Below are 72089 nucleotides of genomic sequence, written 5' to 3' on the forward strand. Positions count from 1 at the left end.
TGTTATCTTGAAAGGCTAGAGTTTAGGATTTCAGAAGTATCCAGGGAATTTGGATTATGTTGCCTTGCTGCATTTTAAGTGTCTGAACCAAGAAGCTTATAAGAGCTGCGTCTCTTGCCGTTTCTTTTGCTGTTAACCAACTCAGACTCCCAGCTCTGATTTTGCAGCAAACAAAAATGTAATGCTCGGTTGAATGGATGATTAGGACTTGCTGTGTTTGCTTGTTTTGCTTTAAAAAATCTAGATATTCATCAAATTTCACTTCCATAATGCAATAGAAGAAAGCCGTGGCTGGAGTAGTTTTTCTTTGCAGAAAATAAGAGCCAAGTTTTTTTTTCTACGTAGTTGCATGCATGTTGAAAAGAAAATTGTATTCTAACCCCTTGTTTCTTATTTAATGCTTCTATGGCCCATAAGATTGGAAAGATTAATCAATTGGATCCCTTTACATGACGGTTTACCTTGATATGTTTCCATGTGAATCGTGGACAGACTTCAATGGTTTTTCCTTAGGATGATGTAATGAAAGTTTAATAATTTGGAAGAATTTATAGTCTTGGTTTCCCTTTGATCTATTTTTGTCGTTTAATCCTAATAAATAATCTCCCTTTCTTCTTTTTTGTGATTTTGGCATTTGATTGTGATGGGTTCCACCTTAAACCATTAAATTTAGTGTTCCACTTTAGACTCTTGAGTTCTTTTTTTATTTGGGATCGTATTTGCTTACACTTGGGTGGTTTATTCCGTGTTTAATTTTCATGTTGTGTTTAATGTGCACTTTTGTGTTTCATTTTTGTTTCATGTAATTCATTGTCAATTAAAGTGGTACCTTGACCCTTTTATTGTTTTGAAGCCATTTTTCCTTCATTTGCTTACCATTACGAGGGAGGTATAACTTCTTTTATCCTTTTTTTGTCTCTCCTATGTGATCCAACGTGCTAAGTGAAAATTGCATGCCTACTTTGCTTTCCTTGCCTTTCCTTAATTCCTTTCATTTATGTCATTTACTTTTGCTTTTGTTAAGTTATTCTTTATGGGGTATGTGTACACCTCTTGGCTTGTAATAGATAGGGCTTGGAGAGCAATTTTGTACATTTTTCCCCTTCCCCTTTTGTTTTAGTTAGCAAATGTAATAGGTTCATTAGCTTGATTGCTTGCTTTTGTTGCTACGTGTTAATTCGCTTTATTAGGCTCTTGCATCTAGTCGAGCATGCTAAGTGTTATGTGCTATGTGTTTATAGGTAATTGGCATGTCTACTTGCTTTCTATAGTCATAGATGAATATGATGGATGAATGCACGTCACCACACTAGTCCAACGCTAGTTGTGGCTCATTGTCCCGTTTTCCACTAGTCCAACGCTAGTAGGAATTCATAGATATGGGCTAGTCCAATGCTAGACCCTTAGGGATTTCCCTCGCTAGTTCATACTTGCATGTTTCACTACATTTCATGCATTTTTCTTAGTTTTCTAGCATTTGGCATGCTCCTCCAATCCTTTCCCCCTCATTTTAGGTTTTTGCATCCTCATGCTAGTTATAGGGTACATTTGCTTGAGAATCCCCTTTCGATAAGGGAAACGAGCGAGTGTGGCTACAAAATAGCCTTAGCACGCTAGTTCTTCCTTCTAATCAAAGGGAAAATTAAAGTCGTGAAATTAGGAGTCATTCCCGTACCCGACTTGATGCATACCCCTAGGTTCATGCACTTTCATTCTTATCATATCACTTCCTCACTCTTTTATCCACATTTTCTCACAACTTATATTTTTCTCAATTCACATGCCATGCTTGCACATTTTTCTTCTTTTATCGTTTATTTTCTACCTCACAAATTGCACCCAATCGCACTTAGATGCATTCACTACTATTATACCATATCTTCATCCACTTGCACACAAACACCTTTATTTTCTCAATTGGCATACATGCACTTTTCTTACATTTGCACACATACACTTTTCTTACATTTGCACACTTGCACTTACATTTGTTTTTGTTTTGCATTCTTCTCACATTTTCACACTTGCACTCATATTTGGGTCTTCATTTGCATTACCCGTGACCTCTATGAGAGTTTTCCTTATTGGTCATCACAACTCATGTGATTGGGACCAAAAAACCTCATACGAGACATTTTAGATTTAGGATTGCATTTTTTCATATCCATTAGTCATGTCCAACATGTAACGCATACTTTGGGTAGAAAAATTAGGGAAAGAAGGGCTAAGTCAGGCAACTAGCTTTGGCTAGGGTAAGGGAGTGCCTTAGGCTTTGCCTTTGCCTTCTCCCTTATCAAACGTGACCCCCGATCCCTTTCTTTGGTTACGTAGACCTAAAAGTTCTTTAAAAAGGGTTTGTTTACTTTTTTTTCCAAAAATCACTTTTTGGGTGACTTGGTACACCCTAACTCTATACCAAGTGGCGACTCCATTTTCCATTCAAAAACCCTTTTTGAACTTTGTTTGGCCGAATCGTCGCATTTTCAAGTCCCACGGCCTTTTATTTTCATTTTCACACACACACTACTTTCACACACTCAAAAAGTGGGGCGCGACACTGCGAAAATTAGAGCAATTCTAGATATGTTCATTCCAAAAACTCAGAAAGATGTGAAGAGTTTTTTTGGAAAGATCAATTTCTTCGGTCGATTCGTTGCATAGTTAACCTCCACTTGTGAGCCTTTATTCAAATTGTTAAAAAAGAATGCACCGATGGATTGGAATGATGATTGTCAGCAAGTTTTTGTTAAGATCAAGAATTACTTGTTAAATTCTCCAGTTTTAGTGCGACCTCAGTCGGAAAGACCTTTGATTATGTATTTGTCTGTACTTGATGAGACTATTGGATGCGTTCTAGGGTAGCATGACGAATTTGGAATTAGGGAACAAGTCATCTACTATTTGAGTAAGAAATTTATAGCATACAAGGTCAACTATTCTTTTCTTGAAAGAAGTTATTGTACTTTAGCGTGGACAGCTCAGAAGTCGAGGCATTATTTATTCGATCATACCACGTACTTGATTTCTCGTTCTGATCCTCTAAAATTCCTGTTGAAAAAGCCAATGCCCACGGGATGTATGGCTAAGTAGCAAACAATCCTTTCTGAATTCGACATTGTCTTCACGACACAAAAGGTAGTCAAAGCACAAGCCATATTAGATCATTTGGCAGAAAATCTGAGAGATGATGATTACCAACCACTGCATACCTACTTCCCTGATGAAAAAATTCTGTTTATTGGAGCAGTTGAAGATATGAGTGAGTATATCTTGGATAGAGATTATTCTTTGATGGTGCATCGAATTCTTTTGAAACTGGAATTGGAGTAGTTTTGGTATCGGTTGAAGGGAAACAATATCTTGCTACTGCCAAGTTACGATTTTCTTGTACCAACAGCATGGTTGAGTATGAAATTTATATTTTTGGATTGAAAATGACATTGGACATGAAGATCAAGAAACTGATAGCATTTAGTGATTCTGATTTACTTGTGCACCAGACGCTTAAGCAGTGGGTAATTTGAGATTCAAAGATTATGTTGTATCATTGTAACTTACTTAGTTTGGCTAGTAAATTCAGGAATTTGAAATTCAGGCATATTCCCCGCACTCGCAATGCTGTTGTTGATGCTTTAGCCACTCTATCTTTGATGATTTAACATCCAGATGAGTTGGTGATTGAGCCCATATAGATACAACTTCAAGATAAGCCAACACACTATCTGGTTAACGAAAGAGCTCCTGATGGTCATCTTTGGTACAGTGACATTAAGGAATTCATAAAAACGGGAATCCTACTCTCCTGACACTGATTCTGTTGTAAAAGGTTTCTTACGCAGAATGTCCTCAAGATTCTTCTTGAACGGAGAAATACTACATAAGAAAACATCTTATTTAGGACTTCTAATATGTATTGATGAAGAGGAAGCCGATTATATGATGAAAGAAGTGCATAGTGGCGTTTATGAACCACACATGAATGGAGATCTACTGGCTGAGAAGATTATAAGAACAATGTACTTTTGGCATATTATGGAGTATGACTGTGTAGATTTTGTCAAAAATGTGTCAAATGTCAAATGCATGATGATATTATACGTACTTCTGTTGCAGAATTACACAAATGACTGCTCCGTGGCCATATTCGATGTGGGGAATGGATGTGGTTGGAACAATTAATCCTCCTGCTTTGAATGGGCATCGATTCATTCTAGTGGCGATTGAGTATTTTACTAAATGGGTCGAAACCGCATCTTACAAGCATGTGACTAAGAAAGTGGTATTGCATTTCTTGAGAAATAATATCATTTGTCATTTTGGATTACCAAAGACACTGATTACTGACAGTGCAAAAAACCTTAATAATGATATGATGGATGAATTATGTGAATAGTTCAAGGTCAGACATCAAAATTCTGCTATTTACAGGCCTCAAATGGATGGAGCCGTAGAAGTTACAAATAAGAATTTGAAGAAAATTATTCGTAAGATGACTGAAACACACCAAGATTAGCAAGAGGTCTTAAAATCGAAGATAAGGTCTTAAAATGAATTCTTCCAATGCAAGAGGAGGCTAAAGGAAAGTTTGCTCCTAATTGGTAAGGACCATTCATTGTTAAAAAAGTGCTACTCGAGGGAGCATTTATCTTTATGAAAATGGACGGACAAATTTTTTCTCAACCAATCAATGTAGACATGTGCAAAAAAATTTTCATTTGATTATAAAAATTTTCTTTAAAATTACTACAAGAGATGGGTTTAAGGCAGGCTTTCTTTCTTTTTTCCATTTAGATATTTTATCCTTAATTTTTTCCATTTGGCTTTTCAGAATAACTTATCCTTTTTCACTTGGCAGCCCCTTAAGATCATTAACCCCAAAATGGGACAATTTTATTTCTTTGTGAAAAAGAAAAAAAATAAAAAGAGAAAAAGAATAAAAAAAGGAAAGAACAAGAAAAGAAGCACATAAAAAAAAGAGAAAGAGAAAGAAAAAAAAGAGAAGTTCGATTAGAATTAAACTGAGGGCAATTTTTCATTTTTTATCAACCCTACACAGAGGCAAAAATTTTGAAAGAATGTGATCTCAAAATTGTTTCAAACCCATCATATGATCTGCTTTCAAGTTCTAACCTTTCTTGTATATCCCACCTGACCCTAATTACAAGAATCAAAATATTGCCGACCTCCATCTTTTGTAGTATTTAGAAAAAAAAATTTCTTAATTAGTTGGCAAATGACGTAAATAAAGCTTTTCTGAAACATGTTAGAGATGATTGTCTCACTGATACCATTAATTGTCAAAATATAACTGGATTGATACAGTTGGGATTGAAATTATCTTGTCTATGTTTCAAGGTGAAAACTTGAAAGGACACCTTTTAAAAAAAATAAAAACAAAGAAAACAAAGAAAAATAACAACAAGAAAAAGAAAAAAAAAAGAAAAAGGGTGGAAGTAACCTTAGTGAAAATCCGAAAGGGCGCTAAGGTAGGATTTTGGAATACAAGAGGATCATGAAGGGAGGATAAGATGTTGATGTCTGAAAGCCGGTGACTATGTTGATTTGGATTTCTTTTCATACTGTTGTTGTTTTACCGATAATGAACTCTAAAATGGATGACATCGAAAGGGGTCAGATAGAGCATTTTCCTTCATCAAAGGCCATCATCTAAATATGTATCCAACTTTTAATCTTTGGACCTGTGTTCATAAATCCAACAATTTTATTTTGCTATTCTATTTACTATTCTATTTATTTATTTTGTATCATTATTTATTTCGTATTCGCATCATTGCATGATGAATAATACATTTTTCAATAGTTTATATTCCTCATTTATTGGGTCTCATTTAAAAGACAATCCTTCATAATTTATTTCAAAGGAGTCATGAAATTGAAGATCCTATGATAATAAGGCATGAATAATTGATACTAGAAAGTTGTAAAGATCCTGGAGGGATTGCATACCAAATCTAAGGGAGCAATTTGTTGATATTGAAACTCATGTTTACACGGTTTTCAAGGCAAAGGGATCACATGGTAGTGGCAGTGTTTTCATCACAGTTGTTTCCTTTTTTCTTTTACAGGTGAAATTATGTGATACAACACTAGTTTGGTTAAGCATGATTTACATTGGGGCAAATTGTAAACGGATTAAGTTCCAAACTTGACTGTACATTTCCGAAGAAGGAAAAGAAAAATCATCATTCTTTTTCTTTAAAGTTTGAAAAATCAAGAAGGTTGTAAGTCCAACAAGTAAGTTTGTCGTTGTTTTTTGAGCAACATGTATTTTAATTTTCCAGTTCGATAGTACAGAACTTGCGCTTTCATTCCTTTTGCTAGTTATTTGGACTCAAATTTAATCCCACCAATTATCTAGATTTCGAGCATATTTTCATTCCCTTGCTAGGTGTTTGGGTTTGGATACTATCACTGAGTCTGAACCATTATCACCACCATCTACCGGTTTGCCTTTTTCTACTACGAAAAAAAGGTGATGTTTTTTGCCTTATTGTCTTACCCAAACATCTTGTTTTCTTTATCCCTGCTCTTCATTTTTTTTTCTCTTTTCTCTTTTTCTTCTTGTTCTCTTTCTTTTATGCTTGTGGTTGTAAATGGAATGTTTCATATGAGTTGCTCCGGATTGTTATAGTAATTTTGTTGGTGAAAATGTGGATTCTAAGTTTGCCTAAGTTCCATGGATTGTATAGGCCAGAATTATGCACATAATTTGTTTGAGAAAATGTCTGAGCGAAAAAACGAATTGAAAGACTAAATTGAGTGTGTATATTCTTGCTAAAATAGATGGTTATGGCTAGTGCAAGGCCTAAAAAATGTTGTGTTGTTCAAATATTTTGAAGTTTTGAACTTTAGAAGCATGTGAATATTTTTTTTTTGGACTGTTTTGCTTTAATTTGTCATATTGTTGTTGTTTTTTTATTGATTTCATGTCATAGTTATACTGTTAGAATCATAAGGAGTGTATTGGTATAAATTTTATGAATTTTGGCGGTGATTATAGTGATTTGAAGAATAAAAATTGGACTTTTTTTGTGGAAATTTCGTCATTTTTGGTTCATTTTTTGTAAAAATTAAATCCAAAAACGGATTCTACGCGAAAAATTGAATTGGGGTGTGGATTTCGATGATATTTCATGATCGGAGAGATCGCCGACGGCCATGTCTCGCCGGAGAAAAAGAAGAAGAAGAAGAGAAGGAAAAAGAAAGAAATATTGGGCTGGTATTTTTTATTTTTTGGTGGACTTATTTCTTTAATTTCATTTGGGTTAGAGTTTTTTTCTAGGCTTTCATCTGGGTTCTAGGGTTATGTTCCACTTGGGCTTACTTTTGTTTTTAATGAAAATAGCTTGCATTTTGCATTTTGGCCAAAGTAGTCCTACCCAAGCAAAAATAAATGGCCCAATTTTGTTTGGTTGTGCTTTACCCAAATCAGAAACAAATTTTGTACTTTAGCCCCTGATTTTTTGAGTAGCTTTACTGTTGCCCCAAAATTTTAAATTTCTTTTACTTTTGTCCTTAATATAATTGCATTTTGATCCCTAAACTTTATCTTGATTTAATTTTGACCCCAAAACTTTTGAAAAATTATACTTTTGATCCAAAAATTTTCTAATTTCTATAATTTAGTCCCTAGTGACTTTTTGACTCTCTCTATTATGATTATTTCTTTTCTTTAATAGCTAATTATGTTACTCTTGAATGTATTCAACTTGTAATTTTTAAATGTCCTAAAGTTTCTTTATATTTGACATATTAATATGAGTTTAGTACTTTTATATTACTATTATTTCCAATTAAATTGGTGTCATGATTTTTTTGTTCATTTTGAGTATAAATAGCGCAATTTGACTCTATTTAGTTACCACTTCAAAAGGGAGGCACCCCTATTATCATTTAAATTTTAATTACGTGCTCTTATGTGCTCCTATATGTTTATATATTTTTACATGCTTTGTTATTTATTTAATTCAAATGTTCATTCAAATTTTTCTTATAATAATTTGGAAGGTATTTAAATACCTCAAGATGTAATAGATAGGTAACATTTTTGAAAAATTGTAATTAGATAGACTAATGTAATAGATAAGATAAATAGGTTTATTTCATTATATTTTTCTATTTTAGATTGTAATTAGGTCCTCTATTGTAATAGATAGAATAGATAGGTTTATTTTATTATATTTTTCCATTTTAGATTGTAGTTAGACTCCCCGCTATAATAGATAGGTTTTGTATGTTTATGTGGCTTATGTGTTTATATGCTTTATCCGTTTTTCTTAGGATTTTTGCATTTAGATATTATGTTTATGTCTTATGTGCTACGTGCGCTTACATGTTTATTTATTTTTATTTATGCCTTATTTTTTTTACTATATATTATGAATGCATGACGTCACCACACTAATCCAACGCTGGTTGTGGCTTTTCTCTCCGTTTAATTGTTAGTTCAACGCTAGTAAGAACTTTTAGAAATGGACTAGTCCAACGCTAGACTTTTAGATCGTTCACGCGTTAGATTCATCTTTTATGTGACATTCATTATATTTTCATGCATATTTTTACATTTTAGGATTTTTTTCTCATCTGCATGATATTCCCTATTATATTATCCCTTACCCTCTATATGTATTAATCATATCATTTAGCATTGTATCTCATTTGAGAAATTGTAAAATAAGTTAGTTTATTGACTTGTCTTGGTCAGAAAAATTACTCTTCGAACATGCGAAATGGGTGATTACAACTCTTTGGTTTAAATACCCCACTAATCCCTATATAAGAAAAATTGTGTCACAAGTTTTGCGTCTCGTACCCATTATGTTGTATCCTTTTTTTCTTGATTACTTATATCTATATGTGACCCCCTTAAGAGATTATTTTGGCCTTCGCAATTAATGCGATTGATATCAATTAATAATCCCTTGAATGGATATTTTGTCCCTTTCGACATTTTTTATAAATTTAGATTTGCGTCCATGTAGAAAACATTCAAATGTGATAAATTTAAGGGTCAGATTAAGAAAATTTTTTTAACTAAATCTTACAACTAGCTTAGGCTAGATTACAAGGATGCCTTAGGTTTGAATCAATCGAACCTTTGCCTTCTTTTTCTTCAACCGTGACTCCCAAACTTATTTTTTCTTATTTTCAAAGATCTGGAATTGTTGAAAAGGATTTTATATTTATATTATTTTATTTAAATTTTGTAAAAATATTTTGGGTGATTTGGCACATCCAAACTCAATACCAAGTGGCAATTTCTATTTTTCTCAAAAACCCTTTTTAGACTAAATTTTGGGTTCAAACTGTCACGTTCTTCAAAGTCCCATTTTAGACTCTTTTCACTTATTTTAAAATGAAAAACCACATTTTTTGTAAACATCCTTTTCATCGCGAAAAAATAGGGCATGACATTGCCAATCCAAGAAATTGAAAATATTAATTATTCGAGAATAATATGCAATTACTCATAATTTTTATTATAGGTAGTAAAGATAAAAGAGAACTGCTATTTATGTAACAACAAAATCAAGTAAAAATGACATAAAAAATGAGTTTGATTTTGCACCCACTATTTTATTCAAATCTACAACCGTCTTGTATAGATTCTTAGATATCAAAAATTGCTAGTAGGTTAGAATCCCATTTAGTTATTTTGATCTTCAGTGTGCTTAACAAACCAAAACAATTTCAACTAGTAGGTACTTATTACCAATTACAACTCCTGCAACTTCTAAATAGTTGAATTATCAACTCTTAAGAAACTACATCATATGTGTTATGTGACGACCCCACCTCGGGCTAGGGCATACCCAAGGGTTTGACAGACTGCCTATCCAATTCTCGACGGGACTCACTCACGTACCATAAAATTTATAAAATAATAATCTCAACAGTAAGAGCAATAGCAATTCCAACCTTAGATGTATACAATCGGGGACATAAAAAACAATCCATAAATATAGTTAGGACTCCAAGCATACAAAGTAAAATCCAAGCGAACCCAATATGGAGTTAAGAAGTGCTCACTCGAGCAACTAACAAAATTTAGACAAAGACTATACGTTCTTCAACTCCCACTCTCACGTTCTCGCCCCCCCGTAAGGAGAACTAACTAAAAGAATGAGATTTCGCCCAATGAGGTTCCAAGAATCATGCAAGTAAACTAGTATGCATGATATAATTCATAGGATATCAAGAAACAGGTCAAATCCAGATAGATCATGCAATAATGTATAATAAAGAACACATTCATGTCAAAGGATATGATTTTCTCTCAGGAGAGCAGGTTCCAGAGTAGCATGTCCAGGAGCCGTTGACACTCAGTCAATCATAGTGTCCGTAGACTACCACTTATCTCCAACTCCGTTTCTACAATCATCTCCCTGTACCGGGTCCACACGTCAAACAAGTACCCAAGATTCATCAATCTTCTCGACCAAACCCTTGTCGGTTCGATTCGACCAACTATCCACGGGGTGGGGGTTAGAGTTCCAAGCATTCAAGTATTCATTATTTGGACTTGAAACCCCAAGTATTCAAGTATTCACAAGTGGAGTCGTTAGTTGTCACCCAATGCTCACGCATGTCACGATTGGAGACGTTAGCTGTCGCCTAACGCTCCGTATTCAAGCATATCACGAGTTCAAGTTACGAGTAAATAGGTTAGGAAATTCTTCCTTTACCCAAGGTTGTACAGTTTATCCAACCACACTAAGGCTGATCTCAAGTAATAGTTCCAATGAAGGGCCCAATTCAGCCGTTACCGGCTTACATTCAAGTATGCGCATGAGTAACTCAAGGTTGTCTAGTTTACCCGATGTGTCGGATAAGGGTGCTAGCGAAGAGCCTAGTTCAGCCGCTGCAAGGAGGTATACTGCCGGCTTACATTCAAGCACATGTGTGACGCCCCGAAAAAAAATGAATTTGAGAACCCGGAAATTTTCTAATTTTCTAGGGTTTATTTTTTTAACGCCCGCCTTTTCTACATTTTCTTGATTAGAAAAATTCCCCAGATAAAGTTTATGAACAAAAATAGTTTTAAAATGATTTTTCTAGTATCGGTTAGTTTTTGAGAAATTAAAAGCGTATTTTGAACGTGGGACCCACGCACTACCGGTTAAATGCACCACTTGATTCCACTTTCTTGCCATACAAGTTTATCATTAATGGAGCAAAATATCTTTCCCCTCTTGGCCATCCTATTGGCCGAAATTTAAGGCAAAGAAAAAACAAGGAAAGAGAAAATTTGTGTGGTTGAAATTAGACCAAGTGTTAGCCAAAACTTGTGGTGGAAATTAATCCTTATTTTTCCTACCTTCTTACCTTATAAACTAGCTTAATCTTCTTCATTTTCTGGTTCTTCTTGGCCGAGCAACATAAGGAGAAAAGAAAGAAAATCCCTTAACTTTTGCCTTCCATTTTCTTGCTCAATCTCTTGATCCAACCGTTAAAACTTCAAATTTCTCCATAAAACCTCTTCACTTAGTGTTTGTGAGTTGTTTGGTGGAGTTGTTTGAGAAGCTAAGGTGACAAGTAGCTCTCCCTCTTGTTTTGCTAAGGTGAGTGGTGGATGAACACCTCTCCTTCCTCTAATGATGTTCAATTCATGATTAGTGGTGTTATAAGATGCAATTTCATGGATTATTTCTTGAGTTTGGTTGAATTGGTGAAGTTTTTATTTTTTTGAGGAATTTTCTGATTTAATGTGATCATGGTGTTGTGGTCATGTATGATGATTAGAAATGATGTTTAATGACTCTAGGAGGTGGAAAAAGTGATTAAGTGCAATCAATTTCTGTTTTGGAAGAAATTTCAGAAAAAGTAGGTTTTGTAGTTCTTCTTTCTGCCCGAATTTATTGCCCCATGTTAGAGGCGTAATTGGACTTTACTCAAAACATGAAAGTTGTAGGTATTGATGAGTTTGAACTGCCTGTAAAATTTCAGGTCATTTGGACTAGTGTAGAGTGAGATATGTCGTTTTTACTGTTGCTGTTCTGGGTTGATCAGAATGCGAAAACTGCGCTTGTAATCATTTGTTTTGACTGGAATTGGTTTGGATTTTGAAGTTGGTGTCTTCTGATGAAATGTATCTGGATGTCTTAGCTTACATATGCCTTTGGAATTTCGGCATTTGGACCTGTATAGACTGAGTTGTGTTCATTACAGCATAGTGCAATTTGGGAACCTGCAATTACGGTTCTGGGTTGGTATTCTGCATTTTTGACCTGTTTGCACTCAAAACTGGGTTGAGTGACCTTCTGTAATGTTGTAGCCCTATCTCCTAGATTCGAAACGGTGTATCTTGCACCTTCATCCGACAATCGTAGCGCATTTGGTACCATTACCGCAAAATGACGTCAAAACTATTTTTCTGGTTTTAAGCTTAACCTTCATTTCCGGACTTTTTCCTAGCTTGACTTGTCTTTGCACTTCTTGGAGCTTGCTGAATGGCTATTGGATGAACTTGTTATTGTGTGTGTACCTTTGGGTTTGAATGAGAAGAATAATGAAGCCATGATGGCTGGAAAAGTTAGCAAATTTAGGGGAAGTGCTGTCCGAACTTTTAAAGGATTTGTTTGCATTGAGTTTGTGATCTAAGACTTGGGTTTGAGCAAGGCAATGATACATGATGGATGGTTTCTGAGCCGTGGAGGTGAGTGACCTCAAACTATTTCTAAAGTTATTTATGAACCGTTTCTTACATTATTTACTCTTGAACTGTTTCCAAAGTTACTTTTGAAATGTTTTCTTGCATATCATGCGTGCTGGCATGTGAGTGTGCCTTGTTTGCTATATTTCTTGACTTCATGACTTGTATTTTGGTTGATAACGTGTTAAGCGCTTATAATGATTTCCAAAACGAGTTTTCGGGGCGAGTGTGTACTTTATCGCACTCGACCTCGATAAATGTGAAATTTTCGATTGAAATGTTACTTGCGCATGAATGTAAGCCTTTTGGGCTGAATTGGCCATTGCCCCTTGTTACCGGTCGTCTTGAGCCAGAAGCGGACTCGGTCAGGCGATTAGGAACTTGGGTGAACGTTTGGTATACTCGAGTATTACCTATGTAGGTTGGTGGAGCCTGGCCAAAAGCCAGGGACGGGGTGAATGAAATGAAATAAATGATCAAATGAGCGAGGAAATGTCAGGAGAATGAATGTATCCTTTCATGAATGTTACTATCGCTTTCCATTGTAAATGTTTCTTGAATTATTGATAATCCATATTTACTGTTTTGCAAATGTTGTAGTTGTTTCTGGATTTATCATTTGATATATGACATCATTGAAATGAACTATTGTGAAACCGATTTGATTACTGATTTTAATGGTTACTCGCTGAGCTTTTAGCTCACCCCAAAAATGTTTTATTTCCCCCCACAGGGCTCAAGGCGAAGAAAAGCTGGGAGTGCTTATTCACGTGACTGGATGGCTTATATCGTGTACAGTTTAAGTTTGGATCTATTTTGTGTACGAGTTGGTCTTGTATAAATATTTGAAATTGATATGGATGTAAGTATACGTTCCACGATTGGAATCAGTTTCCGCTGCATTTGAAATATGTAATCATTGGAGAATTTGATGAAATTTTGAGTTTTATATTGTTATTGGGTTGAGGACTGTAGTGAGCGACTGAGTCCCGGCGAGAGCTGGGCAGGCGGCCCGCCGAACCCTCTGGTTCGCCTTAGGGGGAGGTGGGGTCGTTACAGTTGGTATCAGAGCTTAGGCTTCAGATCTCTGTAGTGTATCCTAGGCTTGAAGTTTAGGATGCCGGACTGTGGGTTTGGTTTGAATATTAGTGATTCTTGTGGGATATCTCGACGTGATTGGTACAAGAGGGAATGTCGAGGACGACATTCTTTTAAGGAGGGGAGATTGTGACGCCCCGAAAAAAAATGAGTTTGAGAACCCGGAAATTTTCTAATTTTCTAGGGTTTATTTTTTTAACGCCCGCCTTTTCTACATTTTCTTGATTAGAAAAATTCCCCAGATAAAGTTTATGAACAAAAATAGTTTTAAAATGATTTTTCTAGTATCGGTTAGTTTTTGAGAAATTAAAAGCGTATTTTGAACGTGGGACCCACGCACTACCGGTTAAATGCACCACTTGATTCCACTTTCTTGCCATACAAGTTTATCATTAATGGAGCAAAATATCTTTCCCCTCTTGGCCATCCTATTGGCCGAAATTTAAGGCAAAGAAAAAACAAGGAAAGAGAAAATTTGTGTGGTTGAAATTAGACCAAGTGTTAGCCAAAACTTGTGGTGGAAATTAATCCTTATTTTTCCTACCTTCTTACCTTATAAACTAGCTTAATCTTCTTCATTTTCTGGTTCTTCTTGGCCGAGCAACATAAGGAGAAAAGAAAGAAAATCCCTTAACTTTTGCCTTCCATTTTCTTGCTCAATCTCTTGATCCAACCGTTAAAACTTCAAATTTCTCCATAAAACCTCTTCACTTAGTGTTTGTGAGTTGTTTGGTGGAGTTGTTTGAGAAGCTAAGGTGACAAGTAGCTCTCCCTCTTGTTTTGCTAAGGTGAGTGGTGGATGAACACCTCTCCTTCCTCTAATGATGTTCAATTCATGATTAGTGGTGTTATAAGATGCAATTTCATGGATTATTTCTTGAGTTTGGTTGAATTGGTGAAGTTTTTATTTTTTTGAGGAATTTTCTGATTTAATGTGATCATGGTGTTGTGGTCATGTATGATGATTGGAAATGATGTTTAATGACTCTAGGAGGTGGAAAAAGTGATTAAGTGCAATCAATTTCTGTTTTGGAAGAAATTTCAGAAAAAGTAGGTTTTGTAGTTCTTCTTTCTGCCCGAATTTATTGCCCCATGTTAGAGGCGGAATTGGACTTTACTCAAAACATGAAAGTTGTAGGTATTGATGAGTTTGAACTGCCTGTAAAATTTCAGGTCATTTGGACTAGTGTAGAGTGAGATATGTCGTTTTTACTGTTGCTGTTCTGGGTTGATCAGAATGCGAAAACTGCGCTTGTAATCATTTGTTTTGACTGGAATTGGTTTGGATTTTGAAGTTGGTGTCTTCTGATGAAATGTATCTGGATGTCTTAGCTTACATATGCCTTTGGAATTTCGGCATTTGGACCTGTATAGACTGAGTTGTGTTCATTACAGCATAGTGCAATTTGGGAACCTGCAATTACGGTTCTGGGTTGGTATTCTGCATTTTTGACCTGTTTGCACTCAAAACTGGGTTGAGTGACCTTCTGTAATGTTGTAGCCCTATCTCCTAGATTCGAAACGGTGTATCTTGCACCTTCATCCGACAATCGTAGCGCATTTGGTACCATTACCGCAAAATGACGTCAAAACTATTTTTCTGGTTTTAAGCTTAACCTTCATTTCCGGACTTTTTCCTAGCTTGACTTGTCTTTGCACTTCTTGGAGCTTGCTGAATGGCTATTGGATGAACTTGTTATTGTGTGTGTACCTTTGGGTTTGAATGAGAAGAATAATGAAGCCATGATGGCTGGAAAAGTTAGCAAATTTAGGGGAAGTGCTGTCCGAACTTTTAAAGGATTTGTTTGCATTGAGTTTGTGATCTAAGACTTGGGTTTGAGCAAGGCAATGATACATGATGGATGGTTTCTGAGCCGTGGAGGTGAGTGACCTCAAACTATTTCTAAAGTTATTTATGAACCGTTTCTTACATTATTTACTCTTGAACTGTTTCCAAAGTTACTTTTGAAATGTTTTCTTGCATATCATGCGTGCTGGCATGTGAGTGTGCCTTGTTTGCTATATTTCTTGACTTCATGACTTGTATTTTGGTTGATAACGTGTTAAGCGCTTATAATGATTTCCAAAACGAGTTTTCGGGGCGAGTGTGTACTTTATCGCACTCGACCTCGATAAATGTGAAATTTTCGATTGAAATGTTACTTGCGCATGAATGTAAGCCTTTTGGGCTGAATTGGCCATTGCCCCTTGTTACCGGTCGTCTTGAGCCAGAAGCGGACTCGGTCAGGCGATTAGGAACTTGGGTGAACGTTTGGTATACTCGAGTATTACCTATGTAGGTTGGTGGAGCCTGGCCAAAAGCCAGGGACGGGGTGAATGAAATGAAATAAATGATCAAATGAGCGAGGAAATGTCAGGAGAATGAATGTATCCTTTCATGAATGTTACTATCGCTTTCCATTGTAAATGTTTCTTGAATTATTGATAATCCATATTTACTGTTTTGCAAATGTTGTAGTTGTTTCTGGATTTATCATTTGATATATGACATCATTGAAATGAACTATTGTGAAACCGATTTGATTACTGATTTTAATGGTTACTCGCTGAGCTTTTAGCTCACCCCAAAAATGTTTTATTTCCCCCCACAGGGCTCAAGGCGAAGAAAAGCTGGGAGTGCTTATTCACGTGACTGGATGGCTTATATCGTGTACAGTTTAAGTTTGGATCTATTTTGTGTACGAGTTGGTCTTGTATAAATATTTGAAATTGATATGGATGTAAGTATACGTTCCACGATTGGAATCAGTTTCCGCTGCATTTGAAATATGTAATCATTGGAGAATTTGATGAAATTTTGAGTTTTATATTGTTATTGGGTTGAGGACTGTAGTGAGCGACTGAGTCCCGGCGAGAGCTGGGCAGGCGGCCCGCCGAACCCTCTGGTTCGCCTTAGGGGGAGGTGGGGTCGTTACAGTTGGTATCAGAGCTTAGGCTTCAGATCTCTGTAGTGTATCCTAGGCTTGAAGTTTAGGATGCCGGACTGTGGGTTTGGTTTGAATATTAGTGATTCTTGTGGGATATCTCGACGTGATTGGTACAAGAGGGAATGTCGAGGACGACATTCTTTTAAGGAGGGGAGATTGTGACGCCCCGAAAAAAAATGAGTTTGAGAACCCGGAAATTTTCTAATTTTCTAGGGTTTATTTTTTTAACGCCCGCCTTTTCTACATTTTCTTGATTAGAAAAATTCCCCAGATAAAGTTTATGAACAAAAATAGTTTTAAAATGATTTTTCTAGTATCGGTTAGTTTTTGAGAAATTAAAAGCGTATTTTGAACGTGGGACCCACGCATTACCGGTTAAATGCACCACTTGATTCCACTTTCTTGCCATACAAGTTTATCATTAATGGAGCAAAATATCTTTCCCCTCTTGGCCATCCTTGTCGCGCCCCACTTTTCGATTGAATTGTGTGAGTGATGTGTTGTGTGAAGTGTGGTGTGAACGTGTGCAAAATGAAAAGTAAAAAGGCCATGGGACTTTGGAAAGCGACGATTTGGCCAAATGAAATTTTAAAAAGGGTTTTTTAAATATGAAAACGGAGTCGCCACTTGGTATAGATTTGGGGTGTACCAAGTCACCCAAAAAGTGTTTTTTAAAGACAAAGTAGTAAAACCCTTTTTAAAACGACTCCTAGTCCACGTAAGCCAAAGAAAAAGGTTCGGGGGTCACGTTTGACAAAGGGGAAGGCAAGGATAGAATCCAAGGCACCCCTTTGACCTAGCCAAGGCTAGTTGCGCGACTCAAACCAATTTTTCCTAATTTTTCTACCCAAGGTATGTATCGCGTATTGGATATGTCTATATGAATGCAAAAACCTAGACCTAGGGGGACATGGGGGAAATTTCTCTTCAAAGGTTGAGTGATGCCAATCACATTAATTGTGAAGCCCAACAATGATCCTTTTGGAGAGGTCACACCTAAACCTAAATGACGTGAAAAATGAGTGGATGAATGCATGCCATGAAAAATGTGCGTTTGTGTAAAAAAAGTAATAAAAACAATAGTGTGAGTGGAAGTGTGCAAAGAAAATGTCCTTGAATGTATAAAATATACTCCAAGTGCTAGTGGGCAAAATGCATGTATGCAATTTAAAGAAAAGTGCGAAAGTGTCGGTGTGCAAATGAAGATGAAAGTACTCGTGTGCGAGTGAAGATAAAAGTGTTCGTGTGCAAGTGAAGATAAAAAAGTGTTCGTGTGCAAGTGAAAAAAAGTGTTCGTGTGCAAGTGAAAGTGATAAAAAGGTGCATGTGTGCAAATGAGACAAAAGTGAAAGTGTGATGATAGAGTGGATTGAGAATGCATGAGCCTAGGGAATTCATGCATATTGGGTACGGGGAGACCTAAATCGTGACTTGATTTTCCCTTTGATTAGAAGGCGAAACTAGCGTGCTAAGGCTATCGAGTAGCCACACTCGCTCGTTTCCCTTATCGGAAGGGGACTCTTCAGGCAAATGTACCCTAACTAGCATGAGATGCAAAGAATCCTAAAATGAGGGAAAAGGGGCTCGAGGAGCATGCCAAATGATAAAACTAAGAAAAATGCATGACATGTAGTGAACATGCAAATATGCACTAACAAAAAGGGATGGCCTAATGAGCCACAACTAGCATTGGACTAGTGTGGTGACGTACATTCATCCATTCCATTCATTCATGGTTATGAAAGCAAGTAGACATGCCAAAACGCTCGTAAACACGTAGCACGTAGCACTTAGCATGCTCGACTAGATGCAAGAGCCTACTAAAGCAATTAAACATGTAGCAACAAAAACAAGCAACCAAGGGGAAGGGGAAATGGACCAGATGCTCTACGAGCCCTAGCTATTACAAGCCAAGAGGTGTACACATACCCCATAAAACTTAAATAAAAGTAAAAACAAGCAAATGCAGGCAAGGAGGTAAGGAAAGCGGAGTAGGCATGCATATTCACATAACACGTAGGAGCACGTAAGGCTAAATGTAGTGCAAATGAGGGATAGAGTGTACCTCCCTTGAATTGACGCCCCAATGAAGTGGAATTATTCAATTACCCTCCAAAATAATAAAAAGGTCAAGGCACCACTTTATTTAAGAAAAATTAAAAGAAATGGGCAAAACAAGGCTCACCTAGTCATAAGGTCCCCAAAGTCATAAGTTAAGTGCAATTTAAACTAGGCATGGTAATTAATTAAAACAAACAAACAATGAAGTGGTAGAATTAAAACTGCCAAGGACAAAATTGAGGGGGTTATTCAATTAATTGGGTCATAGCAGCATTAGATGGAAGCCAAAGGGTTGAGGCGCAATTTTTATAATATTTTGCATGCATGCAAACGAATGCCAAAGGCTTCTTTACTTCTGCAATTTTCTGCTGCCACTCTCATCAACCGAGACCAAAACTCAAGCATACCATTTGCTATTCAAGAACAGAAATTCAAATCCGAATTCACAGCTTTAAACTAAATAACCAACTACATCATTGTCATCGTCCAAACATGCAGAAAACTTAAAAGATCTCATGCAAAATTTCTGGAAAGAATATGCAAACGTTGGACAAACAAAACTGCCGCAACTTCAATCCAAAATGATAATTTCAGACATACTTTGCTTAAAAGACAAACCTTTCAACCAAGAGTCTTAACTTTAAGCCAAGCAACGAGACACACGATTTCAACATACATCATGCAGATTTGGTGCCAAACTGTAAAGAAAAGCAAGTCTGCAATTTTCATGTAAAGCTCTATGTAACTTCAAGATGCGGATTTCATATAAAACTTCAAGCAAAATTCAGCAAAAACCTTCACTTAACACCACCCAACAGCTAAGTACTATGATTAACACAATCCAATCACGAACAGTAAACCAAGTAAAGGAAGTGTGCAGCGGTAGGAAAACAAAACCAGCTAGCATTTTCTGCAACATTATTTCATTTCCTCACAGTGCCGATGCAGCTATACAGCAGAAATTTTCTTTTCCTCCCCCAACCATGTTCATGCCATTTTCTGACTCAAATGAAACACGTTCATGCAAACAAACCAAAGAGAAACAGGCTGGAATCGTTATCTAAGCAAACACCATAGCTTGGAACCGAAAAGAGAAGAAAACAATAAGACAAAGCCGTGAGTTTTCTGGTTCGGCAAACTGAATTGCGTTTTTCCAGCAAGTATTTGGGCATGATTCAAACTTTTCCTTAAACACACACCCTTAATGAAGAAACAGGCTCTCATGACAAGAATCCCATCTAGAATCATAAACCCATGGCTGAACATGCAACAACCAAAGGAAACACGAGACCAGATTCATTGAAAACCAAATTCGATTCATCCGAATCACAAAATAACAAGCATTGAGACCCTCTAGTCTTTTACCCAATGCGAATCAGCCAACCCAGGCATTAAATGTCAAACAAAAAAAAGCAACAATCAGGACTTTGATAACGAACAAACAATCACAATCCACAAAACAGAAACAAAAAGAAACGGAAAACCATAAACTGCCTCTATCATGCCTAAAAATTCCAGCTTGCTTTTTGAATTCAATTTTGCAGAGACCTTTTCCAAATGGGTCAGGGGCATTCGAAAATTGAAAGCAATTTCTCCTTCGTTTTGTTAACTAAGGGCCCAGCATCCAGAAACGGAAAACTTACAGTGCTAATGGTGGCAGACTCCTTGTGAGTGCAGCAGCTCGATGGCGGGGACAGTGCTAGTATCAATGGCTTCCATGATTGCGGGCTCCGCTTGCTCCAACAAGATTGCCAAGTATCAGCTTGGTTCTACTCACTGTCTTGGAGTTGAAGCTTCGATCTGGGCTCGATGGAGTCGGCGACAGCAGAACGAGAGCAGCAACGGCAATGGCAGCGCCACCAACTTCTTCCTGCCCGTAGCATTTCTCTTCTAGTTTTCCATTTTTGGTCCAGATTTCTCTCCTCTCAACCCTCAGCCCGTCAGCTTGCTCTCTCCCTCTATCTCTCCCGTCGCTCCTCCCTCCGTCAGCTCTCGCTTTTCCCTTTTCCGTTAGCCCTCTATCCTCTCTTGCTCTAGCTTCAGCTTCCTCTGGTTTTCTCTCGTTTTTCCCCAGTCTCGGCTGTCACCTCTCTCTCGTACGTCCTCTTTTTGTTTTTGTTTTTGCTTCCTCCGTTCACCCCCCTCCCTTGCGGCTGTCTTCTCCTCTTTTCTATTTATACGGGACCCCCAGCCCTAAAACCTCAGCCATCCTTCTATATTTGCCATCCAAGGAGCTCCCCGAAGCCCCTCCTTGCAAGCTGCAAAAAACGCAGCTTGCAAGTCGCGTGTTTTTTTTTTTTTTTAGCCAATTAATTAATTAAACAAAAAAATGGATAATAATAATAATAATAATAATAAAAACAACTTAATCAACATTGGATAATAATAAAATAAATAAAACTAGAAATAACAAAATGCCACTTTCAATCTTCCATTTTCCATTTTTCCATTTTTCACTTTTTCTCTTTTTTCCTAAATGAACCAAATAAAAATAAAAGATAAATTAAGTAGAAATGACTAAAATAGATAAATAAAGCCAAATAAAACAAAGTTTCTATTTTTCCCTTTTTCCAAAGAAATTCTATGCTAAAAACTAAAACTTTAAAAACTAAACTCGAATAAAACTAACACGCTAAATACAAAACTAAAAAATAAACAGTAAATGAAATTACACCAAAAATTTGGTGTCTACAGTTTGCCCCTCTTTGTCTGAGTTTTGAAAAAACTTGAGACAAAGAAGTAGACACCAAATGCTTACCTGTACCATTCGGTTGCCCCTATTCGGAGGACTGACCTAACAAGGAATTTCAAACATGGGACTGGCCCGAACAGAATTGTAAACGGGGTAGACCCGGACAGAAGTGTAGATGAGATAGACAACCCACGGGATAGACCCGGATAGAAAAGTAAATGGGATCTGGTGGAGTGCTTAGAAAAGTTAAGGCTTGAAAGCGGATTTCAAAAGTGGTTTAAGTAATCTGAGATCGCATTGTTGTGCCAACCCTATTTTAGGGTTAAGTCAGAATTTGCCAGAGCTTGTGCTCAATTGAGGCTTTTCCTCTTTCATTTTCTTTCGATTTTTCGGCCTTCTGCCATTTTTTGAACTTTCACAAAATTTGCCCCAGTTTATTTTTGAACTGAGGTTCTCTTTTCTTCTTTTGCTTTTGATTTTGTGGTTTTTCACTTTTTCGCTTCTTAAAATTTTCTTTTTCAACCCAACTTGCCCCAGTGTGGGGTTTGCGATTCTCAGGGGGTGCCAAATGGAGTATTTTATTCTGAAGGCTCAAAAGGGATAACTAGGGATAGAATGTTTGATTGGAAAAGAAGATGGCCTGACTTGTATTCCATTCCTTACAATAACTCTGAAAGGAAATTTTCATTAATGGGAAATTTTTGGCGTGTATCTGAATTAACTAACTGAGGAAGACCCTTGTTCGTCCATATTTGTGAAACGTAGGCGATTCACATGGACAAAAACCCTTCCTTTTCTTTTTCAAACTTGGAACCCAAGTGGAATCAAATTTCCCCAATTTGCAGTTCCCTCCTTATTCTAGCATTTTTGCTTTCTCCCTTTTTTCCTTTGTCTTTTTTTTGTTTTTTTTTTTTCAATCTCCCTCCCCAATGTGGGGTACGACCATGAGTGCATTAGAAAAGAACCACCAATTTTAGCTCAAATAAGGATGCAAGGGATGATCAGTGTTTAGGTTGTAGAAACGATGGCCAAAGCATCATTCTTACACCTCATGACAACCAAAATAACGAAACGGTTATTGAAAATCCATTCCCCTATTTGATATTTGAAAATTTTCCAATATAGGGTAGTGATCATTAGGGCTCTTATCTGAAACGAAATTATTCTTTTCATAGGCTCAAATGGGAGAGCAAGTGATAAAAATCTGTATAGGTAGAGAAAAGAATGCTCGAAGTATCACTCCAAATTTTCCAAACGAATAAGGATGATGCACATTTCTGCTTTCACTTAGATGTGATTGAATCGATTAAACACAATGGATATTTTCAAGCAAAGATGGCCCCAATTTGCGATTTATCAATCAATGTGACTGATTTTATTTTGGGGTTCAGTGAAGGAAAAAAGATATCTCATTGGGCCTTCTGAATGACCTCTTTTAATTCTGAACACTCTTATTGTGAATTTTCAGGTCGGAGGTTGAAAAAATCCCAATTTAGTCTTATTTCTTAAAATTCATCATGAAATCTCCAATGAATAAGAATAAAGAATGAAATGTACATAAATATACACAAAACAATGATTGTCCAAACAGTTTATTGCTGAAAAAGTTTGAAACAAATTTTCTCATTCAATTACGATACAAGTGAGAAGGGAGAAACTTGTAAAGAGCTCCACATATACACTTTTGTCTCCTTTTCAAATATACAAAATTTCCCTTTGGAAAATAATTACAACATCTCTCAGAGGGTTTTCATCGTAGGATCCGCCCAAGAATCAAATAACACTTGTAATCTTCAAACTTTATTGGATTAAAATTATCATCAGATATAGAAGAACATTTTCATCTTATTGAAATATTTTTATGAATGCAGGGGAGGGGGGAAACAAAAGAAAAATACCCCGAGTTACTAGGCAAAACTGCAAAATCGGTATGCATGTCCTATGGGAGAACCCTTTTATGCCAAGGGTAGGCCTAGCATGAAAATGCAATCCTCCAGAGCAGGCACTATACAATACCTGATGGATCCAATCAGCTCATGGAGTGAAAAATAATTTTGAAAGAATTTGGTCAACTGGGGTGACGAGAGATTTGTCAAAATGAGGTCAACGTCCGAATAGATTGATCACTTTTGATCGATACAAGAATTTGCAAAAACGCACGGGTTTGACCTTGACGAACTTCCTATCGAAGAGATTGGAACTTTTCTCAGTGAAGCACGGGTCAAAACTCCAACTGATCAAATGGCTGGATGCAATGGATGCTTTTCTCAAAATCGACTAGGTTTTCCATTTTGAAATTCGACATTGACATCCTAATTGGTCAAATGAAATTGACAAATTATTAAAAATCGACCGGATTACCCTAAAAAGGGAAACAGGTCAAACGAATCGAATGAAATTAATTTATCCAAAATTAATCAGATCACCCTAAAAAGGGTAAATTGATCAAATAGATTGAACGAAACTTGATTTATCCAAAATCAGCTCGGTTGCCCTAAAAATGGGTAAATTGGCCAAATGAATGAAATTGAATTAGTGATTTATTTCAAAAATCGGCCGAATGACCCTAAAAAGGGTAAATTGGTCAAATGAATTGACGATTTATTCAAGAATCGACCAGGTGACCCTAAAAAGGGTAAATTGGTCAAATGAATTGACGATTTATTCAAGAATCGACCAGGTGACCCTAAAAAGGGTAAATTGGTCAAATGAATTGATGATTTATTCAAGAATCGACCGAATGACCCTAAAAAGGGTAAATTGGTCAAAAGACCCTAAAAAGGGTAATTTGGTCAATTGAATTGATAATTTATTCAAAATCGACCGAATGACCCTAAAAAGGGTAAATTGGTCAAATGATTTGATGATTTATTCAAAATCGACCGGGTGACCCTAAAAAGGGTAAATTGGAATGGTTTATTTAAAATTGATTATGAATTGACAAAATGGATTGATCGAATCGGCCGGCCATTGGTGGTTTCAGAAAATCAGTCTATGAGCCTTCTAAAATCACAATTTGGCCTCAATTTATTTATCACCTCAATAGGAGGAATCATTTGTGAATTTCTTCAAATTAATGTCCTTCACGCAAGGGATTTTTACCAATTTTTGATAAAATGGCCAAAAAGTGATTATTAGATGCTCATATTCCAAAGATCACTCTATGAAAATAATCGGATCCTACCTTACCTTGTGCACTACCCCTTTGGACGGTACAAAAATGTAAACGTGCAAGTCTCATTGGATTAAGTATCCGAGACACAAGGTGGTTTATTCCTAAACATGGGATTCCCTATGTGGCATTCCCTTTCTATGGTTTATGCATGATGCCATTTATTAAAGCGATATAAATATGTGACAAATATGACCTAAAGGACATAAATAATGCATCGAGGGGAAAAAGGTCTAAAATGAAATGTACTTATCGAAAATTAAGTGTAATGACTGAAATTTAAACATGTGAGTTATCTAGTGGGTAAGTCACTAAAAGAGTGCCAAAGAGGCCCCTTATTGCTATGGCACATGAATGCAATCCAAGAAAACAAAAGAATGGTTAGTGCAGTTGATAGTACACATAACACATTGGGAACAATCAAGAAAAAGAAATACAATAAAACAAGTAAAAGGGGTGGAACCCCCTCCCTCGTGCCTAATGTACTTAAAAGGGTGAGGCTGACTCTAACATAGGCAAACTCTAACATGGATGCATGAGGTTTGGTTCACTAATGCCTAGACTCGATAAAGCTTCGGCTCCCAAGCCTTCAGACCTAAAGGCGAAGGGTCATCACTCCCAGGGCCTTCGGTCGGTGGCTCGAGTGATCCCTTAGGTAGCGCTATGGGCGCAGAGCACACCATCCGCCTACCCAAGGCAATCGATCCTAGTCCTACAAGGCGGTGTGGGATGGCGCCCACGAAAAATAAAATAAAATGGGATAAAAGCAAGTAAACGTGCACGTATGAAGTGTTCCCTATTTTGAGGGAAGGGGTTGAGAACCACGCGAGGCTCTAAAGGTGACACACACCCCTCCCAAATGCAATGCAAGCGCGAGATAAACAAGTAAACATACATCCAATCAACCAATCACACGTACGTGAGTGAGGGAATAGTTGGATACACGCGCGAGGCAAAAGACCCTAAAAATGGAAAATGCAACCCTAATATCCAAACGCTATGCATAAAAAGGGTAGAAAAAGGAAACGAATGGCTAAGTCAAATGCTTGGACCCACTTAGGAAGTCCCCAGTGGAGTCGCCAACTGTCGCGCCCCACTTTTCGATTGAATTGTGTGAGTGATGTGTTGTGTGAAGTGTGGTGTGAACGTGTGCAAAATGAAAAGTAAAAAGGCCATGGGACTTTGGAAAGCGACGATTTGGCCAAATGAAATTTTAAAAAGGGTTTTTTAAATATGAAAACGGAGTCGCCACTTGGTATAGATTTGGGGTGTACCAAGTCACCCAAAAAGTGTTTTTTAAAGACAAAGTAGTAAAACCCTTTTTAAAACGACTCCTAGTCCACGTAAGCCAAAGAAAAAGGTTCGGGGGTCACGTTTGACAAAGGGGAAGGCAAGGATAGAATCCAAGGCACCCCTTTGACCTAGCCAAGGCTAGTTGCGCGACTCAAACCAATTTTTCCTAATTTTTCTACCCAAGGTATGTATCGCGTATTGGATATGTCTATATGAATGCAAAAATCTAGACCTAGGGGGACATGGGGGAAATTTCTCTTCAAAGGTTGAGTGATGCCAATCACATTAATTGTGAAGCCCAACAATGATCCTTTTGGAGAGGTCACACCTAAACCTAAATGACGTGAAAAATGAGTGGATGAATGCATGCCATGAAAAATGTGCGTTTGTGTAAAAAAAGTAATAAAAACAATAGTGTGAGTGGAAGTGTGCAAAGAAAATGTCCTTGAATGTATAAAATATACTCCAAGTGCTAGTGGGCAAAATGCATGTATGCAATTTAAAGAAAAGTGCGAAAGTGTCGGTGTGCAAATGAAGATGAAAGTACTCGTGTGCGAGTGAAGATAAAAGTGTTCGTGTGCAAGTGAAGATAAAAAAGTGTTCGTGTGCAAGTGAAAAAAAGTGTTCGTGTGCAAGTGAAAGTGATAAAAAGGTGCATGTGTGCAAATGAGACAAAAGTGAAAGTGTGATGATAGAGTGGATTGAGAATGCATGAGCCTAGGGAATTCATGCATATTGGGTACGGGGAGACCTAAATCGTGACTTGATTTTCCCTTTGATTAGAAGGCGAAACTAGCGTGCTAAGGCTATCGAGTAGCCACACTCGCTCGTTTCCCTTATCGGAAGGGGACTCTTCAGGCAAATGTACCCTAACTAGCATGAGATGCAAAGAATCCTAAAATGAGGGAAAAGGGGCTCGAGGAGCAAGCCAAATGATAAAACTAAGAAAAATGCATGACATGTAGTGAACATGCAAATATGCACTAACAAAAAGGGATGGCCTAATGAGCCACAACTAGCATTGGACTAGTGTGGTGACGTACATTCATCCATTCCATTCATTCATGGTTATGAAAGCAAGTAGACATGCCAAAACGCTCGTAAACACGTAGCACGTAGCACTTAGCATGCTCGACTAGATGCAAGAGCCTACTAAAGCAATTAAACATGTAGCAACAAAAACAAGCAACCAAGGGGAAGGGGAAATGGACCAGATGCTCTACGAGCCCTAGCTATTACAAGCCAAGAGGTGTACACATACCCCATAAAACTTAAATAAAAGTAAAAACAAGCAAATGCAGGCAAGGAGGTAAGGAAAGCGGAGTAGGCATGCATATTCACATAACACGTAGGAGCACGTAAGGCTAAATGTAGTGCAAATGAGGGATAGAGTGTACCTCCCTTGAATTGACGCCCCAATGAAGTGGAATTATTCAATTACCCTCCAAAATAATAAAAAGGTCAAGGCACCACTTTATTTAAGAAAAATTAAAAGAAATGGGCAAAACAAGGCTCACCTAGTCATAAGGTCCCCAAAGTCATAACTTAAGTGCAATTTAAACTAGGCATGGTAATTAATTAAAACAAACAAACAATGAAGTGGTAGAATTAAAACTGCCAAGGACAAAATTGAGGGGGTTATTCAATTAATTGGGTCATAGCAGCATTAGATGGAAGCCAAAGGGTTGAGGCGCAATTTTTATAATATTTTGCATGCATGCAAACGAATGCCAAAGGCTTCTTTACTTCTGCAATTTTCTGCTGCCACTCTCATCAACCGAGACCAAAACTCAAGCATACCATTTGCTATTCAAGAACAGAAATTCAAATCCGAATTCACAGCTTTAAACTAAATAACCAACTACATCATTGTCATCGTCCAAACATGCAGAAAACTTAAAAGATCTCATGCAAAATTTCTGGAAAGAATATGCAAACGTTGGACAAACAAAACTGCCGCAACTTCAATCCAAAATGATAATTTCAGACATACTTTGCTTAAAAGACAAACCTTTCAACCAAGAGTCTTAACTTTAAGCCAAGCAACGAGACACACGATTTCAACATACATCATGCAGATTTGGTGCCAAACTGTAAAGAAAAGCAAGTCTGCAATTTTCATGTAAAGCTCTATGTAACTTCAAGATGCGGATTTCATATAAAACTTCAAGCAAAATTCAGCAAAAACCTTCACTTAACACCACCCAACAGCTAAGTACTATGATTAACACAATCCAATCACGAACAGTAAACCAAGTAAAGGAAGTGTGCAGCGGTAGGAAAACAAAACCAGCTAGCATTTTCTGCAACATTATTTCATTTCCTCACAGTGCCGATGCAGCTATACAGCAGAAATTTTCTTTTCCTCCCCCAACCATGTTCATGCCATTTTCTGACTCAAATGAAACATGTTCATGCAAACAAACCAAAGAGAAACAGGCTGGAATCGTTATCTAAGCAAACACCATAGCTTGGAACCGAAAAAAGAAGAAAACAATAAGACAAAGCCGTGAGTTTTCTGGTTCGGCAAACTGAATTGCGTTTTTCCAGCAAGTATTTGGGCATGATTCAAACTTTTCCTTAAACACACACCCTTAATGAAGAAACAGGCTCTCATGACAAGAATCCCATCTAGAATCATAAACCCATGGCTGAACATGCAACAACCAAAGGAAACACGAGACCAGATTCATTGAAAACCAAATTCGATTCATCCGAATCACAAAATAACAAGCATTGAGACCCTCTAGTCTTTTACCCAATGCGAATCAGCCAACCCAGGCATTAAATGTCAAACAAAAAAAAAGCAACAATCAGGACTTTGATAACGAACAAACAATCACAATCCACAAAACAGAAACAAAAAGAAACGGAAAACCATAAACTGCCTCTATCATGCCTAAAAATTCCAGCTTGCTTTTTGAATTCAATTTTGCAGAGACCTTTTCCAAATGGGTCAGGGGCATTCGAAAATTGAAAGCAATTTCTCCTTCGTTTTGTTAACTAAGGGCCCAGCATCCAGAAACGGAAAACTTACAGTGCTAATGGTGGCAGACTCCTTGTGAGTGCAGCAGCTCGATGGCGGGGACAGTGCTAGTATCAATGGCTTCCATGATTGCGGGCTCCGCTTGCTCCAACAAGATTGCCAAGTATCAGCTTGGTTCTACTCACTGTCTTGGAGTTGAAGCTTCGATCTGGGCTCGATGGAGTCGGCGACAGCAGAACGAGAGCAGCAACGGCAATGGCAGCGCCACCAACTTCTTCCTGCCCGTAGCATTTCTCTTCTAGTTTTCCATTTTTGGTCCAGATTTCTCTCCTCTCAACCCTCAGCCCGTCAGCTTGCTCTCTCCCTCTATCTCTCCCGTCGCTCCTCCCTCCGTCAGCTCTCGCTTTTCCCTTTTCCGTTAGCCCTCTATCCTCTCTTGCTCTAGCTTCAGCTTCCTCTGGTTTTCTCTCGTTTTTCCCCAGTCTCGGCTATCACCTCTCTCTCGTACGTCCTCTTTTTGTTTTTGTTTTTGCTTCCTCCGTTCACCCCCCTCCCTTGCGGCTGTCTTCTCCTCTTTTCTATTTATACGGGACCCCCAGCCCTAAAACCTCAGCCATCCTTCTATATTTGCCATCCAAGGAGCTCCCCGAAGCCCCTCCTTGCAAGCTGCAAAAAACGCAGCTTGCAAGTCGCGTGTTTTTTTTTTTTTTTAGCCAATTAATTAATTAAACAAAAAAATGGATAATAATAATAATAATAATAATAAAAACAACTTAATCAACATTGGATAATAATAAAATAAATAAAACTAGAAATAACAAAATGCCACTTTCAATCTTCCATTTTCCATTTTTTCATTTTTCACTTTTTCTTTTTTTTCCTAAATGAACCAAATAAAAATAAAAGATAAATTAAGTAGAAATGACTAAAATAGATAAATAAAGCCAAATAAAACAAAGTTTCTATTTTTCCCTTTTTCCAAAGAAATTCTATGCTAAAAACTAAAACTTTAAAAACTAAACTCGAATAAAACTAACACGCTAAATACAAAACTAAAAAATAAACAGTAAATGAAATTACACCAAAAATTTGGTGTCTACAATCCTATTGGCCGAAATTTAAGGCAAAGAAAAAACAAGGAAAGAGAAAATTTGTGTGGTTGAAATTAGACCAAGTGTTAGCCAAAACTTGTGGTGGAAATTAATCCTTATTTTTCCTACCTTCTTACCTTATAAACTAGCTTAATCTTCTTCATTTTCTGGTTCTTCTTGGCCGAGCAACATAAGGAGAAAAGAAAGAAAATCCCTTAACTTTTGCCTTCCATTTTCTTGCTCAATCTCTTGATCCAACCGTTAAAACTTCAAATTTCTCCATAAAACCTCTTCACTTAGTGTTTGTGAGTTGTTTGGTGGAGTTGTTTGAGAAGCTAAGGTGACAAGTAGCTCTCCCTCTTGTTTTGCTAAGGTGAGTGGTGGATGAACACCTCTCCTTCCTCTAATGATGTTCAATTCATGATTAGTGGTGTTATAAGATGCAATTTCATGGATTATTTCTTGAGTTTGGTTGAATTGGTGAAGTTTTTATTTTTTTGAGGAATTTTCTGATTTAATGTGATCATGGTGTTGTGGTCATGTATGATGATTGGAAATGATGTTTAATGACTCTAGGAGGTGGAAAAAGTGATTAAGTGCAATCAATTTCTGTTTTGGAAGAAATTTCAGAAAAAGTAGGTTTTGTAGTTCTTCTTTCTGCCCGAATTTATTGCCCCATGTTAGAGGCGGAATTGGACTTTACTCAAAACATGAAAGTTGTAGGTATTGATGAGTTTGAACTGCCTGTAAAATTTCAGGTCATTTGGACTAGTGTAGAGTGAGATATGTCGTTTTTACTGTTGCTGTTCTGGGTTGATCAGAATGCGAAAACTGCGCTTGTAATCATTTGTTTTGACTGGAATTGGTTTGGATTTTGAAGTTGGTGTCTTCTGATGAAATGTATCTGGATGTCTTAGCTTACATATGCCTTTGGAATTTCGGCATTTGGACCTGTATAGACTGAGTTGTGTTCATTACAGCATAGTGCAATTTGGGAACCTGCAATTACGGTTCTGGGTTGGTATTCTGCATTTTTGACCTGTTTGTACTCAAAACTGGGTTGAGTGACCTTCTGTAATGTTGTAACCCTATCTCCTAGCTTCGAAACGGTGTATCTTGCACCTTCATCCGACAATCGTAGCGCATTTGGTACCATTACCGTAAAATGACGTCAAAACTGTTTTTCTGGTTTTAAGCTTAACCTTCATTTCCGGACTTTTTCCTAGCTTGACTTGTCTTTGCACTTCTTGGAGCTTGCTGAATGGCTATTGGATGAACTTGTTGTTGTGTGTGTACCTTTGGGTTTGAATGAGAAGAATAATGAAGCCATGATGGCTGGAAAAGTTAGCAAATTTAGGGGAAGTGCTGTCCGAACTTTTAAAGGATTTGTTTGCATTGAGTTTGTGATCTAAGACTTGGGTTTGAGCAAGGCAATGATACATGATGGATGGTTTCTGAGCCGTGGAGGTGAGTGACCTCAAACTATTTCTAAAGTTATTTATGAACCGTTTCTTACATTATTTACTCTTGAACTGTTTCCAAAGTTACTTTTGAAATGTTTTCTTGCATATCATGCGTGCTGGCATGTGAGTGTGCCTTGTTTGCTATATTTCTTGACTTCATGACTTGTATTTTGGTTGATAACGTGTTAAGCGCTTATAATGATTTCCAAAACGAGTTTTCGGGGCGAGTGTGTACTTTATCGCACTCGACCTCGATAAATGTGAAATTTTCGATTGAAATGTTACTTGCGCATGAATGTAAGCCTTTTGGGCTGAATTGGCCATTGCCCCTTGTTACCGGTCGTCTTGAGCCAGAAGCGGACTCGGTCAGGCGATTAGGAACTTGGGTGAACGTTTGGTATACTCGAGTATTACCTATGTAGGTTGGTGGAGCCTGGCCAAAAGCCAGGGACGGGGTGAATGAAATGAAATAAATGATTAAATGAGCGAGGAAATGTCAGGAGAATGAATGTATCCTTTCATGAATGTTACTATCGCTTTCCATTGTAAATGTTTCTTGAATTATTGATAATCCATATTTACTGTTTTGCAAATGTTGTAGTTGTTTCTGGATTTATCATTTGATATATGACATCATTGAAATGAACTATTGTGAAACCGATTTGATTACTGATTTTAATGGTTACTCGCTGAGCTTTTAGCTCACCCCAAAAATGTTTTATTTCCCCCCACAGGGCTCAAGGCAAAGAAAAGCTGGGAGTGCTTATTCACGTGACTGGATGGCTTATATCGTGTACAGTTTAAGTTTGGATCTATTTTGTGTACGAGTTGGTCTTGTATAAATATTTGAAATTGATATGGATGTAAGTATACGTTCCACGATTGGAATCAGTTTCCGCTGCATTTGAAATATGTAATCATTGGAGAATTTGATGAAATTTTGAGTTTTATATTGTTATTGGGTTGAGGACTGTAGTGAGCGACTGAGTCCCGGCGAGAGCTGGGCAGGCGGCCCGCCGAACCCTCTGGTTCGCCTTAGGGGGAGGTGGGGTCGTTACAACATGTACATGTAAGTCCACATGCAGGGTCATATAATTCAACTTCATAAAGGTCGAGTGCAATTATGTACACATTCACCTAGCCAAGATCAAATCAAGTAAGCTCATTATGTCAAGTATTTCAAGCATTTCAACTATTTCAAGGTCAAGTGTTTCAAGTCAAGCCACAAGTCACACGTATATCAAATTACTTGTACATGCATAAACAAGATATCAAGAGTTTAGTCAAGTTAGGTCGAGTGTGATAAAGTACACATTCGCAGTTGAAACACTCACCACTTGACCTAGTGCCTAACAATTCAAGTGCCTAGCAATTTCTAGCAACAAATCATATTCAATCAAATAACATGAAACAAGCAGTTGAAACACTCACCACTTGACCTCACCAATTGGTCACCCTGGTTCTTCCTCTAGAATATTCTCAAGTCCTGTGAGCATGTAATGTATCAAGAGTCTAGCTACTTAAAACCAAGATGATAAGAAAATATGAGATTCGAAACTTCACTTAACAACCACAGAAACTACAATTTAACCCTAATATTAGAAAACCAAAAGGGCCACGGTTTCTTATTTAAATCAAGTTCCTATCAAGTTCAAATCAAGTGAAATACTTCACGCATGCTAAGATTAACAGATATATAAGTATTTCAAATCAAAATATACAGGATTTAGCCAAGGAAAGTTAGGTTTAAAACTCAGAAAAGTTTTCTAAAGCTTTCCCAAGTCTCACTTAATCCATTTGATAAAATTCCCAGTTTTGGTGACATTCTTTGAAAATGTATAACTTGAGTTCCGTAGGTCAAAAAATCACAAAACTCACATCGTTAGAGAATAGACTCAAAGTGCTAACAGGCTTTAGAAGACATCTTCATGAAATTCAGCTCATAGATTAGTCAAATTTCAATTTAAAACTCATTGCTATCACAAGTGTAGAAACAGAATAGTCATGATTTTCAAGAAACTTTGCAGATTTTCTGGTAATTATAGAAATTGAACCAAACCTTGCATTTTATACCATTGGAACTCTATGAGTCTAGTTTCAAACACAATAAATGAAACTCAATTCTGACTTTCCTATACGAAGTTATAGCCAATTTCCCAAAACTGCACAGAGCTTCGTGCGAAAACTTTTAAATTTCTAACAACTTGAGAAAATGAAACTTTTCTTAACAAAATCTCACTCTCTTGGCTCAAATTCAACATACATGTGAAGATTAAGGTTTGAAAAAGTATCTTAAACAAAAACCTTGCCAAAATCACCATAAATTTTTGAGCTGAAAAATTCACAAACAACTCAAGAAGAAATGAAAGCCTCTATAAAAGTCATCCCTTTTAACTTCTATAACATCATCCATAAACTAAACTTCAAAGTAGAGGAAGAAAACTAAGGTTTCTGGCAAGATTCACCTCTTACCTTAAAATTCAAGGATGATAAGCAAATCAAGAAGATGCAAGGCTTTTCTTCCTCCAAAAACTCCACCAAGAGCTTCCCTCCAACCTTGATTCAAGATTTATCGGAGTAGATTAGGGTTTTTCTTCAAATTTCTCACAAATTTGGACAAGAATCAAGGCTAGAATTTTTTTGTGGTTTTCTCCCTCTTTTCTCCTTCCCGAATTCATCCAAGGCCAAGGAACATGAAAAAGAAATAGTGAAATGATAAGAGTTCAAGTTGGATAAGAAGAAAACTTGGTCTTGGTCAAGGGTATTGATTAAACTTTGAGTGACAAATGACAAATGACAAGATCACAAGATCACAAGGGTATTGGCCATTATAGAATGTTTGAACAACCAACCAATTCGGGAGACCATGGTGAGGACATCTTCTTTGAAGATCCTTAAATATCTCCCAAACTTCATATAACGACTCACCTTCATGTTGAGTGAAACCTGTAATATCCATGCGAAGTTTAGCTTTTTTTTAGGAGGAAATATTTATTTAAGAATGCTTTGTCAACTCACTCCAAGAAGTGAAAGTATTAGCTGGATAAGAGTTAAGCCATACCTTTGCTTTGTTACAAAGTGAAAAAGAAAATAACCTTAACTTAATTGCATCTTCACTTACTTCATTTATTTTGATTGTACCACATAAATCCATGAAGTTAGTTAGATAAGTGTTAGGATGCTCCATTGCATTTCCTCTAAATTGACTTTGTTGAACCATTTGGATGAGTGAGGGTTTAATTTCAAAATTATTTACATTAATTGGTGGCCTTGCAATGCTAGTTTGTGCTTCCGATTCATTTGGCAAGGCATAGTCCCTCAAAGGTTTTGGCCTTTACTCCTCAATTTCGATGAAAGTTTCACTTATACTTTCCACCTCAATTCGCTCTTGTTGGGCACATACTCTTCCTCTTCTCGCCATGTTTAATTCTTGAAGATAAATTGTGCCTTTAGTGAAGAATTTAGTCCCTAAAAATAACCAAAATGAACAACTAAAAGATATATAATATAAGACTAACACAATAAAGATAAAGCCTAGATTAATAAAACTTGCTTTAACTCTAGTGTTACACCGAAATCTAAGTCTAAGTCCCCGGTAACGATTCTAAAAACTTGATAGGGTATTTTACTACACTACAAATTTTAAAACCTTATTACCCTATTTTCGCAAGTATACGGTTCATTTATTGAGTATAGGGATAATAGGTATCGATCCCACAAGGACTTAGAGTTTGGCAATCATTTAAGCTTAATCACTTGCTTTATTATCCAGACAATCAAAGTTTAAGTAAGTAAAATCAAAGAAAGTTAATTAGGCGGTACAACCGGCCATAAGATTTAGAATTTAGCTTAAGCAAATAATGTAAAATAGGCCATTAGGTGGAAAAACCAACCATGCAAGTAGTAAGTTGCAAGAAAGTAAATAAAAGCAAAGAAAAGTTATATTAGAATTGCTGAAAGATTAGGTGAGAGGATCCTGAGGATTAGAATCCATTGTTATGTCAAGATTAGAAGTTAGTTAAGGTGATTATGCCTATGCTTCCATGGATTGTCAAGGAATAACTTCCAATTGTATGTCCTTACTTTCACCAATGGACATTTAAGATAAACCGCTTTGGCTAATTTCTTGAGAAATTGCTTTCGCCAATTCCTTTAACTTCTTGAATCATCCTTTACCTATGTTCATAGAGAAAGGGTAAGAAACAAATTAAATAAACTCAGTGAAGTTATTATATGAATCCAACCAATCATTATTCACTACTTTCGTGAGAATAAGGCTAATGTTGAAGAATTTAGATCTATTAGAAGGTAACTTTCTTGCTCAACTTTATCAAATCATTCATAGTTGATGGCCAAATAACTATAAAGTATAAGCACAAGTTCTCAAACTAACAAATCATGAAATAGCATAATCATCCCTAAACTACTTCAAATCAAGATTGTAACAAGTTCATCTTCACCCTAGGATATGAAAAATGTGACGGCCCCACCTCACCCTAAGGCGTACCCCAGGGTTCAGCGGACCGCCTGCCCAACTCTCGCCAGGACTACGGAGTCGATTCACACAAATCCAATATAGTACGCGCGATAGGACCCAAAGAAAACGAACAATCGGAACCTACTAAGGTGAGAACATGCTTACCAAACCATAAAATCATAGTCTCAACGGAATACATTTAATAGACAAGGTTAAACACTTATACATATATTTACATTGGAGTCTTGAACAAATTAACATACAGGGCAATCCGAGGTATTCATACTACACAAAATACAATTAGGGTTTCGTTTTCAAAAGAGCTTAACAACATGACATATATACTATCTTGACCAATTTCGTCCAAAACCGTGATTTCCAAGTTTGTCCCCTGTAAGGAAAACAAAGGTAACAGAAAGGGTGAGCTTACGCTCAATGAGGTACCAAACATATAGGGGTAAAATCATGGCCTTTCACGTGTAACCAATCAGATACATATACCAAATATAAAGGAAAGTAGCTAGACACAGTGATTCAAAGGGAAAGGATACAAGTGGCTCTCAGGAGCCAGATTTCCATTTGCAGTACTTGATCCGAACCCGTTGACTCTCCGTCAACGTAAATAGAACCAACATATCCGTAGACCCCACTTTACACCAATTTTCGTCCATCAAACATACCCCTACCGGGCACGAACGCCGAACAGGAACAGTAATGGTAATACTCGAGTATACCGGAATCAAGAGTCTCAATACCCAAAGATTCCCAAAACAGACTACCGTGGTTCGTTATCTAATCGACCAGGCCCTTGCCGGCTCGACTTGAATAACTAGCCACAGGTTTTGAGCTCAGAGGTCACAGAAAGTTCGTTGGATACCAGCCTCCAAACGACGTCCGAACTGACTCAGATACAGTTAACAGATTATACACAGTAAATAGGCATATGGACAGACAAGAGAACGAGTGTGATAAAGTACACCCTCGTCTCAAAGAGAATAAACAGATAGTGCAGTCATTTAAATCGCAGATTGCAGGGGCCGAAACCAAGTTAAGCAGCAAATGAGGGGAGTAGTACACTCACCGGTTCCAGTACAGATACTTCAAAATTTTTTTACCCAAAGTGGCTTTAATCGCCAAGAAACCCTAAAATAATCAACATAAGACAATTATAGTTCGCACATCCACAAACCCAGTAAATGGAATGTATAAAAGAGGCTCGACTACATGTCGTACGCCTTTCCAGGTTAAGTACTAATACAGAAGAATAAACAAATGACTTTTGATTAAAAGATAACAGTTGGTCCTAGGGTTACAAACAACCTTCAAAACCCTTCATTTTTACTAAGATCAACTCAACTTGAAGGAATCGCGTAGCCCTAAAATTTTGGGCAGCATGCCCTCTGTATTTTGCTATATTCCAGCCATTTATGGCTTCATTGTTTTTCCTCAAGTCAGTCCAATTCAACACATATGAAATTTCAATAAAATAGCCCTTCAACTAGGCTCAAATTCATCCAAATACAAAGCAAGTCTAGGAATGCAACTAGAAATCAAGTTTTAAGAACAAAAGCTAAATAACAGGTTTGACGTCTCTTAGCGGAACAGACACAACCGAAGCTATGTTTATCAGATTGTGGTGAAATTTATACCATTTCGAAGCTAAGATAAAGACCTACAACTTTGATGAAGATGACTCAGTCCAGTTCGTAGTGTCTCTAGGTCGAAATTGCAAATTACAGAACCAGCATCTCACAATTAGACTAGTTAACCGTACTATGATTAAATGACAATAACTCAGGCCACTGAAGTTCGATTGAGGTGTATCTTATGGAGTTTTGAAGCCAAGACATATACCTACATTTCTTATGCAGACCTCCAAAGCTAAATCATGCATTTTCATAATCAAAAATTGAAATCCCCACGAAGACAGAAAACTGTCCGCGAAAATAGGGTTTATGGGCAGTCAAGGGTATTTCGATCATTTCATGTGCTACAGCATTCTGATTGAGCTGAAATGTTTCAGGCAGATAGTTAACATCATTTTCTACAACTTTTATGTTTTGTGCTAAGCCTAATTCGGCCTCTAACCTTGTCAAACAGAACCGGACATAACAGGGCAAATTGGAACCCTAAAACTGGAATTTCCGCACAAAATCGAAATTTTTCCGCAAATAATCGCAATTAGCACACAAGGGATCCATTTAACACAATTTAGATCCATCAATTCAAGCCCAACCATATCCTTCATAGGAAGACAGAAAAATTCTCACAAAAATCAGAAATTTAGCTAACTTCACTCCAATCCATAAAATCTTCCATATAATCAACTAATTAGCTACCATAACTCACCAATTAACCATTATTAGAAACAAAAGTGAGTTCCAAGCAAAATACCTTAACTTCTCAAGAAAGGTAGTAGTTTAAGGGTCTTTCTTCCAAAACAACTCCACCAAGTCCTTCAAACTCCCTTAGCAAGTCAATTTTGTGGACTAATTCAAGAGTTAATCGGTTGGATTTCAAGATTTGTGCAAGAAATGGAAGATATAGTTGAAGCTTTCTTTTCTTTTCTCTCAAGAGGAAGTTCGGCCAAGAAGGTATGAAAATGAAGATAATTTGGGTCAAAATTGGAGTTTTAGTAAAGTGAAAGAAAAGTTAGGCAAGTCAACTTCCAATCGAATCGTGACACTTGGCCCTTCTTAAGTGTATTCTTATCCCTTTGTCTACCAAGATTAACCTAGATAACTATCCTCTAATTATCTCCTAACCCCTTATAAAATAATATCTCCTCATACAAAACTTCAATTAATCGTCAAAATTTTATCGCACTCAGCGCACTAGCGGGTCCCACGTCGTCACGCACTTCAAATTTATCAAGACTAACTTATACCATGAAAAATGATTTTAAAACTATATTTACTTATAAAAAATCTCAAAAAAACAATATAATAGGGTTTCATGAAGAAAATGCATGCAAGAAAAGAAAATAACATATTAGGAGATAAATAAAATTTACGGGTCCCCTCTGAGAGACATCACGCGACACCCCCGGTTGTCGTACTCCCCCATTTCCCTTTCCAATCTTAGGGGGTATACTTGTACCTGCTTGCTCAGAGCTACTCCCAGGAAAGCCCCTTTTCTTGGCTCGGAAGTTTTTCACCTGCAGCCTAGCATTCTCTACTCGTTGCGCCTTCTCTACGGCATCGCTGAAGGCGTTAATTTGGGTTACGGCTAGATCTTTCTGGATCTCCACATTCAGACCCTAGACGAATCGCTGTATTCTTCGTTGCTCGGTCACGATGAGTTCGGGCGCGAATTTGGATAGTCGGGTGAATTGGCTCTCGTACTCGGCCACTGTCTGGGTCCCTTGACGAAGCCGGATAAATTCATCCTCCTTTCGTTCCTGAACTAGAGGAGGGAAGAATTTAGCGTTGAACTCCCGCATAAAGTTCACCCAAGTTCTGGGCGTTTGCTGTCGATCCCACTTTTGTCGTATTACGTTCCACCAGGAACAGACCGCCCCTTCCAGTTGGAAAACAGCAAAAGTCACATGCCGTTCCTCCGTGTAGTGCAGGGCAGCAAAGATATCCCCCATTTTCTCTAACCACCTTTCGGCTACATCTGGATCGGGTCCCCTAATATACTTTGGTGGGGCAAACTTCTGGAACCTCTCGAGGGCCCGGTCCTTGCTCTCCACATGATTACCAGGGTTCCCAGGGTTGGGGTTAGAGTTTTGACCCTGTTGGTGCACCACTTGGGCTAGCAAATCAGTCATTTGCTGCATGGCAGCAGCTATTTGGACGTTGGGGTCAACCCTAGATTCAGGGTTTGGTCCAAACGAGGTTTCCCCAGTGCCCTTTTCAGACGTGGGTTGCCTAATTCCACGCCCACGGCCTCGTCCACTACGAGTGCCCTCCATTGATCTAAGTCACTCTAAGGCCGAGGCGCGAAGATAATATTAAAGATAATTATAGGCATAAGCAAGTAACAAGAGGTACACACAGATCAAAAGCATATATACACACAACTGTACCGAACCAGTCACACGGTAGCAGTCAGCTAGATACAACCAAAAGAGGTCCATGAAGGTAGCGGGGTCATCCAAAAGTACTATAAACGAACTAGATTAAAAGCACAAAAGCAACTAACGAAAAGTTATTTTCCTTCTAGGCCTCCATCCCTAATTTACGAGAATGCCACAATTTATATTTTAATCCAGGTTAATCATACTTACTAACACCCGAACAAACCACATGAAATTCCATAGAATCAAATTTCTAGTTCGCCCAAGTCCTTTCTAACCTAGGCTCTCATCGATTTAGTAGCCAGGCACAAGAATCCCAAATAAGATAATTCACAACTCGAGCCGGCCGGTCCCAAGAGTAAATCATCCGTATTAAAGATTCCTACCCGACATACATACCTAGCTTCCTCAAGTCCCATGATAAAGATCTTTACACTTATGACATGCACGGTTCATAGCTTATGCTCAAACGAGAACTTAGACACATTCACGAAATCAGGACCATAAAACCACTTGGCCCAAGCTCACTCCGCGCAGAGACCACGCGAAGCGGCTCTGATACCATCTGTGACGGCCCCACCTCACCCTAAGGCGTACCCCAGGGTTCGGCGGACCGCCTGCCCAACTCTCGCCAGGACTACGGAGTCGATTCACACAAATCCAATATAGTACGCGCGATAGGACCCAAAGAAAACGAACAATCGGAACCTACTAAGGTGAGAACATGCTTACCAAACCATAAAATCATAGTCTCAACGGAATACATTTAATAGACAAGGTTAAACACTTATACATATATTTACATTGGAGTCTTGAACAAATTAACATGCAGGGCAATCCGAGGTATTCATACTACACAAAATACAATTAGGGTTTCGTTTTCAAAAGAGCTTAACAACATGACATATATACTATCTTGACCAATTTCGTCCAAAACCGTGATTTCCAAGTTTGTCCCCTGTAAGGAAAACAAAGGTAACAGAAAGGGTGAGCTTACGCTCAATGAGGTACCAAACATATAGGGGTAAAATCATGGCCTTTCACGTGTAACCAATCAGATACATATACCAAATATAAAGGAAAGTAGCTAGACACAGTGATTCAAAGGGAAAGGATACAAGTGGCTCTCAGGAGCCAGATTTCCATTTGCAGTACTTGATCCGAACCCGTTGACTCTCCGTCAACGTAAATAGAACCAACATATCCGTAGACCCCACTTTACACCAATTTTCATCCATCAAACATACCCCTACTGGGCACGAACGCCGAACAGGAACAGTAATGGTAATACTCGAGTATACCGGAATCAAGAGTCTCAATACCCAAAGATTCCCAAAACAGACTACCGTGGTTCGTTATCTAATCGACCAGGCCCTTGCCGGCCCGACTTGAATAACTAGCCACAGGTTTTGAGCTCAGAGGTCACAGAAAGTTCGTTGGATAAAGCCTCCAAACGTCGTCCGAACTGACTCAGATACAGTTAACAGATTATACACAGTAAATAGGCATATGGATAGACAAGAGAACGAGTGTGATAAAGTACACCCTCGTCTCAAACAGAATAAACAGATAGTGCAGTCATTTAAATCGCAGATTGCAGGGGCCGAAACCAAGTTAAGCAGCAAATGAGGGGAGTAGTACACTCACCGGTTCCAGTACAGATACTTCAAAATTTTTTTACCCAAAGTGGATTTAATCGCCAAGAAACCCTAAAATAATCAACATAAGACAATTATAGTTCGCACATCCACAAACCCAGTAAATGGAATGTATAAAAGAGGCTCGACTACATGTCGTACGCCTTTCCAGGTTAAATACTAATACAGAAGAATAAACATATGACTTTTGAGTAAAAGATAACAGTTGGTCCTAGGGTTACAAACAACCTTCAAAACCCTTCATTTTTACTAAGATCAACTCAACTTGAAGGAATCGCGTAGCCCTAAAATTTTGGGCAGCATGCCTTCTGTATTTTGCTATATTCCAGCCATTTATGGCTTCATTGTTTTTCCTCAAGTCAGTCCAATTCAACACATATGAAATCTCAATACAATAGCCCTTCAACTAGGCTCAAATTCATCCAAATACAAAGCAAGTCTAGGAATGCAACTAGAAATCAAGTTTTAAGAACAAAAGCTAAATAACAGGTTTGACGTCTCTTAGCGGAATAGACACAACCGAAGTTATGTTTATCGGATTGGAGTGCAATTTATACCGTTTTGAAGCTAAGATAAAGGTCTACAACTTTGATGAAGATGACTCAGTCCAGTTCATAGTGTCTCTAGGTCGAAATTGCAAATTACAGAACCAGCATCACACAATCAGACTAGTTAACTGCACTATGATTAAATGACAATAACTCAGGCTACCGAAGTCCAATTGAGGTGTATCTTATGGAGTTTCGAAGCCAAGACATATACCTACATTTCTTATGAAGATCTCCAAAGCCAAATCATGCATTTTCATAGTCAAAAATTGAAATCCCCACGAAGACAGAAAACTGTCCGCGAAAATAGGGTTTATGGGCAGTCAAGGGTATTTCGGTCATTTCATATGCTACAGTGCTCCGATTGAGCTGAAATTTTACAGGCAGCTAGTTAACATCATTTCCTAAAACTTTCATGATTTGTTCTAAGCCTAATTTGTAAGGAATCACAAATTTTCTTATTTTAAATTCCTATTTCTAGCTCATTTAATTATTTATTTTTGCCATTTATCCTGAATATTTTATTTTATTTTGACTTTTATTACTTCAATTACATGGAATTATGGCTCAAGTGTATTTTTAAAATGACTTGATTTCAAAATTTATTTCTCGAGAGCTCGTTAAATGAGAATAGTGAGTACGCGTTTGGAAACTGTAGCCGAACTGAGAGTATAATAACCTTAAAAAAATTGGAGACTTGTACATTAGTCTTAAAATATGTATTTTAATATTTAAGTGCTCAAGTATTAGTTAGTGATACTATCGTTATAAGAATTTCTTAGAGATTCCACTTTATCGCGCACAATCGGTAATACGCGTTTTTACGCGCGCGATTAATTGAGGGATTTTAAATCATTATTTTTAAACCATTAAGAGTGAATAATAATAGTATGAGTGAAAGTGTATTAGCGGTTTAGTGTACTAGTGAAATAAACCCAAGAGGAATCGAGCACGAAGCGCGCGTACATTAGTTGACTTTTGGAGCATTTTAGGCCACACATTCTTAAGCTCTCATGAGAGCATCACACTAGATTAAAACCCTCCACACCTTTACCTCAATTGACGTCTCATAGCTCCATTTCCAGCGTGCAACTCCAAGGCAAAAACAACCAAGAGCTCTTCATTTTCCTTCATCAAATCTTCACTAATCCTCCACCAAATCACCTCAAATTTTACACGCAACTTGCTAATCACTTGGTGAACAACCTAAGCTAGGAAAGAGGCTTGATTCTCACGATTTTTCTCAGCTTTTAGGGGCTGAAAATTTCTGCTTAAGTCATCATCAAAGGTAATTAACGATCAACTACCTAAATCTTGATTTATGGAAGTTCTAGTGCACATTTAAGCTCTTACATGCATGTGGGTAGCTTGTTTATGATGGAAAAATTGTTGAGTGGGCTCTATAAAATCCCACCTTGGATGGATGAACTGATTTGTGATGTTTTAATGGTATTAATGTTGGTTTATTGCTTAAACTAGTGGATTAATGTCGTATAGTTGGTAGAAACTCAAAGGGAAGTGAAGATGAAAAATTTCCGATTCTGCCCTTATGTTGTCCGTGACCTTTAGGGTGATTTTTCATGGTTTTAATGGCTTATTTATGATGTATATATGTTTTTGGGATTGTTTAAAAAGTTTCATTGAAAAATAACATGATTTGGTTGGTCAAATGTGTTGATTTCCAAAGTTTAGTAAAACTGGAAAATTTTCCGGGATTGCCCAGACAGTCATTTTGTATCGGCTATATCTCTTTACTCCGATGTCAAAATCAAGTACCGTTTATGGTACTGGAAACTAGACATTCCCAGTTTTCCATTGGTATAAAATTCACATTCTGGTTCCACGTGGGTGAACCAAACCATTCATTTGAAATTTGCTGTCCTGTTTCGTTGGTTTACTAGAGGGCAGAACATGAACTACGATTTGATGCTCCAATGTGAGCTAATTGTGGTTGGATTTTGAAAATGGTTTCTTCTGAGAAATTCTATATTTATGAAATTATTTTCCAACGCCACTAACCACGCTCAATTCCGAGTTGAATTGAGTGAGTTACGGCCAAAGTTTGGGACTGTCTTAGTGATGGAATTCTTCATTTTGGACTAATCCTTAACAAATCTTGGTTTGGGGACTTGTACTCGAAATTTTTGGTGTAAATCACCTATCAAATATGCCTTGAACCCTTACTAGATTTGATCATCATAAATGGGACATGTTTTAGGCATTTTCCTTGGTCAAAAGTTTAGAAAAGGAAATTTCCATGCACAAGGCAGCTTTGCCTTGAAATCTTGGGAAATTGAGTGATTTCGTTAAGTGACTTCCTGTACTTATTTATCCATGAAATTTGGTAGATAAATAGCCCTTATATGGTACTATAATCATACCAAATTTGGTGCTATTCTGAAGCCGTTTCAATGCTCAACTGAACTTCCAAATTTCATGATTTAAGTTTTGAAAACCCTTGTTTAACAAGAAAATTTTGGCAACTTTGAGCTATCATATCTTGGTGCTCAAAACTCCGATTCTTGTTCCGTTTATTTTGTCTTAAACCTGGATTGCAACTCTGATAGATTTCCAAATTTCAGAGGTTAGTTCAAATCAAGTGAATTTTTCCGAATTTTCAAAGTTGGCCAAAAACCAACTTAAACCTGTCTTGAGTGCCCAAAACAGTAAATTTGAGCCAATTTTTGAATGCCTTTGGTTTGGAATCATGGAAAAGTGTCTTATAAGAACTTTTAGTAATTTCAAAGAGGTTTCCAACAGTATCAAGTTTTTCATTTTTGGACTTTCTGGACTTCCGGACCGATTTTTCAAATTTCCACGCGTAAAACTGAAAATTTTCCGATTTGAACCTACTTGCTCTTTTACGAGCTTAGGTCACACTTTTGAGACTCTTGGGATATTCCAAACTTATTTTTATGGTGAAAAGGTTCTCACTTATAATTTGGAACTTTATTTTGAATGTTGGTTTCGATAAACCGAAACACTTGAAAATTTGGCCTTGAGCATTTTAACTAGAGAAATTCTTGAGGAATTTCACTAAATTTCCTATTTGAAAGTTAGAACTTTAACTTCCATTTTTATTATAAAAAAAAGGGTGATTGTAAGGAGACTTTGGCTTCGTAAGTTTAGAAAACATGATTTTTCACTTATATTCTTGCACTTGGGCTTTTATTGAAGATTTTCTAGTACGAACACATTTTTCTCCTTTCTCGATTTCTGTGCCAAATTTAAGCATTTTACTCTTCTTTTGGAATTGATAGTCCTTGCCACGATTTAACTCGGAAATGGGACTTTAAATTCCTTTTAGTTATTATTCCAATGATTAAGTGAAAACTTCTTATTTCGATTTGTTTGAGCTTGAGGCTCTTGAGTGTGTGTATCTAAGAGGTTTTCTTTTATTCGCCTTGATCGAGCATCTAGGTAATTCATGATTGTGATTAATCTCAGGTGATCTAGAGGATACCGAGAAGCTCTTTTAATTTCCTGCTGTTGCTCTTGCTTTGCTCCGGATTACGGTGAGGGATTCCAAACTGTTTTGCACAAAAAAAAATTGCTTCTCGAACTTTTATAACCACTGTTTGTATAATTGCATATATATATATATACGTGATGTGACTTGATAAGTTCTTCATACATGCCTAAGTGATCAAATACTTGATGAATCTTGTTCACTTGAATGATAAATAATTATTCCTAGGCGAGTGTGTACTTTATCGCACTCGACCTAACTGTTGCTGTATCATTTAACTGTTCAATATTTCATTGTTTATGTGTTACTTGTGTATGCTGTAGGCCATGTGTACTTTATCACATCGGCTGAACAAGGCCTTCCCCCCTTCGTTATCACCTATTCACGCCAGAAGCGGACTCGGTCGGATAGATTGATAACCCTGGGCACTGTATTTTGGTATACTCGAGTATTACCGCTGGAGGGATAAGGTGATGGCCAGCCAACCAAAGGAGCTACTGATGGGAGTTATAAGGACGGGAAGTGGACCGAGTACTGTATCCTTTTGTGTTTGCTTTACTATTGCTACTGTTATTGCTCTCCTAGTTGACATTTCTCGGGTAAGACTCCTCATGAGCATTAAGCTCTGAGACGAAGCAATCCTTGTAATGTTCTTCTAGTCGGACGAGCCGCTATTTGTTTGACTATAAAAATTCATGAAAATACATTTACATGGTCATTCATTCCAAATATACATTAGTGATTTTAAATGATTTATGAGCTGTACTCATAGTAAAGTTACTAGCAAAAGTCCTATTTGTCCATGTGATTTTAAAATGCAATTACGCACTGATTTATAAATACTTGATTTTCCCTTTTGAAACCTCATTGAGCTTTAGCTCACCCCAAAAATATTTTAGTTCTATGCAGGGCTCGAGAAGGATAGTTACTCAAGCACAAGGCTTTCGAGTACCGTGGATTATCGTTTATCTGGGTTGTGATTGATTTTCTCTGTGGAATGTAATGGTTATTTTGAAAGATTTGTGAACTTTATGGTATGATGTACTTGTGGTTGAAGTGAATGTAAACCTCATGATAATTTGGGGATTATACTTTTGTAAGAACGATTTGAATTGCAAACATAAGGATTGTACTTAAATTATTATTATTATGAAAATTTAGATGAAGTATTGGACTTGTACTTTGGTATGTTGGATTGGTGGATATAATATACTCCGTTTGAGCTTTTAAGAACGATCGATTATATTTATGCTTGAGTTTTGTAGTGAGTCCTGGCGAGAGCTAGGCAGGCGTTCCGTTGATACCCTTGGGTTCGCCCTTGGGAGAAGTGGGGGCGTCACATAATTCGGCCTCTAACCTAGTCAAACAGAACCGGGCAGAACAGGGGAAATTGGAACCCTAAAACTGGAATTTCCGCACAAAATTGAAATTTTTCCGCAAACAATCGCAATTAGCACACAAGGGATCCATTTAACACAATTTAGATCCATCAATTCAAGCCCAACCATATCCATCATAGGAAAACAGAAAAATTCTCACAAAAATCAGAAATTTAGCTAACTTCACTCTAATCCATAAAATGTTCCATGTAATCAACTAATTAGCTACCAAAAGTCACCAATTGACCATTATTAGAAACAAAAGTGAGTTCCAAGCAAAATACCTTAACTCCTCAAGAAAGGTAGTAGCTTAAGGGTCTTTCTTCCAAAACAACTCCACCAAGTCCTTCAAACTCCCTTAGCAAGTCAATTTTGTGGACTAATTCAAGAGTTAATCGGTTGGATTTCAAGATTTGTGCAAGAAATGGAAGATATAGTTGAAGCTTTCTTTTCTTTTCTCTCAAGAGAAAGTTCGGCCAAGGAGGTATGAAAATGAAGATAATTTGGGTCAAAATTGGAGTTTTAGTAAAGTGAAAGAAAAGTTAGGCAAGTCAACTTCCAATCGGATCGTGACACTTGGCCCTTCTTAAGTGTATTCTTTTCCCTTTGTCTACCAAGCTTAGCCTAGATAACTATCCTCTAATTATCTCTTAACCCCTTGTAAAATAATATCTCCTCATACAAAACTTCAATTAATCGTCAAAATTTTATCGCACTTAGCGCACTAGGGGGTCCCACGTTGTCAACGTACTTCAAACTTATCAAGACTAACTTATACCATGAAAAATGATTTTAAAACTATATTTACTTATAAAAAATCTCAAAAAAACAATATAATAGGGTTTCATGAAGAAAATGCATGCAAGAAAAGAAAATAACATATTAAATGCATGCAAGAAAAGAAAATAACATATTAGGAGATAAAGAAAATTTACGGGTCCTCACAAAAAAGCTTAGCTAGACATCATATTAAGAACATTTAAGTATGAAACAAACTTGTAACAAAGCATGGCAAATAAGAACAAGAGACAAAATTTAGGAAAAAGAATTCTTATTCAATCTTGAAGTTTGAATTCTTGAATTCCTTCACAAGTTGATCTCTCAAATAAGTTTAATACATGAGTGTTTGTACCTCCCTCCTAAATCTCTTTAAACAAAGAAAGAAACTCTCAATATGAAACTAGAGCTAAACTACTTCTATCTCTACTTCTACTCTACTCTATAAGGTGCTATCTCTTGCTAACATTCCTTTCAAATGAATGATATTTAAGGGATATTTATAGATGTTTTGGAAGAGAAGATGTTCTCATAATGTAGACACAAAGTTGCTTTCTACTTCTCTAACTCAATTCTAGTTGTTTCCAGACATTTTTCTTGCAGAGGAATTGGTCAAAAAGATTGTGTGAACAAAATGCAAGTTCTAGAGTAAGTTGCAGCTGTGAATCAGGGATCTGCGACCCTATACCTCACAGATCACCTCATGGATCTTTGTTGCACTTAGTTTTGCACTTCCAGCTTCAATCTCAACTTTGCTCTATTTTTTGTCCAAATTCAATTGTGACTTTCTTGATGATGGAGGCTGAATTAGCTCCTGCACAAAACATAAAAGTTGTAGTTCTTTGAGTTGGCTTTCCAATGGATCAATAATCATCTTATTTGGATTTGTATTGACTGAGAAATGATCAAAATACCCCTAACTGATAAATGCTCTATTTCAACTTTTGATGATAAATTTTCCCCACTGTGTTTTGACTTTTTGACTAGGAAGCTTAATGAACTGGATTTCGATGTTTGCACAAGAATTATAGAGCTATGTCTTAACTTCAAAATGGTTTAATAATCACCTCAATTTGATACTTGTGGCTCAAGATATAACCAAAATATCACGATGTGTCAAAGTTGTGAAACTTCTTTTGTCCTCAATCAATTCATATGAGACCAAAACCTACAAAAACAACATAAACTTACATATTAACCTACACTTTTGCATGTTTTGGTTAAGAAAAACTACTTTATGTAAATTAACTTATAAAGGAATTCAAATCTTCCATTTTAACTTAAAACACAGAAAAAACATAACCTAAAACGTAACTAAAAATAGGTAAAATAAAGACTAATCAGAAAGAGTGATCATTTTACCTAAATGCTGATCCTAAATAAGGAATAGATATATTGCAATTTGGTCTTGTTTTGAGAGGTTCATCATGGAGTCTTCTACATGAATTTAAACGTGACATTTTAGCTTCTTTGTCATTTTAAGAATGCAATTCTATTGTAGTGCATGTCCTTGATGATACACCAATGCACATTGCATGCTAGCTTATGATTGTTTTCTAAATTTTAGGGAGCACAATTTTCTTGTTTTTGTCAAATAAATGGAAAGTTATTCAAACAAAAATTTTTGTAATCAAATGGCCTAAATTGAGGCGAACTTTTATAATACATTTGTGGAGTACGCCTAAGAGTCAAATGGTCTTCAAATTTGTTGCTCAAAATTTATAAATCAACATTATTATGAGTAGTAATTGTTGCATCATTTTTTCAAATGAAGAAAGAAATTTTTGTCAAAAAAATTCAAATGTATGTTGTATTTTGGCAAACCCATCTTTGTAGGTGTTTACGGCTAAGATGGAGGAAGAACTACAAGTTAAAATCTTGCAAATTTGAAGGTCAACCATGAATAAAAAAAAACCAATATTGCGACATTTCAAAGTGGAGGGAAACATCTTATTCTCTTATGTTTGGAACGGAAGTGGCAATACCTACCAAATTTGAGATCCCATCCTTGTGCATCTTAATGAAAGCCTAGGTAAAAGAAACAAAATAGTGACTTGGTACACCTATACTCTATACCAAGTGGTGACTCCCTTTTCCTAAAACCCTTTTAGACTAAATTTTGGTCCCAAACTATCTCATTTTTTTAAAGTCCCATTTTAGACTCCTTTTCATTTATTTTTTAAAATGAAAAACACATTTTTTGTAAATACCTTTTTATTATGAAAAATAGGGCACAATGTGACAGCCCCACCTCACCTTAAGGCGAACCAAAGGGTTCGGCGGGCCGCCTGCCCAGCTCTCGCCGGGACTCAGTCGTTCACTCACACAAATCAGAAATAGAACCACAAGAAAGAGCAAAACGAGGATCCAAAACTTAAAACAAAACTTATATACATTGCTATCTCAGAAAGAAGTACAACCGTCGAGAATACAAAAGTTCTCAAGTCACCATACAACCAGCCCGTGCCAAGCACTAGGGCGAGAACCAAAACCAAAACCAAAACTAGACCTAGCCAGTCGATACAGAGCTCTTGCCCCTGCTCGCCTTCCCCTGTTAAGGAAAACAAAACTAAAGGGATGAGCTAAAAGCTCAATGAGGTTCCGAACATGGGATCAAGCCATAAATCAAACAATAAGTACAGAAATATTTACAACATTTACAATAAGTCACACATTAAAAGGATACATTTGTTCATTCGTTCGTTCTCCTGTCATTCCCCTTATTCCTTCATTCGTTTGCAAATGCATTTTTCATTTATCAATAAAACCCTCGTTCATTCGTTCATTTCATTCAACCCTTCCTGGACATTGGCCAGGCTCCACCAACCTCCACCAACCTACAAGGTAATACTCGAGTATACCAAACGTTCACCCAGGTCACCAAATCGCCCGACCGAGTCCGCTTCTGGCTCGAGTCGATCGGTAACAAGGGGCAGGGCCCAGTTCAGCCAAAAGGCTTACATTCATGCACAAGTAACGTTCCAATCATTCAATCTTTAAAAATTTCACATTTATTTAGGTTGGGTGCGATAGAGTACACACCCGCCCAGAAAACTCGTTTTGGAAATCATTGAAAGCACTTAACACGTTATCAAACAATAATACGAGTCATGAAGTCAAGAAAATATAGCAAACAAGGAACACTCACCGAATTATGCAAAATAACGTCCAAAATGTCCTATCGGATCTTACCCTCGGTCACCGAGAAAACCTATGATTCGACGAGAAAGAATATTACAATTCATCTAGCAAAACAAGTAAGTGGAATCAAGGAACTCGACTAATTATGAGTAAAACGGATAAAGGTGACTTTAAAGTGAAAATAAAGCCATTTAGATCTGTGGACGGAAAGCAACTAGGGTGTCATAAACCAAACTCAAAGGGTTGTAACAGTTCCAATGGAAAACACTTGAATCAAAGTCAAGTCGGAATCCAACTAGATAGGCTCAGAAATATTATTTTTCGGAATCATTTATGTGGTTCAAAATCAATATACATTCAAGTAAGCATAATAAGACGCGATTACAAGTCACAAACCAAATCCACCTACTACCAAAACAAGCCTTCACTAGCACGTATAAGTACTAAAATAAACTAGGGAAAGTCCGAAAATGAAGGTTAAACCTTAAAACCTAAAAACAGTTTTGACGTCATTTAGTGTATTGGCCACAACCGGCACTACGATTATCGGATGGAGGTGAAAGATACACCGTTTCGAAGCTAACAGAAAGGGGTACAATGTTGAAGAAGGCCACTCAGTCCATTTTGTAGTGAAACTAGGTCAAAATCGAAATATACGAAACCAGAATCTCACAAACAGGTTGGCTAACCGTACAATAGTTAAACAGCAACAACTCAGGCTACCGAAGTCCGATTGAAGTGTAGCTTATGCTGTTTCGAAGCTAAAACACAACCCTATATTTCGTATAAAGACATCCAAGGCCAAATCATGTATTTTCATGATAAAAAATGGAAAACTACACGAAAACAGAATTCTGGGCGTGAAACAGGTTTCATGGACAGTCAAGGGTATTTCGGTCGTTTCACATGATACAGTGGTCGGATCAAGCTGAAATTTTGTAGGAATCTATTTTACACTATTGGCTACAACTTTCATGTTTCAACCAAAATCTAATTCGGTAAGGATCATGGTGAAAAGTCACGGTCAGATTGGGTGAAATGACAACCCTGTTCGCTGAACTCCTACCTAGACCAGTCTGGGTATTTCCGTCCTATCTCAGGATACCGAGCTCGGATTGGGCTGAAAATTTACAGAAAACTAGAAAACATCATTCTATACAACTTTCAAGTTTTGTGCCAAGGCCAATTCGGCCTCTAACCTGGTTGAACAGAAACGGGAAGAACAGGGGTTAGTGAAACCCTAATCTGGAATCTTTGCCCCAAACCAGAATTTTTGTACAATCTATCACATCCAACATATCTCAACTTCATTTTACACTATAACTAACCAACAATCCATGACTACCCAACACCAAACATATGAAATCAGAAAAATCAAGCATAAAATAAAAATTCATCAATCTCCACCAAAAATCATAAAATCTTCCACTAAAACATCTCTTTAGCCATCATAAGTCATGAATTCACCATTATTGAAACAAACAATGGATATTTACACACCATACCTTGATAACTCACAAAAGGTAGTAGCTTAGGTCTCTTGCTTCCAAAACAACTCCACCAACTTCCTCAATCCTACCTAGCTAGAGGTTTTTATGGAATAATCTCAAGATTAATTGGTTGGATTGCAAGATTTAGGCAAGATTAGAAGCAAAAGGTTGAGAGTTTTCTTTTCTTGTCTTCTTGAGAGAGAGAGAGAGTCGGCCAAAGGCTTGCCAAATTGGGTGATTTTTGGGTCAAAATTAAGTATTAGTAAAGGTAAGAAATAGTGGTCAAAGTCCAATCTCGAATGAAAAAGCGACATGTGGCACCTTGTAAGTTGAACACTTATCCTTTTGTCTCTCAATCATTAACCATATAAGCAACCTCTAATTATCTCTTAACATCTAGCAAATTAATCCCAGTACACAAAACTTAACCTAATTGGTCCAATTTTACCGAACTTACTGCACTAGCGGGTCCCACGCCCGGTATACGCTCCAAAAATCTCATGAACTAAATTATACTAGAAAATAATTGAAAAACTCTATTTGTTCATAAAAATTAGCAAGCAAATTTTCCTAATAAAGAAAAGGCATAAAAAACGTGCAAATAAATAAAAGAAAGCCTAGAAAATAAGAAATTTTACGGGTTCTCACACACAACACTCTTTAAAAGTAGATACTTATTATCCTTCATTTCAATTTAGTTCTTTTAAGTTCTCATGTATTAAATATCTGGTATTTCATACCCAAGGAACTTAACTTAGAAGGAAATATACTAATTAATCTCAATTATAAATTTAACATGAAACTTTCACAAAGTTACATTTTATTCAAGTTAAAACTATACAATGAAAGTTTACATTATAAGGTATGACGCCCCTACCTCACCCTAAGGCGAACCCCAGGGTTTCGACGGGCTGCCTGCCTAACTCTCGCCAGGACTCGATACAAGTCAAGATTATAACTTAGAACTAAACGCCCAATAAGAAGACTAATATAAAGAAAAGTCACTTCCTTCGATAGTCAACCAATTCAACATCATAATATTTCCAAAATTACATCAAATTTCCCAAAAAACAACCACCAAAAGTTGACTGGATCTTTTACATCCACAATTGGGCCAAAAGACAATCAAAGCCAGCTTCTCCAAAATCTTTGTACTTCAAGTTCCTGCTAAGGAAAACAAACTTAAAGGGATGAGCTAACGCTCAGTGAGGCCAAGAAAACAAGCAAGCAAGCATGTAGAACCAATTAATCGAATAGCATGCTTAAAAGCAACTTAAAACATGACATTTCATGTAAGTGCACAAGTAGGAATTAACACACACAAGGAAGGATACAGGAGCTCTCAAGAGCTATTCCCACGTCTCGATCAATTGAGCCTTCGGGGGTTGACCCTCCGTCAACCCAAGTAGTAACACGACCGTAGTGCTTCACTTACTTCCTCCATCCAACAGAACACCTACTCGGATCCGGAACCAAACATGTAAAAGGGTGGCGATACTATTCGAGTATGCCAAGCGAGATCTCAAAAGATCAAACAATTATTTTCCCAAGATTCACCAAGCTTCTCGACCAAGCCCTTGCCGGCTTGAGTTACAAGGCTAGCCGATGGGTTGTGGTGCCTCCCTAGAAGTATAAGTGGTTGATGAGACATCACTCCAATCGACTTAGAATTGTTTATGGCTCTGAGTCGGTATGAGAGGCACCTCCCACCCGAACAGGGTATGGTACATGCTTCCGCTTAGAGAATCAATCATAGCACTGAATCGGTATGAGAGACACCTCCCACCCGAATAAGATGTGGTACATGCTTCCGCTCAGTATTCACGAGTTAAACATGTTCATGTATAAGTACAAGTCATATATATTTATTTTAACAAGTATCATGTAATCGGAGAGAGAGAGGACGATGGCGATAAAGTACACCCTCGTCTCGGCAAGTTCACGTATCATGCATAGCACTTGTCCAAATAACATTTAAATCACATCAGCATTTAACATGTACTTGACACTCACCACAAGTCAAGGGCAAAACAAGAGTGAAGCGAGAAGTCAAACAAGCTCTTCGGCGTCTTCGTGACCACCTGAGACATGTACAATCATAATTACTTAGGTGCTCGACTAAGGTTAAAAAAAATGCATTTGCTCGCTACCCATTCTCAAGGTCGCAAGTTCAAGTCAAGTTAAAGAAACTTTTCTCGCTAAAACATTGGAATAATGCTCAAAGAGTGGTTGAAGGTCATTTTTTATTCAAGTCGTGATAAGGAAATCTCAATTCCAAAAGAAAGTACCATTTTTACTTTTGGCATGAAAATCGAGGATCAAGGGTAGATGGTTTTCATCTTTTAAAAGTGCAAATCTCATGTCCAAACTTTAGAATATAAAGAGCGTTCATTTCTTCCAAACTAATGTGTGATGACTGGAAAATGTTCTTATTTTTTTCTTAAAATTCCCTTTTATTTAGAATTTATTACCTTACAACAGCTTTTTTTTTTTTTTTTTTTTTAATCAAAACCTTTATTAATGGTAAGAAAATTACAATGGAGAGGAGCTAAAACGCCCTGTCATGAAAAACAGTCCTACATAGTAACTAAGGCTTCCATTGCCGGCGAATGTAAGGATAGCTAACTCTGTCTAATTGAAGAAGCCCACGAATGTCCCTTGGAAAAGAGGTACCTTACAATAGCTTTACTACTCATTTACCCCCTTAAAAATTGCAATTCACCCTAGAATCAAGGGTTTTTCATTTAGGTTCGTAGTTAGCGTAAATTCAAGTTTTTACGTATTTTAGTAATGTAATCAATCGGTATAGACTGTGTATAAATTTAGTGATTAAATAGTGAGTTTTAGATGATATTAAGTGTGTGATTAGAAGTGATAATAATAAGTTAGTGAATTATAAGTTAAAACCCTAGTATACGTGAATTAAGGAAAAACGGTGTGAACCGAAGTGTACCGTTTGTTACCGAGTGAGTACACCACTTGAACACTACTTTATTACCTTAATCTACTTATTATTAATTAAACAAAATCAGACCTAAATATCTTCTTAATGCAGCCGAAATTTTGGACTAAAAACAAGAGAGAAAAGAAAAAAATTGACTTCCAATCAAAAAGTGACACTTGTCCAATTTTGACCCAAATGAATTCCTATCATCTTAACCTTCTTGAAGCTTCATTTCAGCCTCCATTTCTGCACATTCCAGCTGTGAGTTTGAGAGAGAAAAGAAGGAAGAAACCATTTAATTTTCATCTTGATTTTTAGCTTAATTTGAGTGAAAATCCAAAATCTAAACCGATTAAACTCTCCCTTTAGTTTTTAAGAAGCTTTGTGTAGTGAAACTTTGGAAGGAAAGGTTGAGGTTTCTCTTGAAAGCATCATTAGCAAGGTATGAAGGCTGTTTTTCCATTATCTTTCCCTTAATCTTGGTTAAGTTTGTATAGCAACTTAAATTCTTGGCTAATGATAGCTATTTAAGTAGTTGTGATGATTATGGTGGATTTCTGAATTAGGGTTTTGAATTGTTCAATGGTATTTTTTCTTGTTTAGATAGAATATGATGTCTATAATCCTGTATAGAAAGTTGAAGTAGTGGTTTAAGCTAGAAATGTGAAGGTTAGACCTTGAATGCACTAAATTCTAGATTTAAGGAGTGAAACTGCCCTGCTCTGACCAGCTTTATTTGTGCATATTAGAAGCTGAATTAGGCTTACATTAAAACATGAAAGTTGTAGAAAATGATGTTATATAGCTTCCTGTAAAATTTCAGCTCAATCTGAGTACTGTAGCATATAAAATGACCGGAATACCCCTGACTGCCAAAAGCTTCATTTTGCGGACAGTTTTGTGATCTCACACTTTTGGCTTCTTTTTTCACCTTGATCCGTATCAAATAAGCCTTTGGCCAAAACATGAAACTTTTAGCCCTATGTTTCAGCTTTCCAACACATCTAAAAATGCCTCAAACGACATTGTGTAGCCTGAGTTATTGTTATTTGAATTTAGTATTGACAAGGATATTCTGGTTCTGTAATCTGTACTTTCGACCTAGATCAATTGTGAACTGGATTGAGTTGTCTTCATGAAAGTTGTAGCCCTTTGTCTTAGCTTCGAAATGGTATAAAGTTCCCACCAATCTAATAAAAGTAACTCTAGTTGTGACCAAAATGTTATAAGATGTCGAATCTGCCATTTAGTCTTTTGCCTTCAAAATTTGATTTCCGATTGGATTATTATACTTGTGTTGTACTTGGATGATTTTGAGCCTATTGAACGGCTATTGTGATGAGATTATTTGTATGTGTTTTGGGGCTGAATTGAGAAAAAATAATGAAGCCATAAATGGCTGGAAAATAGGTAAACACAAAGGGCGTGCTGCCCAAATTTACACTCAAGGGTTAGGTAGAGGTACTCTCGACTTGAGTACGAATTCGGGAACGAATATCCCTTGAATCATCTAGGATATTAAAGTTTTCTTTCATAGAGGTATATAAGTTAGAATTCGGCCGAAACTTGTACCCTTGAAAAATGAAAGTAACGACTAATAGAAATATATTAGTTTCAAATTTCAAAGGTTAATCACTTTAAAGTTTCATCGTTTTAAGAGCAAGCATGAGTTTACAAATATTCTCCAAATAAGTTTCAATTATGTGATTCTTGTTAAACGAAACGTTTAAGTTTCGAACCTTAGTTACTTTCAAAAGTTCTTAAACAATGTTCTATCGCAGATTTGGACTCCACATATGAAGTAATACCTGAACGTAACCTGTAAAGGCACCGCATCTTTTGGTGAGTGCTTCCAAATACCTGATTGAACTGGACACTTGTTTTCAATACTTGACCAATGTGATTTATTGATATGTAATTTGTTTGATCGGGTAAGAGTGTACTTTATCGCACTTGCCCTAATATAATATATATTTATTTATTGTTGCAATTGACTTGATATACTTGTATTTGACTTGTAAGTGCTGAGCGGCAGCATGTACCACACTCAATGTGAGTGGGAGGTGCCTCTCATTCCCATCTCCGTACTTTTATTTTGATTCAGTCGATTAGAGATGTTATCTCATTGACTTCTTGGGGACCCAAACCCCACTGGCTAGTTAATCGAGTCAAGCCGGCAAGAGCTTGGTCGATTAGATAACGAACCATGGATATCTAGTGTTGTCGAGTGGAGTGTTATCTCCTCTACTAATCGGTATACTCGAGTATTACCACCAGTGTTTATCTTGGAGTTCGGGCCCGATGAGGGGTTTGGATGGTGGACGGAGAGTAGTTTAAATGGTGCTCTACTGGATTGGTTACTTACTTGAAAGTTGACGGAGTGTCAACTATTACTTGCTCAAGCTCTGGTGATGCAATGGGAATTTGGCTCCTGAGAGCCATCCGTATCCTTATACTTTGGAATGATTAGTACTTATCGTGTTATTGTTTCGTTTTAAAAGAAAAACTTTACACTCGCTCACTTTGAGATTTGCTACTTGAAGTGTTATTGCTCACTTTTATGAACTTTTCATACTCATTACTTTGCTACGTGATACTTGCACTTTTAAATAATGGTCAACTTGCTATTTGGAACCTTACTAGGCTTTTAGCTCATTCCACGACATTTGTTTTCCTTACAAGGGGTACGAGCGAGGCGTGAGACTGGTACAGAGTAGTCTAGTTTTGAAGTTTTGAAATGGTACTCACGCTAGCACTCGACTAGGGTTGATTGTACTCGAATTGTAAACACTTTGAAGTATTTTGGTGTGTAGAAGCTTTGTATCTGGATTTGAGCATCAATGTATATATTAAGTTGAAGTGGATGTACATTATTTTTCTTAAGCTATGAGTAAGTAAGTCTTGGCGAGAAATGGGCAGGCGACCCGCCGAACCCTGGGGTATGCCCTAGGGGGAGGTGGGGCCATCACATAATGGAGTCAAACTCATCCAAAACTCCATTCATTTTCATAGTAAATGTCAAGGTTAAGGTTCCCAAGGTTCAAGCATAAAAATAGTGAAATTCACCAAGAATTACTCTGGTCAAAATGCTCTCTTTTAGAGTTCAAACTTATGAAAATCGAGACCATAAGAATAGGGGTTGAAGTCCGTAATTCAAGTATGAAGAGAGGTGCTGTAAACCAAGGGAGTTATGCAACCAAGAAGAATCATGAAAAGGGAATTAATCCCTTGGAAACTAAGATTCGATATGAAGGTTTAAAGTTCAAAGAGACCTTGTATGTAATCATGAAATTAAACTTAAAACAGTCCAACAATCGCAAAGGAAGGTGGAAAGTTCTTAAAAAGTGTATTTGTTTGAAATCAGAAAATTTCCAGCTTAGAGCGGCCCTACTTGGAAAATCGTATCTCGAGTTCCGTAAGTTCAAAAATTGAAACATTTATACCGTTGGAAACTAAACTCAAAGCTCTAAAACTCTCTAGAAGACGCTTTTCTCAGACTCCAATTTGAACTCATTCACATTTTAGCTCAAAGTCAATGTTCTAGACAGGACAGAGCAAAACAAGCTTGCAAATTTAATGAAGTTTAAAAATTCGGTAAAATTTGTAGAAATGGAATAAACTTTTGAAATTCATATCACAATTAAAATTCCAAACCTAGTTTCAAATGCAGCAAACAGAACTCGATTCGGACCTTTCTACACCAAGATACAACAGTTTTAAGAAAACTGATTTTTAGGACATGTTTTACGAAATTCTAGTTCTGACGTACTTGACAGAGTTTCAAAATCTGATCATAACTAGAGTTACACAACTCAAAATTTAGTGTGGTTTGTGGTGTTAAAAACTAGATTTAAAATGATGAAAATCATTAGAAGGAACTCTCTTAAAATTCGTTTTGCAAGATAGGCAAAATTGAGCTACAAACTGCAGCTATGACTATTTCTCGGATGCAAGCAGAGAGGAATTTCAGTCATCTTTGCTGGTTCACTACAGCCCATAGGAAAGCTCTTGAAGTCTAGTTTTGGATGCCTCAAACGGCACTCGATTTCAACTCTCAGACAAAAAGTTATGACTTAAAACGTGAACACTAGTTGGGGTTTCCTGCTCAGTAAAATTTCCAAAATTTATCCTCACTTTAACCCTACTTTAACACAATCAAATGAAAAGCTTTTTGGGAGATATTTCATACACACAACCACAAACATGTATCAAGCATTATTGCTCCAAAATAACATCAAAATTTCGAAATCAACATGAAGGTTTCAACAGGACAAAATTCGGACAGCATGCACTTTCATTCCTCTAGCTTTCTTTCCAACTTTTCCAACTCAACTACACCATATCTCATCAAAGCAAGTAACAAACAAGCATTTAAACACACAAAATCCTCAAGGCCTCTACTTATCAAGCCACCTCAAGTCCACTTCCTAATATCAAGGTTCTTGTGAATCCATCAACAACCCAACAACTAAACTAACTAAACTATCTTACTACTAAGATTAGAGAGGAAAAGTTGAGGGTTCTATGGATGGTTACCTTGCTGCCAATAAGAAGATTAAACACTAGAATTTGAGCTCTTAAATCACCGAGTTTCTTCCTTGATCAAGTCCTCTTCCAAGCTTGTGTGAAGAACCAAGAGGAGAAGCAAATTTGGGGAGCTTTATTGGAGCAAGAATGGAAGACAAAGGTGAAATTTTTTAGGGGAAATGAGGGAGGGGAGGTTCGGCCAAGGAGTAGAGAAGAAGGAAGAGTTTTTGGTTGGTAGGTGGTGATGTGATGTTGTGTAAGAAGGATGGACATAAAGTGCTCTTGGTGCCCCAAAAGTCAACATCCGATTAGTGTGCAATTAGTGCTCCAAATTGAGCTTAACTTAACTCACTCACATCTAATCTCTCAATTAACTTTTCTTAGTCTACTATTAATCATTTTTAATTCTCCAAGATTAATGCACTCTCGGATCGAATTTGTAAGGCCCGAAGACAACCAATGAGACAGTTGATAAGAAAGCACAAGTGCTTGTGAGCAGAAGAGATAAACAAATTAAAGATCATAAATGTAATAATAAGTAAATAAAAAGGAAAGAGTTGCAAACCAATTAACTACCCAACTCCTCTTGAGCTTGTAGATTAATTGAGACAAGCTACTTCAAGTTGATGAATTATAATCACTCTTGTGTACAAAGGAAGGTTCACCTCCTCCTTGCCCCGAACTCCACTCGGTCAAGCCAGGACGTTTTACTATCCCTCAGGACAACCCTCACAGAGCTACACTCATGAAAGATTCACTCACAAATGAAAAGCTTACAATGAACCTTACACCACTAAGACTACAAATCTAGCTTTGGAGACTATTTTCTAGCTAAAATATCTCTTGAGATCTTGTAAACAAAGTGTGTAAAAGTTCTCTGAAGTATCTGACCAACCACTATTTATATAGGACCAAGAAAGTGCCTCATTAAAGCATCCAATGGATAGAAAGTAGTTGAATAGTCAACTAGCCGTTGGTGACGTCGGACGTCCGACAGATTAAACACCGTCCGATCCCATCGTCCGAAAATCAGTCAAGTTGTCGTTCGGACGTCCGATGGTATTTTATCGTCCGAGCTTCTGTGTCCGAACGTCGTCCAGAGAGTTATCAAATCTTCGTGGAATTTTTAGGACGTCCGATGAGATTGATGTGCGTCCGAAGCATGCGTCCGATCCTTCAGGACGTCCGATGCTTCCTTACGAGCGTCCGACAGAATTTCCTTCTTGATGTTCTTCATCCTTTCGGACGTCCGATCCTGACTATTTGAGCGTCCGACAGCTTCAGCATACTTAGTCCCCTTTCAATTGCACTTGTTCATGGAATCAAACAACTTCAAAACTGAAAGTATATCTTGAAGAAATATTAGTATCATCCATTTGTTTTGTAAACATCAAAAGATAGGGATCAAGATCAACATTCTCCCCCTTTTTGATGATGACAAAATAATGGATGGAAGGAAGGAAAAAGATTGAGCATATGAGCATAGACTCCCCCTCACTCATTGCAACCAAACTTATAATTTCAGAATAACTCCCCCTAACACATAGCATCCATTTCTCCCCCTTTTTGTCATCATAAGATGAGAGTAATACCCAACAACCATAATCCAACAATAATAACAGAGAATCCAATATTCAAAACAAAACAGAGAAATGATACCAGAATTCAGCAATACCAACATACCAACATATCACAGAGAGATAAGCAAATCATCGTTAGATCAGAATAGTTCTTTTCTCTCCCTTTTTGACACCATACAAATTCAGTAGTATTCAAAAATATCAGCGAAAACACAGATCAAAGTATCGAAAATATCAAAAAAATATTGTGAACAAGAATCACTGCAATGATTAACAAAATCTCCTATTTGTTAAAGTTAGCATCATGTCTAACTATCCACATGCATTTCATGCCTCTTATCATATTCTTTCTCACATAACAATCACTTTTCATGTGACCTTTTTGACAACAAAAATTACATATAACCAAAGAGTTATCTACATGAACAGGTTTAATAAATCTTACTTGTCTTCTCCTATGGATAGCAAATTCGTTGCAATTAGAATTCAACCTATTCTTTTGAAAACAGACTTGTTTCTTGTGTTTAAGCAACTCATTTAGACCATCCATTCTTCTTTTCAAATCACCTTATTCCTTTTTGAACAAATCACAAAGTTTTGTTTTTCTATCAAGTTCAAAATGTAAAGCAGTCTCACTCTTTTTGAAGTAATCATTTTCAGCTTTCAACTTTTTATTTTGTTGAAAAAGATTTGCATTATCTCGAAGCAAAAAACCAATTTTCTGTTTTAACCCCTTGTTTCTAGCATAGGACTGTTTCAAACTATCATGCAATTTTATAATGAAAGATTCAATATCATCATCAGTTTCATCATCACTTTCAACTTGAGAGTTATAAGATGTTACCTCATCATCTCCAATGGCCATTAGTGCCATTTGGGCCAACTCTTCTTTTTCTCTTTTTGAATTGCATTCATCCCATGTAATTTTGTAATCTCCTCTTGAACTTCTCTTGTTGAAGATCTTCTTGAAACATTTGATGTGAGGAGTTATATCATTTTCCACTTCCATGTTTTCATTACCCATGAAGGATGGGTTATCCCCCACTTGAGATGCTTTAAAAGCTATGCCACTCTTGTACATTCTTGCATTTTCTTCCTCTTGCACTTTGAATTTCAGCTTTAATTCATAAGAGATTAGGGAATTCACAAAAGATTCAATGGACATAGAATTTAAATCATTTGCCTCTTCTATAGCATTTATTTTGTTTTCCCATTCTTTTGGCAAGACATTCAAAATCTTTCTATTTTTCTCACCCCAAAGAATATTCTTTTCCAAGCAATTTAAGATCTTGAATAATGTCACAAAATCTAGTACACATCTTATCAACATTTTCAAGAGGATGCATTTTGAAAAATTCATATTGAGAAACAAGCAAAGATTTCTTTTGTTCTTTAATATCTTGGTTACCTTCATGAAATTCACACAATTTATCCCAAATATCTTTAGTTGATTTACAACCTTTAATCCTACTAGATTCATTTACATCTAATGCATTGTACAATATATACATGGCCTTGGCATTCAAAGAAAGGTATCTCTTGTCTTTTTCATTCAATTCTTGTCTAGTCTTTAATCTACTCAAATTAGTGGTAGAGTCAACTATTCTAATTTCATAAGGACCATCTTCTGCCATATACCATAATTCAATATAAACGGATTGTAAAAAAATCATCATTCTTTGTTTGCACATGCTAAAATAAGAACCATTAAACATAGGTGGTCTATCAATAGATTGTCCTTCTAAAAAAGAAACATTTATGGTTGCCATGATCTTTACTCTAAGCGGTTAAGCTTAATCTCTAGAAGACCAAGCTCTGATACCAATTGTAAGGCCCGAAGACAACCAATGAGACAGTTGATAAGAAAGCACAAGTGCTTGTGAGTAGAAGAGATAAACAAATTAAAGATCATAAACGTAACAATAAGTAAATAAAAAGGAAAGAGTTGCAAACCAATTAACTACCCAACTCATCTTGAGCTTGTAGATTAATTGAGACAAGCTACTTCAAGTTGATGAATTATAATCACTCTTGTGTACAAAGGAAGGTTCACCTCCTCCTTGCCCCGAACTCCACTCGGTCAAGCCAGGACGTTTTACTATCCCTCAGGACAACCCTCACAGAGCTACACTCATGAAAGATTCACTCACAAATGAAAAGCTTACAATGAACCTTACACCACTAAGACTACAAATCTAGCTTTGGAGACTATTTTCTAGCTAAAATATCTCTTGAGATCTTGTAAACAAAGTGTGTAAAAGTTCTCTGAAGTATCTGACCAACCACTATTTATATAGGACCAAGAAAGTGCCTCATTAAAGCATCCAACGGATAGAAAGTAGCTGAATAGTCAACTAGCCGTTGGGGACGTCGGACGTCCGACAGATTAAACACCGTCCGATCCCATCGTCCGAAAATCAGTCAAGTTGTCGTTCGGACGTCCGATGGTATTTTATCGTCCGAGCTTCTGTGTTCGAACGTCGTCCAGAGAGTTATCAAATCTTCGTGGAATATTTAGGACGTCCGATGAGATTGATGTGCGTCCGAAGCATGCGTCCGATCCTTTAGGACGTTCGATGCTTCCTTACGAGCGTCCGACAGAGTTTCCTTCTTGATGTTTTTCATCCTTTCGGACGTCCGATCCTGACTATTTGAGCGTCCGACAGCTTCAGCATACTTAGTCCCCTTTCAATTGCACTTGTTCATGGGATCAAACAACTTCAAAACTGAAAGTATATCTTGAAGAAATATTAGTATCATCCATTTGTTTTGTAAACATCAAAAGATAGGGATCAAGATCAACAGAATTTATCTCGAAAAAACTATTTCTCGCTAAACGAGCCGTAGAAAAATTAAATTCGCGAATGGAACGGTTTGAAAATATAAATGAGGCATTGTTCCATGTAAATAGATTTAAAAAGGATGAAATAAATTATTCGGAGTAAACAGGTGAATAAATAATTAAATAATCTAGTAAAATAAAATAAAAGTAAATAAAATAAAATTTCGGGTCCTCACATATGGCTTATTCTTTAAATTCTTTTAATTTATCAACTCTTGATAATTAATTCGCCTTTTCAACTCTTGATATCTTTTTAGTCAACTATTGACTTATAGTCAATGACAAAATTTGATTGAACTAATTTTTCAATATAGCCAATCATTCTCTAATAAATCAATATCTATTTAAAGAAAAATTGTCAATTTTAGTAATGAAATTATTGTTGAAGGATTTCATATATGTTAAATCTTGATTATGTGACGCCCCACTTCTCCCAAGGGCGAACCCAAGGGTATCGGCGGAACGCCTGCCCAACTCTCGCCAGGACTCGATACTAATTCAATTTACACTCAATAATACCCAATCGATACTAAAAATCGAAGAGATAAAGGAAGGTCAATACCTCTATAACCGTTCAAGTCTTACATCATAATCTAACCAATTACTTTACATTCCCAAAATATACAGCTTCCAAAATCAAATTCTAAACAAATACATTCACAATTCTAATCAAGTGAAGCATCAATTAAGCTTCTCCAAAATTCCTCCCATTTCAGCTCCTGTTAAGGAAAAACAAATCTAACAGGGTGAGCGGATGCTCGTGAGGCCAAGAAAACATGCAAGACAAGTAATTCAATAGCAATAGCACTTGAACAATAGTGAAAACTATAACATTCAAGAAATTCACAAATTTATAATAAACCCTCTTGAGTAGGGTGTAGGAGCTCTCAGAAGCTAAATCTTTGTTTACTTTGTTCCAAGTTCAATTCAATACCTTCTCGTGACGACACCCCGTCACCCGGGTAGATAATTAAATTCATAGCACTTTACGTATTTCATTTATGTTTCTGAGACGACTCGAGAGGTACCTCCCACCCAAATTGGTGTGGTACTTACTATCGTTCAGTTTATAGTTCTGAGACGATTCGAGAGGTACCTCCCACCTGGATCGGTGTGGTACTTACTATCGTCCAGAGGTCGATGAGACATCGCTCCAATCGACTTAGAATGTTTTAGGATTCTGAGACGATTCGAAAGGTACCTCCCACCCGAATCGGTGTGGTACTTGCTATCGTTCAGAGGTCTAGGGTACTGAGATGACTCGAGAGGTACCTCCCACCCGAATCGGTGTGGTACTTACAATCGTTCAGTTAATAGGTCTGAGACGATTCGAGAGGTACCTCCCACCAAATCGGTGTGGTACTTACTATCGTTCAGAGGTCGATGAGACATCGCTCCAATCGACTTATGCAGCCGTAGCATATTTTCCAGGTCAAGTCACATCAGGTCAAGCAATTCAGGTCAGGTCAAGCAAGTCAAGTGAGGTCAAGCATGAGTCTTTTATTTCAAATGAGAACGAGTGTGATAAAGTACACACTCGGCTTGGCAAGTTTACGCATCATGTATAACACTTGTACAACTAATATTTCAATCACATAAGCATTTAACACATACTTGACACTCACCAAATAAACAAGGAAGAAATATCACTTGAAGGTCAGGCGTTCACCGTGGGATCCTCTTGAAGGTTCTCGTGCGAGTCTGAGCAATTAATAGTGAACTATCATGTATAAACCCCAATTATCACGAATGATTGTACACTTGTACAATCTAAGAAAATTTCACGAAAGCGAGCCTAACTTACTCGCGAATCAAGGTTCAAAAGTGGGGTTTTTAAAGCACAAGAGAAATCGAGTTTTCATCTTCGAAATCAAGTATACAACGTTCAACTAATATTGAAGGAATAAGGAGAATTCGAAAACTCCATTTCCTTAAGATTCGGAAATTTCAGTTTTGATACGAGATCTTTGAAAAATCGTATCTCACTCTTTACAAGTCCAAAATTGGAAAACTTGGTACCGTTGGAAACCTCTTAGAAAGTACTAAAAGTTCTTAGAAGATAATTTTCCCTGATTCCAAACGGAAGGTATCCAAAAATTAGCTCAAATTTGCTGTTCTGGGGCATTGAAGACAGGTTTAGGTTGGTTTTTGGCCAACTTTGAAAATTCGGCAAAATTCACTTGATCCGAACTAACCTTTGAAATTTGGAACTCTATTAGAGTTGCAATCCAAGTTTAAAACAAAACAAATGGAATGAGATTCGGAGTTTGGAGGACCAAGATATGGTAGCTCAAAGTTACTAAGATTTCCTTGTTAATCAAGGGTTTTCCAAACTCAAATCATGAACTTTGGTAGTTTAGTTAAGCAGCGAAACGGACTCGAAATGGTACCAAATTTAGTAGTATAATACTACCATATAGGGACTATTTCTCTGTAAAATTTTGTAGAAAAATAAGCACGGAAAGATGGTTAACAAAACCACTAAAATTCCAAGGAGTTCCAAGACAAATCTGCCTTGGACTTCCGTTTTGCCATTTCGAAACATTTGGTCAAGGGACATCTCAAACATGGTTCATTCCAGTAGGAAATGTCCAAAATGTGTTCAAGGTACATTCGATAGATGATTTACACTAAGAAGCTTCGGATAACAAGTCCCAAACCATAGTTAGTTTCAAATCTGTCCAAAACACTGTTTTCGTTCACAAAGTCAGTTTTGAATTTTGATCATAAAATCACTCAATTCAACTCAGAATTGAGCATGGTTTGTGGCGTTAGAAAATAGACTCATAAGGCTATATTTTCTCAGAAGAAACCATTTTCAAAATCTGTCCATAACCAGCTCATACGTGAGCATCAAATTGCAATTCATAATCTGCCTCCCAGTGACAAACGAAACAGGACAGCAATTTTTGAATGAATGGTTTGGCTCTCTCGAGAGGAACCAGAACCTGAATTTTATACCAAATGAAAGCTGGGAATGTCTAGTTTCCAGTTCCGTAAACAGCACTTGATTCCGACATCGGAGCGATGAATTATAGCCGAAACAAGACGACTGTCTGGGTAGTGACGGGAATCATTTTTCAGTTTTCTAAACTTTGGAAATCACTTCATTTAACCAACCAAATCATATTATTTTTCCATGAAACTTTTTACACAATCAATATAACATGTAAACAACATAAAAAATCCATTAGAACCTCAAAATTTTGCACAAAAGTGGTCGAACAAACCAGGGGCAAAATGGTCACTTTTTCCCATTGCACCTCATTTAAGTTTTTACTCATAGCATCACTCATTTCTAGTATAATAAGCACTAAACCAACATTATTTTCATCATCAATCACCAAATCAGTCCTTCCATCAAAGGTGGGAGTTCATAGAGACCACCAAACAAAAATCCATCATAAACAAGACTACCCACATGCATGCAAGAGTTTATACGTGTAATTCTACTTCCATAAATCAAAATTTGATGGTCGGATCGTTACCTACTTGTGTGATGAACAAAGGCAAAATTTCGATCCTCTCTTGGCCAAGAAAAACCGTGAAAAGCAGCCCCCTTTTGTAGCTTAATGTGGTCTCCAAGTGATTAGCGAAGTGTGGTGTGAATTTGAGTTGATTTGTGTAAGAAATGAAGCAAGATTTGATGAAGAAAATGGAAGAGTTTCTTGGTTCCTTTTGTTGTTGATGGCACTGTTTTGGAGCAGGAAAAGAAGAGCTAATGCTGATAGTAAGCTTCCGTGAGAAGCTTTAGAATTTGGCCAAAAGTTATTTCAAAAGTCAACTAGGAATAGTGCGCGTACGCGCGTGTTTTGTGCTCGATTCCTCTCGGATTTGTTTCACTTATGCACTAAACCTCTAATGCACTTATATTCATACTATTATTATTCACTCTTAATTGTCAAAAAAATAAAGGCCTTAAGTCCCTTAATTGATCGCGCGCTTAAAAACGCGTACTTCCGATTCAAGCGCGATAAAGTGAATTTTCCAAGAAATTCTTATAACGATAGTATAACTAACTATCACTTGAGCACTTAAACATAAAAATACCTATTTCAAGGCTAATGTAAAAGTCTCCAATTTTTCAAGCTTATTGTACTCTCAAATCGGTCATTATCTCCAAACGCGTATTCACTATTCTTACTTAACGAGATTTCAAAAATTAAATTTTGAAACGAATCATTTTAAAAATACATGTAAGTCACAGATCCATGTAATTAGGTCTAAAAAGATTGAAACAAAATATTCGGAGCAAACGGCAATTAAATATTTTAAATAAGCTAGCAATAGGAATTTAAAATAAGGAGAATTTCATTCACCTTTAATTCCTCAATTAACTTTTCTTAATCTACTATTGATCATTCTTAATTTTCCCAAGATAATTACACTCTCGAATAGAATATCACCTCGAAACACATGTACTCATTATTTCTCACTTAAACGAACCTTTGAAAATTAAATTTGCTAACGGAATGTTTTAAAAACATAAGGAAGACATTGTTCCATATGAATGGATTTAAAATGGTTGAAATAAATTATTTGAAAAAAATGGGTGGATAAATAATTAATTAAGCCATTAAAATAAGATTAAAATAAGTAAAAATTTGGGTCTTCACAGATTATCCATCATTCAATTCTTTGAGATGTCTAATTATGGTGAAATAAAATGAATCCTTGTAACATAGGAGATTTAGGAAGCATCTATGATACACTATCATCAGCTCTGTTGACCTTGGTCTCTAACTTTTGATGTTTACAAAACAATGGATAATACTAATATTTCTTCAAGAAATGCTTTCAGTTATGAAGCAAATCAGATTCAAAGATCAAATGCAATTGAAAGGGACAAAGACTGCTGAAAGTTGTCGGATGCTTGTGAAGTCAGGATCGGATGTCCGATACTCATTGCGCAACTTCGGACGCATAAAGAACTCCATCACCGGACGTCCAAAAGAATTAAGATATTCCACCTAACTTACTAACCTCTTTCGGACGCAAGCATCGGACGTCCGATAGGATCCTTCAAACTCGACGAAAGCTGTCGGATGCTCACAAAGACAACCCCGGACGTCCGAAAGAATTGAAGAAAATCTCTTATGTTCACTGCCTACTGTCGGACGCAAAAAACAGGACTATCGGACGTCCGGCACTCGCAACGGTTAGTTGACTGTTCAGCTACTTTCTATCCGTTAGAAACATTAATGAAGCACTTTCTTGGTCTCCTATAAATAGAGCATGGTCAGATATTTCAAATAACTTTTGCACACTGAAGATACAAAAGATCTAGAGTAGTTTTAGTGAGAAAACACTCTCCAAGAAAGATTTGTAGTTTTAGTAGTGTGAGGTTCATTGTAAGCTTTACATTTGTGAGTGAATACTTCATAAGTGTAACTCTGTGAGGGTTGTCCTGAGGGATAGTAAAACTTCCTAACTTGACCGAGTGGAGTTCGAGGTAAGGAGGAGGTGAACCTTCCTTTGTACACAAGAGTGATTGTAATTCATCAACTTAAAGAAACTTATTTGAATTAATCTACAAGTTCAAGAGGAGTTGGGTAGTTAATTGGTTTGCAATTCTTTTCTTTTTATTTACTTATTGTTACATTTGTGATCTTTACATTGCTTATCTTTTCTATTTCTCTCAAGTGATTTTGTTCATTCATTAATTGATTCATTGTGTGATCACTTAGAAAAGAGGGTAAATTTCATATTGAGCAAAAGTGGCCATAACTTGATTAGCTTTGTAATCAACCCAATTCACCCCCCCTCTTAGGTTATTTTCGATTCTTGCAATTGGTATCAGAGTTTGGTCTCCTAAAGATTAAGTTCAAGCGGCTTAGGAATAAAAATGACAACCAATAATGCCATATTTTTTGAAGGACATTCTGTGATTAGACCACCTATGTTTAATAGGTCAAATTATGTGAGTTGGAAAGAAAGAATTATTTTATTTTTGCAATCAATTGATATTGAATTGTGGTTTATTATTAGTGAAGGTCCATATGATGCCTCTCTTATAGATGAAAATACTTATAGATCTAGACCAAAAACTAGAAATGAACTGACTGTTGTGGATAGAGCTTATCTCACCTTAAATGCAAAAGCCATGAATGTGTTATATTGTACTTTAGACTCAAATGAATCTATTAGAGTCAAGGGTTGTAAGTCCGCTAAAGAAATTTGGGACAAACTTTAGAGAAATCCATGAAGGAAGTGAGAATGTGAGAGAACAAAAGAAGTCTATTCTGGTTACCAAGTATGAATCGTTCAAGATGGAACCTCATGAAACATTGATGAGATGTACTGTAGATTCAAACGACCTTATTAAGGATTTAGAGGTGCTGGAAAATGAATACTCTCAAGGTGAGAAAAATAGAAAAATTCTGAATGCTTTATCCAAGGATTGGGAGAGTAAAGTTACTGCCATTGAAGAAACTAGAGATCTAAATTCCCTGCCCATTGAATCTCTTATTAATTCTCTAACCTCTTATGAACTGAAACTTAAATCCAAAGTGCAAGAGAAAGAGGATGCGAAGGTAAGAAGGAGTATTACTCTAAAGGCATCTCATGATGAAGATGATTCTGCCTCTCTAGATGGAGAAGATGCGGTAGTTGATGATAGTGATCTAACTCTCATCACAAGAAATTTCAAGAGGATCCTCAACGAAAGGAGATTTAGAAGAGGAGGATCTAGCAATTCAGATTCTAATCAATTCAACAATGCAAAAAATAAAGAAAAGTATGAGGCCAACAAAAAGCAAAGTGACAAATGCTATGAATGCGGCCAACTTGGACACTACATGAGTGAGTGTCCAATGAAGAAGAGGAAAGTTGAAAGAAAATCAAGATTCAACAACTTCCAATTCACATGGAATGAGTGCAACTCCGATGGTGAAATTGAAGAGGAAGAAGAATCTGCTCAATTGGCTTTCATGGCCATTGGAGATGATGAGGTAACATCTTCTAACTCTCAATTTGAAAATGATGATGAAACTGATGATGATCTTGAATCTTTCATTATAAAATTGCATGATAATTTGAAAGAATCTTATGATAGAAATAAGGAATTAAAACATAAAATTAGCTTTCTTCTTCAGGACAATGCACATCTTTTTCAAGAAAATAAACAACTAAAAACTGAAAGTGATTTCTTAAAAAAAAGTAAGACTGTTTTACACTTTGAGCTTGATAGAAAAACAAGACTTCATGAAATGTTTAAAAATGAACAAGGGAGTTTGAAAAGAAGAATGGATGACCTTAATCAGTTGCTTCAATATAAGAAACAAAACTACTTTCAAAGGATTGATACAAAACCTCATTTTGACATACATGGAAAATGTTGAATTCTAGTACAAATGAATTTACCATTTACAAAAGAAGGCAAGTTAGATTTGTTAAACCTATTCATGTAAATAATCCTTTGGTTATGTGTAATTTTTGTTGTCAAAAAGGTCACATGAAAAGTGATTGTTATGTGAGAAAAAATATGAGAAGAGGCATGAAATGCATGTGGATAGTTAGACATGATACTAACTCTAACAAGTAGGAGATATTGGTAAGATTGGTGAGATTCTTGTTCATAATGCTTTTTTGTAATTCTCTTTTGATGTTTATGATGCTTTGAACTGAGTTTTCCTTGATGTTTTTGAATATTACTGAATTTGTATGATGTCAAAAAGGGAGAGAAAAGAACAATTCTGATCTAATGATGATTTGCTTTGTTAAATTCTCTGTGATATGTTGGTACTTCTTTTGATATCAA

General features: G+C 36.8%; 1 protein-coding gene and 1 non-coding gene across 2 annotated transcripts; both read left to right on the plus strand.

The window, feature by feature from the left end:
• The first annotated feature begins 2712 nt into the window (after positions 1 to 2712).
• Positions 2713 to 4393, plus strand: LOC140021222 (uncharacterized). The gene is made up of 4 exons (XM_072071989.1): positions 2713 to 2850; positions 3279 to 3511; positions 3840 to 4016; positions 4114 to 4393. Exons 1-4 carry the CDS (start codon positions 2713 to 2715, stop codon positions 4391 to 4393), a joined length of 828 nt encoding a protein of 275 aa, XP_071928090.1.
• Positions 4394 to 34338: 29945 nt separating this feature from the next.
• On the plus strand, positions 34339 to 34445 carry LOC113709161 (small nucleolar RNA R71). Its single transcript, XR_003452583.1, has one exon. It is a non-coding gene; the product is annotated as a small nucleolar RNA R71 (small nucleolar RNA).
• The last annotated feature ends 37644 nt before the right edge of the window (positions 34446 to 72089 follow it).

The sequence above is a fragment of the Coffea arabica genome, chromosome 11e (assembly GCF_036785885.1).
Source record: "Coffea arabica cultivar ET-39 chromosome 11e, Coffea Arabica ET-39 HiFi, whole genome shotgun sequence".
Taxonomy (NCBI): domain Eukaryota; kingdom Viridiplantae; phylum Streptophyta; class Magnoliopsida; order Gentianales; family Rubiaceae; genus Coffea; species Coffea arabica.

Excerpts from the sequence above, each read along its gene's own strand:
- LOC140021222 (XM_072071989.1), top strand. The coding sequence starts at position 2,713 with ATGGATTGGAATGATGATTGTCAGCAAGTTTTTGTTAAGATCAAGAAT. Across the intron at positions 2,851-3,278 it reads TTGATGAGACTATTGGATGC|AGATTATTCTTTGATGGTGC; the intron begins GTTCTAGGGTAG and ends TATCTTGGATAG. Across the intron at positions 4,017-4,113 it reads GAGAAGATTATAAGAACAAT|AATTACACAAATGACTGCTC; the intron begins GTACTTTTGGCA and ends CTTCTGTTGCAG.